Source organism: Sceloporus occidentalis, unplaced genomic scaffold (assembly GCF_023333645.1).
Source record: "Sceloporus occidentalis isolate IW3139 unplaced genomic scaffold, rSceOcc1.0.p SCAF_77, whole genome shotgun sequence".
NCBI classification, from domain to species: Eukaryota; Metazoa; Chordata; class Lepidosauria; order Squamata; family Phrynosomatidae; genus Sceloporus; species Sceloporus occidentalis.
In genome coordinates this window covers 3,885,366-3,957,454 of record NW_028317057.1, presented here as the reverse complement: position 1 = coordinate 3,957,454, position 72,089 = coordinate 3,885,366, and positions in this window count along the sequence as shown.

Genomic DNA, 72,089 nt, shown 5'->3' with positions numbered 1-72,089 from the left:
ATGGACAGAATAACACAAAAAATCCCTAAATTACAGGCATGGATCACAGGTTGCACACCCCAAGGGCCAGCCCTGGCGTCCACATTGCCAACATGGAACCTGACCAGCACCCAAATTATACACATAAGACTTGCCATCTTTGTCCCTAAACAGCCCAGCATGAGTCACCATTGTCCCCAAACAGCCTGCCTTGTGCCATCTTTGTCCCATAAACACCCTGCCTGTGCCATCTTGGTCCCCAAGGCTTAAACACCCTGCTTGTGCCATCTTTCCCTTTCCACAAATCAATTATACATCTATGATACACACAAACACTTTTACAGTCACTTACTTTCACTAATTCACACTTTCATTTACACAATTCATTCACACAATCATTTATTCTCTCACTCTTTCACACATATTATTTACATATATTCATAAATGCATTCTCACAAATTAATTAATTCTCTCACTCATTCACACAATTCATCCAGACATTAATTCATTCATTCTCTCGCTGATTTTCAATCTTTATTTATTTCAATATAGTTTAGTTTAACATATATTAGTACCTTCCTTTCTCACTTTCTACCCCCTCTCCCCCCTCTCACTATCTACCCCCCTCTCTCCCCCTTCTCACTATCTACCCCCTCTCTCCCCTTCTCACTATCTACCCCCTCCTTTGTAGTTCACTTACCTTGCAGAAGTCCTGCAGGTGGGATCGTGAGGTCTCACTGCTCTGCCGCGGTGCAGGTGTCATATTCTGGCGCTCGGCATGAAATGCTGGCACTGCGACAAAGACACTGAAGACAGAGGCCTCGTGGAGGAGACTCAGGGGCGGCAAGTGGTTCCTGAAAACGTTTTCCTGAGCGACCGCTTGGTGCCCCCCTCCTCCGTGTCAATCAGTGCTTCCTGGCGGCAGGGGAAAAAAAGGACGGCCTTTCAATTAGGGGGGCACACGGAGGGGCACAGCATGCTGTAGAGGGGCCATGGCCCCCTCTGCCCCCCCCGCCGATGCCACTGTGGCAAATTACAAACTGCTCCCCCTCTCTTGCCTGCCCTCTCCTGATGACTTCTCATTTTTCTCCTAACAATTTCCTTCTAAAACATGCATATAATATAAAGCCAAGAGTCTGAACAAATCTCATGTTTATTTTATGCACACATTTTCATCCATGAAAGAGTCCAAAATGGATTTGATGATCTTAATTGTTCTTATTGGCTGAAAATGTTTAAATTTCTATGTTTCTATTTGTTATGAATGATGTACCAAGGCTTTCTATAACAGTTTTATTAATGTATTTTTTGTTTCATAAAACTCTCCTGTTGATAACATTTGAATATATACCGTGATATTATTGTGTGCTATAGTTTAAGTCATTAAATAAAATGTTTCATTCATTTTTGTGGCAGTTGACTTTTCTTTCAGCCAGAGCCAAAAATATAATGTTCCATTTGAATCTTATGTGATTTGCATGCAAAATCTGCATTTATGCCACAGAATAAACCATGACATATAAAAAAAAGTCTCATAAACCTAAACAGTGTTTTATTTTTTTTTTCTCTGTATTCTCATCATTGAAAAGTGCTAGTGTGTCATAAATCATGAAGGATGAGATAGAGTAAATCGGGTTTGTTGTTGAATGAGCCGTAATTCTTCAATTCTGGATTCTTAAAAAGTTCTTAAAATGATTGAAGTGCAGTAAGAGCATACTCACATTGTTCAGACATTCAATGCCTCATTTTTCCAATAGTGACACAAAAGCCCTCTTTAAATTGTGAATCAAGATTTATTTTTTAAGAACAAAGCATATTTGTGAAATAAAAGTTGAGAATTAAGCAAATCTTATATTAGCTATGAATATCAATAGTGATTATGCACAGTAACAGTAGAGTTTCAATGATTTTTCTGAGATTAAACTGACATCTAGAAGTTAAAATATTCAGCTTTCATTTTAAAAATGTGTTTTTTTTGCCAAAAAGACTAAGTACATGATTTAATAATAGACAGTATTGTGTTTCATTTTAAAGACTTGCATTAACGGAGATGTCACTAAGATGTACAGAAATCTACAGAAAACTATTTGCAATCACTGACTTGACTCAAAAGAAAATGTAGCATTTTACTTGGTTATAGAATTTTAACTGTACACCCACTTTAATCAGTCCCTTTTTTGACACAGTGAATCCTTGTAATAAGGCAATGACTTAACAAATTTAAATTCTGCAAATTAAATGTGGATACCAAATAATTCTATAAACTGTAATTTATGAAATGGGGGATAGGATCCATCCAATGTACTGTTTGAGTGCCAGGTGGATGGACAGTAAAAATAACTGTCCATGGCCTTGTCACCCAAAGAGTACAGTCCATGCCCTTGAGTATTGATCTTCTATCTAATTAGTATGAAAAATATACATAACCAGTGCAAAATGGAAAAAACCCTCCTGTCCTGTTTTTGGAAACGCCTCACATGCCACCGGGTTTCAAAACAAGATTTTTTTTTACATGTGGCACACTGGGAGTTGGGCCCCAATAGCAGCCAGAAAAAGAAAAAGCGCTTAACAAAAGTATATATTTTTTGAAAGTTGACATCCCAAAGTATTCTACTAGTGAATGTTAACACAATTTTAGCACCAATCTGTTTTAAACATTGCAGTTTTTTACAAACCCATTCTATCCAAACACGGTATTTCAGTAAATATCTTTCCCTAGGTATTTGAAATTACTGAAACAACTGAAACATGGAATTTTAACAGACCAGTTTGCTAGGTCCACTTCTCATTTGAGACATAGTAGAGGTCCCATATTTCAATTTAACCTCATAAAACTAAATATCTTAAAAAACTAGACAACTCAAGGAATCTGGTTGACCTGTCCCATGCAGCTGATTCCACATCAGCACATCCACTTTGTAGTTTCATCATGTTTATTTGATGGATATGTGAAAGAACAAAAAAGCAATACCCTGCATGCATGGATAAGTCATGTTTCTCAGACAACGCAGAATCCAAATTGGAACATGCACATTCCAGTTTTCAAACTTGGAATTTTGACAGATGGCTTTACTGGGCCCATGTCTCATTTGGGACACAAATATCAATGAAACCCCATAAAACTATATATTCCCTAAAAGCATACCCCTTGAAGATTTCAAAGACACCCTACTTACCTTTCTTGGTGGCCAACAGCAACCACAAATCTAATGGGAACACAGGAGTCTGAGGTTTTTGTTCTACCATTGCACATGCCATGCACATTTTGGGATAGATCATTCACATTCAGTTACCTGAAATAAAAAAGGAAAACACAATACAATAATTTCACATTTCTCCTGAGCACATAGGAGCTGTGGTTTGTCAGCATTACATATTCACAAGAGACCACAAGAAAGTGCAGAGAGATTTCAACTTTTTTTTTTCACAGTTGAACAAGGAAGGTGCACCTCATGCTTTTGGGAATAACACTATACTTCAACATTAAAAAAAACCCATAAACTATATATTCTCTGAAGGCACAAGGATTTCAAAGACACCCCAGGCACATTTTGGCACGGTTGTTGCACACTGGGATAGCTATAACAAGAAATAAAACACACAAAAAAATCTCCCTTTTCTCCTGAGCACATAGATACCACTTGGCACTCCCAAATCATGAGAGTTCAAAGAGGTTTCAACTTTTTCTAACAGCTGAACCAGACACACCTCATGCTTTTGGGAGTAAAACTATACCTAAACAACAAAATAACCCCATAAACTATATATTCCCCGAAAGCACAAAGCTCAAGGACTTCAAAGTCCCCCCTTACCTTTCAGTTTAGTGAAAATACCTAGGGGATAGGTTAGGGGTTATATGATAGCATAAGGGATAACACTAGGATCTGGTTGGTGGATAGTTATAGGTGTGGTTAGATGTTTACAGTACTGCATAGTGTTAGGGATGATGGCCAGATTAGGTCATTTGCTATTGAAGTTAGAGCAATCAATAGGTAACTAATTGGTGGTCACATAGCATTTGTTTAGGTTAAATATATATTGTATTTTTTTAAATGTATAGCTATCAGATCACTTGTTAGAAGTTTAGACCACAGACATTGATCAGTAAGATGGATGAATAATCAGTGACCTAAAATGTCACTGACAAGTGATCAGGTAATAATTATGTAGTACATAGCGTTATTGAAGGGGATTATGCTGCATGATAGCTCTTAGTGGAGACACCTGGGCAGGCAGCAGCAGCAACTGTGGTGACGTGGGGGAATTTCTTTGACATGACGTGCCCTGTACGCCACAGAACCAATGAGCCAACCGGACGTGAAGGGCTTAAATTGCTTTAGAGTCTCAGTAGGTTGCTCTGTTTTGTGTAAACATAACATAGACTCATTAGTTAGCTATCCACCCCCCCCCCCAAAAAGCCGCTAAACCAGAGAGTCACATGAACTGGCCTATTGCTATATGATATACTACAATAGTATACATATTGCTATACTATAATAATAGAATAGTATGAAAAGCAAACCACTGAAAAGCAAGCCACTGAACATTTAATGAGATGAAAGAAAAAAATTATGTCAATACACACCGTTGTCAAAACAAAAGCAGATTACGGCCGATTCCCGGACGTTGCATTAGTAGCAGCTTTTCAAAGCAACTAAACACCTGCATAACCAATCTTTAATTCATTCTTGTCCCTTGTCCGATAGAAAATTCAGTGATGTGTTTCTATTTGTGCTGCAGCCAGCTGGTTCTTCCTTTATGGGACTGCCTCACAAACAAGCAGTTCCATGAAAAACAACCAGTAGCCAGAAGAGTAACGTGTTTGTTGTGATGACCAATCACAACGATTACATGGCTTTTATACCATAAGCTCTGCTTCTCTCCTCTATCTTAAGGAGAGAGAGAACATATTTTGTGACTGTGATCTTCTCTTTTAACCCTGCTTAGACCCTTGCTACCATTATCCTTTACCCCCAGATCTTTATAAAACAAAATATTTTGTGTAGCTTTAGTTTAGTGTTAGGGTAGTTTGGTGGGTGGTTAAAGGAAATTGGGGAGCAGTGTAGGTTAGGGAAGTAGCTAAAAAAAAAGCTTTTTATGGCTGCTACAGCATTCAAGAAGTGTATGCTATCCTGGCAGATTCAGATATCTAGTCTGATGAAGCCACTCTAATAGCATCTGCAGCAATAATTGCTCAAGAATAACGTTGTTGGTGTTATGGTAGTTCAGTTGATGGCTACAGGGAATTGGGGGCAGTGTAGCTTAGGGAGATAGAAAAAATAAAATATAAAATAAAAGTATAAAAAAGGTGCTTTTTATTTTTTAAATGTCACAGTTCTAGAAACGCTAATAGCTGACATTTCAAATATAAGATGACACTGAGGCCAACGCTGAACCCCATAAAATAATGTGTATGGAACCAATTATGATCGTTGGGTACTCCCAAATATGGTTAAAAATTAAATACCTCAATTTACTGACAGCCCTGGCATCACATGCCACTGAACAAACCTTTTTGCCCCAATTTATTATTTGAAATTTTGACCAGACAAATATTTATGCTACCCAGTAGCAGCTGACCAAGGCACATTTAAATGTCAAACTTGACACTCAACAATCCTAAGCAAGTAAACACATTTCCTGGAAACAATTCTTATGGCAAATTTTGGAAGTGATCGTGCCAAAAGGCTTTATGACAAGGGCCCAGAAGCTCCTAGCGACATATCATAGGTTATCTGCTTTACAGAAATATATATTTTTATGGAGTTATTTTGTACTAGGGTTTCTTTTGTTCAATATTCCAACTATAAAAAACCCAACAGTTTTGAAACAGTGATGTACATATTTAATATATGCCCTGCAGTTGCTTAAAATGAATGGAAAGTCTATATAACTGAGGTATTTGAAAAATCAGGACACCAAAATTCTTATAATTAACCTTTCTCACATTCTAGAACACTCTCTCACTCTCTGTAAATGTTTCCCTAACTTCTCTGCTGACAACTTTTGCTTCTGCCGACCAATTCCGCCAAAATGGTGGTGCTTGGCACACCAAGGGAAGAGGATGTCACTTAAAGCACCGTCATTCTGCCCTAACATGAACTGAGGGAGCGATATGGTGGCACGGCCAGTGACGTCCTCTCCTCGATCCTCCAATTAGGGAGAGGACTTCTTGAACTGATGGCAATATGGTGGTGCGTCCGCTGACATGTTAGTATGATGTTTCAAGACTGCAAGACCTAAGTGGAATAGGGTTGTGATAAAAAGCTGTTTCACCAGATCAAATTTTTCATTTTGAAAATGCTATTTTCTCAGATTATTGTCTACATTTCCCTTATTATAGCAATTCTGGTGAAACACATTGGTCAACTTTATGGGTCATTTAATGACACGTAGCAATCAATATAATTCACAAAATGAACACCAAAGTGCTACTATTATACTAGTCACTACTTCCTATGTTGGGGAAAGAGAAGTTATTTAAAAAGATTTCAAGCCACCATTTATATGTGCAAATAATTTAACATTTTCTTGATTCACATAAACACACATCTGATATTATGAGGCCTAATTTCTAGTAGAGTTTATTTGATGATTATTGAAAGCATTGTTGAAACTGTAGAAGATGAATTGCTAATATTAATTGGGGTTATAGCAAATTCTACTAAAAGAACAATTAGACATAAATCATGTTGCCACTCTATTACCCTCCTAATTGAAAATAAAATGGAATATTTAAACTGCATTGTATTGCATTATCTTTGTTATAATGTACCCATACTGTCTGCTGTTATGAAATTACAAACACAGCATTATAGAGTGTCCTCCATTAATATTGGCACCCCTGGTAAATATGAGCTGTGAAAAATTGTTTTATTGTTTAACCTTTTGATGTTTTCTTAAAAAAATACACAAAATATTCTGCTCTCATTGATATCAAATAATTGTAAATACAACACAGGTGTCACACCCTATTCAGGCTGCGGAGGTGCTTGTCTCTAGGTTCCCCTGTCTCGCTACAGTTCCCCCTTTGCTGTAATCCCTTCCTGGATTTCCATATGTTCTGTCCTGTGCTTCTGATTCTTTGATTCCAGTTCTCTTAGCTTCAGCTCCTGTTTCCTTTATAAGGTGTACCCCACCTGTTTGTTATGTTTGTCTCAGCCTGCAGTCTAAAGGTATGTCCTTCTCTGTTTTGTGTTTAGTTTTACTGCTTAGTTTCAGCTTATTAGTGTTCAGTAGGCAGGGTTTAGCGCTAGGACCCACCGAATATTGGAGTACTTTGGCGTAGTGGTGGGCTAAGCATACTATGGCCATAAGATGTGACAAAATCTCCAATCGTTATCATATAGGCTAGTCCTGCATTTATGTGTGTTAGTCTTTTATGTTACTTTACCCTCTTTTCCCGGAATCATGTGAGGATTTAGGTTCCTCTTTCCTCTCTCCATGTCCCAGTTTAAGATAACCTATCCTTGCTTAAAGGAGAAGTGTCTGAGGATTCCTGCTCCTCACTCCATCCCTTGTGTGCCTTGTTTCCCTGTCCTCTGTTGTGTCATGTACCATGTATGTCTTGTCTGGCTATGTTTGTTGCCGGTCTCCCTGTTCCTTGCTCTGTCCCACTTGCTCATTCTGTCCCCCTTGCTTGCTATGTTTCTGCTGTTATTCTGCTTATCTTCCCTACTCCCAGACTGCATCATCCTGCACATTCGTCTGGAGAGCTATGTCTCATGCCTGCTCCAGGGTGCCTGCAAGATATCACTTTGTTTTGTTCTGGACAACATCCTCTGCTATGTCAGTGCCCTGGTATGTGGCTGCACAACCCTAGGAGGTGCTCAACACGCTGGAGAGTGCAGTCGCCCTGCACCAGGCCCTGTCCATCTCCGCTACTGCGCAATACCTCCTGAACTCCATCTTTGGGTGACTAAGAACAGGAAACTGTTCAAACATGGCTTCCTGTTTCACAAGGGTATAAATATGTGGTAACACACAGGCCAAATTTACTTAGCCATTGATCACAATGGGTATGATCAAGGAATATACTGTATGTTGTATAATGGATGTTTTGAACATCATATATTAATTGGAAAATGTGATATTTTTCTCTCCCCATGTTACTTGTGGGATGGGCAGTTAAAATAGAAGTATTATTATTTGGTGGTTACCTGGTAGGGGGATGTGGTTCTCCCCCCACTTGACAATAAACATTTGAAAACCTGTGGGAAAAAGTAACCACTTACCTTTTTAGGATCTATCCAGGCATGATCAGCTATTTGTCATTATGTTCTTCCTATTGAAAGACACAATCTAAAAATAAAAGAATAAACAAAACAAAATAAATCATCTTTGCCCAATAGAGAATGAAACAAATGGTTGTTTACATAAACACCTGTGCACCAGCGATCCCCAAAGTTTAGACCATGCATTCGTTCGTCCACAGACTCGAATGGACTCCATAGCTAATCTGAAATAACCTGTTAATGAGAAAATGATGGTGCCGATTCCACATGATGGAGTTACTGAAGGGAAATACAATGACACAAGAGTTGCATGTACTGACAAAAGATTGCATAAACCCATATTTACAAAGAAGGCTGGGCAATATGTTAGACTATGTTAGAGTAATCAGCCGGGACAATCCAATGGTTTCTGTGATGATTGCTTCACATCCAGCAATTTTATCTAGCTTGCTTTTTTTTAGGTATGGTTTACTGTGTGGGCCAAACCTCAACAAACATGTGATTTGGAGTGTATTAGAATAAATGTTTTTGTGATTTGCTAGTATATGATTCTTTTCATTAACATATGTCAAACAATGCATTTTATCATGAACACGTCAACTGAACAGGAACAGGCACTATAAACAATATAGCAACACTTAGCAACACAATATAGCAACAATTTATATAGTACATGCTGTCGCTTGAGTAGCAGTTCAGTGATTTTCTATATTTTAGACTACGCTAAAAAAACCTCCTGTAGTAAAAGGTTGTTTATTTACTAAGAGCCAAGTTTGGTCCACTAATAGCCCAAGAGGAAAGTTTTAATCTTCAAATGTGCACAATTGAGTTGAGGTGACAATGGTTAGCTAATACATTGATGAACCTATTATAAATGCAACAAGCGTTTCTGCAAACTATACAGGTCTTGGAAAACACTGCAAGTCATGTGCCACAAGTTTTCTGTGAGTTGTGTTTCTGAGTATATTGAAGACTGAACTTGCAGCAGCTTGCAGAACCCAAGAGTTACTTGTGAAAAGTGAATATATTGTTCTGCCACCTGTAAGTTTATTTGGTTATTATGACCTACATCCTATTGTCATGAAATTATTGATATATAAAAACCTTACTTTTGACCATACTGTCATTAAACTCTATATAAATGCTTTTGGAAGCTCAAAGAGTGATTTAACTATTGTTGTACTATAATCCTTATTACACGTATTTCCTGTTTCTCTAAGGCTCTTAATAAATATACATTAGAAACCACCACCTATCATTGTCATAAGATATACTTTCACCAGGTCCTTTTCATAGTATTAGTTAGTATATATATGAAATGGCTCAGTACTGTGAATGTATAATCAGTCTACCTAACAAGTATTAGCCTTGCTTAATTAAGAACGCTGCTATGTCTTTTTGAGTATTCAGTATTTATCAGATCATGTGGGAGAGTTAGTAGATAAAAGGTCTGGATCATTTGTAAGCTTTATGACCAATACATATTATTATCTAATTATGCTAATGTGCATATTGTGACATTTTATTGTGACTCCGAGTCTGAGATAAATCAGTTTCCTAACTGTACTGTGTATTAGAAGAGAATAATGTTGAATATGTATGAAATGATGTTCTTACTAGTACAAATAATAGTATAGCTGATAAAGAAAAACTTTCAGTGCTGGTGGTGCACAATTCTGAGAGAGTCAGGTTGTATCATTTACTGTAGTTTGTCACTTCTGAGGAAGTAGGTTGCTGGCTATACAAACACCAAAAATGGCAGTAATAATGGTAATTTCAGATGTTAATATATGCAAGTTCAATAGTTAAAAATAGAACAGCCAAATAAAACAAATGGGAATCTTTATCATGGTAAAAAAAACAAAAAACACTTGTCAGATGTGATTTTTCTACATTATAATTTTCCCCTTCGTCCCAATGTGCCCCCATAATAGATGGGGATGATTTTAGCACATCTTCAGTCAGTGACTGTGAAAGGAGCATAAGGGTCCTAAAGACTAACATTAAGAGTTATGAGAGTTGAAGATATCCACCACAAAGTGAAGTGTTTACCCCCTCCTGTCCTAGCATTTTGCTCTTAACTATCATCTTGTGTTAAAAGATTGCAGTCAGTGCTCCAAGTGCTCCAAAAGTTTGCATAATATCCAAAATCTTTTATAAAATAAAATTTAAAGTCACGTTCCCTTTGAGAGCTATATGACAAATAGTCTCTAATAAAGTATTTTGTTCTGTCTATTTGTAGAATTGTTATATGAGCTCTAAAACATCTAAAGTACTAAAGGGAATTTATCCTTCAGAGAAAAGAGGAACTGCAGCATTATTTTTATTGCTTTGTGAAGTCCCAACAGATTCAATTGAAGTTTTTGAGATTTATAATAATCTTTTTCTCTGAATTTCCCTTCCTTATATTTCTACACTAGTGACACTTACTTCTGTATGATAACACTTAGCAATACTACAGCTTCCCAATTCATCATCATTTCTACAATTCGTAGGGAGTCATGGGAGCCAACTGCTTAATTTTAGAAATTAATTTCTGCCATTTATTAAGATTATTGTAAAAAAAAAAAAGCTCATAAAAATATGTTTAAGTATTAGAGAAAAGTAATAGCTGAAATGTTTTGCACAAATGACTTCTCCTTGATGGTATAGGAATGAAAAAGGAAGCTAAAGGCTGAATGCATCAGAATATAACGACATTATTTTTTATTTTAAAAATGGAAAATGCAAAACAGTGTTCGTGGTATGATATAATCCAAAACAATGCAAAAAAAAAACAGCACATATCAGGCAGAAAGTCCTGAGTTCCTGGGGTCTGGACATATTTTAGTCCTGGGAGAACAAGCCATTTTTTTTGTAGTTTTTTGTAGTTTTGATTGTATTTAGATTACAATGTTAATCAGATTTTACACTTTACTTGGAAAAAACCCCCATATATGTATTCCAAATATTCTCAGATTAAGGCTAAATGTTACCACAGTTCAAAAACACATAAGATGGTGTAAATGCCGTAATTACACTAAAGAAAGAAAATCTAGGGGTAAAACATACAGCACTCTTACACATATACAAAACACGTTGAAGGTGAGGAGCACCTATTACATTGCAATATGTCATCCTTGTATGTTAGCAGCAGGGCCGGCCCGACAATAGAGCCGAGTGGGGCAACCGCTGTAAGTACAAGGGAGGGGGGGGGGCGACAGGGACGGAGGGAGAGGGGTAGATAAGGGGGGGGGGGGCGGCATTTTAAAAATCGCCCCAGGCGGCATTTTGCCTTGGGCTGGCCCTGGTTAGCAGGGATCAGACAATTAAACCATATGCCACATGCAGACACTTTTTCTACTATTTTTGAACTTTTTAATTATATATATTCCTCTGTAAAGTTTTGTTTATAATGCTGATTCTAATAAAAGGTAAACATTTGGAGGAGTATACTCCATAAGTGCCAAGGTTTGGAAATGAGATGCGATTAATATACACTACAAAGTAGGAAAACAATGCTATACTCTATAGTCACAGGGCCAAAATCTTTATAAAATGTTCAAATGTAAATAAACGATATATTACTGTAGCAGAAGTGCAACATGTACAAATTTCATTGTAATCATCCTCTTACTATGACTACCAAAACCTGAATATGGTGAATAAAAATGGTTATATTTCTAAATACATTTTTGTGTATAATATTGCTTAGAATTCCAAAGTTAGAAAGTTAACGAAAGGCAAGAATGCATCTTGTGGTTTTCGCAATTTTTACATCTTTTTATTCTGTTGTATTTTTTAAGGTTTATCTCTATCCTAGGCAGATGAAAAATATAAATAAACATATTGGATTAAATAAATAGGCCATAACTTAATTTTGTCTGCACATTCAATGTCCTCTTCATGAGGTCAGAGAATAAATAAGTATTTGAGGAAATGTTTTTTGTTTTTACCCAAGCAAATAAAAATAAACCAAAGCTTTAAATTACCTCTGACTGTCACAAGTAATCATTTATAAACAATATGCTGCAAGAATATCAATAGTAAATAATATGAGGTTTTCAATAGTCTGTTTATTCAGGACAATTTTCTCTTTTATTGTTGTGAGTGTATATTACTAAATCCATTAAGGGAAAATTAGCTTTTAGATATTGTATTTTTATAGTACATTATGTCTCTAGAGGCAAGGTTATTATTTGCACAATCCTAGACATGTAATTTTCTTGGAAATTGCAGCTCATATTTCTTTTGCTGCAATCATAAAATTAGTTAAAATAAAATTAGTTAATGAAATATTTTGGAAATGATAATCAAATTGTCACAAATGATATATTTTATTAATATCATTGATTCCTGTTTATACTATACACCCTTAAGATTTTGAAATTAAACGTTTGTTCTCTATTAAAAATATATATTTTTTAAAAACTGGCGACAAATTAGATGTTTCCTTAATGTAGATTAAATGCTTAGTTTGTAAAAATGAGGTGGTCACAATTTAGACTTTTTTTTAGAACACCAAAATAATTTTCTTGAATCAGTTATGTTACATTTAGAAAGTTTTTTCAGTACAGTTCTGGAACTATTTCATTTGCAGATTCATTAACTACTTAAACGAAAAGTTATTTTCATTGTATTACATTTAACATAGTCATAAATAGTGGAATTAAGTTTTCCTTTCTATGATGTCAATTAAGGTAGAAACTGTGATATGATGGAGCCAAAAGCATGCTATTTTATCAAGAATCAGGCACTAAAATCTGACCAATTGTTCAGCAAAAAGCACTACTCTTTCAATTATCTAAATATTGACAGCTGTCACTTGTAAGTCTACAGTGCTGGCCGTCTGCAATACCAATGCATTCTCGCAAACTGTGACCCTTCTGTACCATTTGTACACTAGCATGTTGCTGTATCTGGACTGTAGCTCATAATAAAAGGTAAATTACATACATTTAAATTCAACTAATCAATGAAAATCATATGGAATAGGAAAAAGATTTTTTACATATTTATTGTGTTTTTATATATTATATTTTATATTATACAGAATATTGTGGTGATTTGTGACAATACATGAATTGACCCATTTGAATTGACCAATCCAACTGGACATGGATGACATGGAAAAGTGATCTGGAAAGTGCCTATTGTCCTACAGAGGTGACCTGCACCTAGACACCAGGGGCTCATGGGACAAGTCAGGGTCATGGGGTACAGAGGGCATCTTAGAATTGTCACATAGAAACCACAGGGTCATAGGATCAGTGACTGTGTATGGGCATATTACAACAACTGTACGAATACACAGTAAAATATGCATTATAATTATATTAACAACTGAAATGAAACAGGAATAGTATACTCAAAGACATATAACTAAAATGATCATGTATTAACAGTATCATCTCCTGTTACAATAGCCAATTATGAGTTGTACTGCTTTCTATGCTTGTTTTTTTTTACCTCGCCTCCTATTACTTGTTGTCCTTGCTATCCTTACAAATATTTAATACATTTTTTGAATGCTTTTTGTGTTTTTTTTAGAAGCAGATAAGGTATCCTTAAAAAAAGATTATTTCACTACGGAATCGATTCACTTTTATATTATAATGCAGTGTTAAAACATAAAAAAGAGGGAGGAACCTATGATTGAGCAGTGAACATTTATTATACACAACATCTTTATATTATCTTCACAATAGGGTGCACAAACACATAGGAGAAATAAATATAGGCAATAGTGTGATAAAGCAACTGTATTAGCTTGGGTAATTATTGTACTCACATATGCATACAGGCTCATCATGAAAGTCTCTTTAATTCTTTGCTTCTAAAAAGATATAAAAACAGCAAACAATGGCACAGTATCACAGTGAATTCCTACCGTGACTTCCAGTGACTCTACAAGGTTGATACAGAGCTGCTATTTGTTATACACGGGCAAGTTGCAAGAACAATTACAAATATCTCCTGAGGAAGCTGATTATCCGGGGAAATGCGTTGAGAGAATATATCCTTGGAGAAGAACTCTGCTGCTGGATGGTGGATCTTTTTTTCCTTCACCCGGACTCCGTTTTGTTTTCCATTTTTGCACATGATTTGATGTGCCAAACTCTCTTGTAATACTTTACTACCTCCACTTAATCTTGTGATACTGTGCCATTGTTTGCTGTTTTTATATCTTTTTAGAAGCAAAGAATTAAAGAGACTTTCATGATGAGTCTGTGCAATAATTACCCGCACTAATGCAGTTGCTTTATTGTTTTACAATATCACACTATTGCCTGTACTTCTTTCTCCTACGTATGTGTTTCTGCGCCCCACTGCGAAGACTGACTACTGTTTTGAGTGCCAGAGAAGCACTTTTTTGATTGCTGCCACTCTAGGAGAATATATATTTTTTCACTCATGGTGTGTTTGGTTATTCTGTGATAAATCTTTATTTATTTGGTTTATGTTTTGATCTGATTTTTTAAATCTAATTTTTCATCCAATGTAATTCATTTATGTATTTATGTAATTTTTTTTTAATTATCCATTTCTCACATGTTTACTTATGGATTGATTCAGATTTATATTGGTTTGATTGATATTTAATCATGTATGAGCTTGTTCATCTACTACTTGGGTGACCATCCCTAATTAATTGAGACATCTATGACAGATGTAGCTTTGACCCACGGGCCAAGCTCAGCTCAGTTACACAATTAAATAAAACACCAACACACAATATGTTTTTTTTTTTATTGTCCAATAAAACCTAAAATAATAAACATTGATGCGTTAACAGACAATGACTTCACCAAAACCAAACAAGCTTGCCAAGTTATCCAGGTCCCATACCACACACCAATTTTGGGAGGGGACATACCCAGATGCCCCAACCCAGACCAGAGGTTCCATGCATCACTCCCTGCAAGAAACCTCCCACCAGTTATGACCACCAATGATCATACCACCACATTAACCCCTTGGATACCTGGAAAGCTACCGCCCACAACTGTTAGTAATGCAGCAAGACCACTTCACAAAATCACCCACATAACGGGGTGTGGGTGGGACAAACAACACTAGGTAAGGTAAAACAAAATGGATCCTTACCCCTGTGATCCCCAAACTTAAATATCCAAATATTTATTTATTTTAATTTTTTTGTAAACTTAAATATCCTCCTACCAAAACTCCTCCCATAAATTCCACAATTCCTGCCTTAGCCTAGCCCTGCTAAGTTCTCTGTCAGGGCCCACTCTAGTCCATTCTGGCCCTGTGGGTTTCATATTTATTGTTTTTTATTGTGGCAATCAGGATATCAGATTTCCCATCACTTTGTATATATTTTATACTTTATTGTATACTTTATAAAGTGGGCTGATGATGATCAGATCACTCCTGGGTCATCTAGGATAATTATGAAAAAAACACAAATTATTAATAAAAAAATACATAATTATTAACTGATCACTTGTCAGTGACATTTGAAGCCACTGATTATTGATCTGTCTCCCTGATCAATGTCAGCGGCCTAAACTTGTCACTTACAAGTAATCTGATAAAAAATATTTTAAATTTTTTAAAAAATTAAAATTTTCACGTTCCAGTTTTGACTCCACAATGTCTGAGAAACATGACTTATCTATGCATGTAGGGTATTGTTGTACTCGGGGGGTGTTACTGAACGCAAATCAAGACCTATTTTAAACCATTTTAAACATGGTGAAACCGTAAAGTGGATGTGAAAAATGTTTTCTTTTTTTGTTAGACTAAATTTGGAAGGTGCCTGTGTGGAGTCAGCTGCATGGGACAGGCCAATATGCCCGTAACTAGATTCCCTGGGTTGTCTAGTTTTCGGAAATATATAGTTTTAGGGGGTTAAAATGAAATATGGGACGTCTACCGTGTCTCAAGATAAATGAAAATACCAGGCATATGAGGTGTTTCCAAAAACAGGACAAATACCTAAATACACTTTTGGAGTTTTTTCCCATTTGCATTGGTTATATATAGTTTTTATAGGTGAAATTGTGAAAATATTTCCTTTTTTTCCTAATTTCCCCCACATTTTTAGATATTTTCATACTTAATGATGGTTGATATATATATAATTATTATTTCAAAAGAAAGCCCTACTTTTGCTGACAAAAAAGCAATATATGACTTGTGTGGGTGCACTAATTGAGAAGAGAGCATTTACAGTTGAAGAAAGACACAAAAACTGCTCTGGTCTTTTAGCAGAAACGTGGTAAAAAAAACCCCAGTCCTTAAGGGGTTAAACATTACTATTTTTTTGTTATGAGACCATGAGAAAGATATAGACATTGCAGTATACATTCTGCAAAATAGAGAACAATCCTGATTTTGATGGTTATTTTATATCTTTATGCACTGAAAAAATAAAAAGCTATTGTTTTACTAAATTAACCAGAAAGGTTATTCAGGGGTTTTGCATACATTTAGTTTGTTTACTTTTCAAAGTCATATCATTTTATGAGTCTGAACAAGGCAGCAATTTACAAGCGTTAATCTCCATGCCAAACCCTTATGAGAGTATGAATGAGCCCTTACAGTGTAATTTTCCCAAATGCTTACTGTACATCAAATATTTTGTTGTAATGAAATTGAAATTATAACCCCATACGGAAAATAATGTTTCAATGTACATCGATAATTTGTTTTATTACATTTTTATTTAGAAATCCAATCCTTTTGTTTTATTTTTAGAATGGTAAATTTATATGAATGACAAGATCACCCAACCTAATCCTCGTAAACAGAAGCCAAAGTAGGGTAGACTAGATTTGGCCAAGAGGTGGTTTTCTGTTGCTCACCTAGTAACATAGTAACATAGTAACATAGTTCATAAGGTTGAAAAAAGACCAAAGTCCATCAAGTTCAACCTATATACATATTGTGTCCCTACTGTGTTGATCCAGAGGAAGGCAAAAAACCCTTATGAAGCAGATGCCAATTGCCCCATACCAGGGGGAAAATTCCTTCCCGACTCCAAATATGGCAATCAGAATAAATCCCTGGATCAACGTTCTGTCCCTATTAATCTAATATCCATAACTTGTAATATTATTGCTTTCAAGAAACACGTCCAGGCTCCTTTTGAACTCTTTTATTGAGTTTACCATCACCACTTCCTCTGGCAGAGAGTTCCATAATCTCACCGCTCTTACTGTAAAGAACCCCCGTCTGTGCTGGTGTAGAAACCTTCTTTCCTCCAGCCGTAGAGGATGTCCCCTTGTTATAGATACAGTCCTGGGTATAAATAGGTCCTGGGAGTGATCTCTGTACTGTCCCCTTATATATTTATACATAGTTATTAAGTCCCCCCTAAGCCGTCTTTTTTCCAAACTAAATAACCCCAATTCTGATAATCTTTCTGGGTACTGTAGTCCTCCCATTCCCCTTATTACTCTGGTTGCCCGTCTTTGAACCCTCTCCAGCTCCACTATATCTTTCTTGTACACTGGTGCCCAGTACTGTACACAGTATTCCATGTGTGGTCTGACTAGTGACTTGTACAGGGGTAGAATTATTTCCTTGTCGTGGGCATCTATGCCCCTTTTGATGCACCCCATGATTTTATTTGCCTTAGCAGCAGCTGCCTGACACTGGTCGCTACAGGTAAATTTACTGTTAACTAAAACTCCTAAGTCCTTTTCCATGTCAGTCGTCCCCAGTGTTTTCCCATTTAATACATATTCCCAGCCTGGATTTTTCTTCCCCATGTGCATAACCTTACATTTATCTGTGTTGAACCTCATCTGCCACATCCCAGCCCAAGCCTCCAACCTATGCAGATCCATTTGTAATCGTGCGCTGTCCTCTATTGTGTTAACTACGTTACAGAGCTTAGTATCGTCTGCAAAGATTGATACTTTACTATGCAATCCCTCTACAAGGTCATTAATAAATATATTAAAAAGAATAGGACCCAAAACTGACCCCTGTGGTACCCCACTAGCAACAGTCACCCACTCAGAGTATGTACCATTAATAACCACCCTCTGTTTCCTATCACTGAGCCAGTTACTTACCCACATACACACATTCTCCCCCAGCCCAAGCATTCTCATTTTATGTACGAGCCTTTTATGTGGCACCGTATCAAATGCTTTGGAAAAATCAAGATATACGACATCCAGCGATTCACCCCGATCCAGTCTTGAGCTCACCTCCTCATAAAAGCTGATCAGGTTAGTTTGACAGGACCGATCCCTTGTAAACCCATGCTGATATGGAGTCATACACTTATTTTCATTGAGATACTCCAAAATAGCATCTCTTAGGAAACCCTCAAACAGTTTACACACAACAGAAGTTAAACTAACAGGCCTATAATTCCCCGGGTCACTTTTTGTCCCCTTTTTGAATATTGGCACAACATTTGCTATGCGCCAGTCCTGGGGAACAGACCCTGTCACTATAGAGTCCTTGAATATTAGAAATAGGGGTCTGTCTATTACATTACTTAACTCCCTTAGAACGCGGGGGTGAATGCCATCTGGACCTGGTGATTTGTCTATTTTGATTTTTTTTAGGCGGCACTGCACTTCTTCCTGCGTTAGACAGGCGACATGTACTGGGGCATTTATCTCATCCTGCTGTATATTACCTGGCATTTCATTTTCCTCTGTGAATACAGCAGAGAAGAATATATTTAATAGATTAGCTTTTTCCTGATCCCCGTCTATAACTTCTCCCTCATTACTTTTTAAGGGGCCAACGCTTTCATTGTTAACCTTTTTACTATTTATATAGTTAAAGAACATTTTGGCAATGAGTCTTTCTGTCTCCAATTTTGCTGCTTTTATCTGATTTTTACATATTTTATTTTTTTCCCGATAGCTTTTTAGTGCTTCCTCACTGCCTTCCTGTTTTAGTAGCTTAAATGCCTTTTTTTTGCCATTTATTGCCCCCTTTACATTTTTATTTATCCACATTGGTTTTCTCTTGTTCCTGACTCTTTTATTCCCATACGGTATGTACCTTTCACAGTGAGAATTTAAGATATTCTTAAAAATCTCCCATTGAGCGTCTGTACTCTTGTTTTTGAGGACATTTTCCCAATTTACAGTGTTAAGGGCTTCTCTTAGTTGATCAAACTTTGCCCTCCTAAAGTGCATAGTTCTTGTGGCTCCTCTAAGAGTTCCCTTATTGAAGGACAAGTTATAATGCATCATATTGTGATCACTATTTCCTAGATGTCCCCTGACCTGCACATTAGTTACTCTGTCAGGTCTGTTGGTTAATATTAAGTCCAGTAGGGCGCCCCCTCTGGTCGGGTCCTGTACCATTTGGGACAGATAATTATCCTTACTTATAGTCAGAAACCGGTTTCCTTTATGAGATTCACAGGTCTCGGTTTCCCAGTTTATGTCGGGATAGTTAAAGTCCCCCATAATAACCACCTCATTGTGATTAGCTGCCTTGTTTATTTGCTTTAATAATTGATCTTCTGCTGCTTCCATTATATTTGGTGGCTTATAGCAAACCCCGATCAGTATTTTATTATTTTTCTTTCCATATATTTCTACCCATAATGACTCCACATCATTTCCCTCACATATATTCTCCCGCAGTGTGCCCTTTAGGCTGGACTTTACATAAAGGCAAACTCCTCCCCCTTTTCGTTTTTTCCGATCCTTCCTGAATAGACTATACCCCTGTATGTTAACCGCCCAGTCATAGCTATCATCCAACCATGTCTCTGTTATACCCACTATGTCATAATTTTCTTCAGACATTATTAACTCCAGTTCGTCAGTTTTATTGGTCAGACTTCTGGCATTAGTAAGCATACAATTTAGAGGTGTATGGTTTTTTTCCCTATGAAGCCTATCCCTATTAACTATTATAACCCCTCCCTCTGCTCCACCCCCAGGTACATTTATAAGCCCCAGCTCTCTATCTACACTATCTTCCCCTTCTATATTGTAGTTTCCCTCCCCCCCTTTTCCTAGTTTAAACACTCCTCCACCCTTCTGACCATCTTCTCCCCAAGCACAGCTGCACCCTCCCCATTGAGGTGCAGCCCGTCCCTACCGTAGAGCCTGTATCCGACAGAGAAGTCGGCCCAGTTCTCCATGAACCCAAACCCCTCCTTCCTACACCAGCTTCTGAGCCACTTGTTTAGCTCCCTAATCTCCCGCTGCCTCTCTGGTGTGGCACGTGGTACAGGTAATATTTCAGAAAATACTACCTTGGAGGTCCTTGCCTTAAGCTTGCTACCTAAGTCCCTGAAATCATTTTTAAGGACACTCCGCCTCCCTCTCACTTTGTCATTGGTGCCAATGTGCACCATGACTGCTGGGTCTTCTCCAGCCCCTCCCAGTAATCTGTCAACCCGATCCGCGATGTGCCGAACTCGAGCGCCAGGCAGACAACACACTGTTCGGCGATCCCGGTCTTTGTGACAGATCGCCCTGTCTGTCCCCCTAATAATTGAGTCCCCCACTACCAGCACCTGTCTGGCCTGCCCTGCGCTCCTCCTTCCCTCCTTACTGGAGCAGACACCCCTCTGGTGGTCAGAGGCAGTGACTTGCTGCAGTACTGCTAACTCTGAACTAACATCCCCCTCATCTGCCAACCGGGCAAACTTGTTGGGGTGTGCTAGATCAGGACTAGCCTCCCTGGCGCTTTTCCCCCTACCCCGCCTTCTAACTGTAACCCAGCTAGCTGCCTGACTGTCCTGTACCTCCATCCCACTATCCTCCCCCACCTCTACCTGCGAGAGAGCTTGCTCAGTGAGCAGCAGACTCCTCTCCAAGTTGTCAATAGATCTCAGTGTTGCCAGTTGCTCCTCTAGACTCAGGATTTGTGCTTCCAAATGAGCAACCTGCACACATCTCGCACAGCAATATGCACCCTCGAAGCGCTGCTCAAGGATTGCATACATTGAGCAAGATGTACACCTGACCGCATTGTCAAACATGGAGGACATCTTGGCAATGGGGATAGCTCCAATAACTGGCAAAAACAGACAGTAAGGCGCAAAATATATATAAATATATTATATGCAATCACAAGGATTTATACTTTACCCTCCTTCTTGCTTTTTAACTCCTTCTTTGCTTGTAACTCCTCACTTAGAGATGTCACTTAGGAGATTCGCCCCAGCTCAGGATTCGCTTGTGTGTCCAAGCTAAATGCAACTGCAAAAGCCAAGCAGAACTCACAGCCATGAAACTCTGAGAGACATATTCACACTCTTTTTGTGTGGATGTGTATCACAGACATTCCAGGATATTTAACAGTAAACAAATGAGACAGGTGCATTATCTTTTAGTACAGCAAACACTGTACAAAAGGGGATTTAAGTGACTTTGAACATGGCATGGTTGTTGGTGCCAGATGGGCTGGTCTGAGTATTTCAGAGCCATCTCTAGGGTTTACAGAAAATGGTCCCAAAAAGAGAAAATAGCCAGTGAGTGGCAGTTGTGTGGACAAAAATGGACAATTGAAGACTGGAAGAATGTTGCCTGATCTAATGAGTCTCGATTCCAGCTGCGACATTTAGATGGCCTGGTCAGACTTCAGCATAAACATGATGGATCCATCCTCCCCTGTATCAACGGTTCAGAAAGCTCACATCATATCCAACTGGTTTCTTGAACATGACAATTAGTTCACTGTACTCCAATGGCCTCCACAGTCACCAGATCTCAATACAGTAGAGCACCTCTGGGATGTGGTGAAATGGCAGCAACTGTGTTACCAGTACCTTGTAGAAAGTATGCCACGAAGAATTAAGGCAATTCTAAAGGCATAAGGGGATCCAACCCGTACTAGCAAGGTGTACCTAATAAAGTGACCAGTGAGCGTATATTCAGTAGACTTGGGCACCAGGGGGGCGCTTCGTGTTCGTCTTCGTACTCTTCTTCGGAGAAAAAAAAACCTTTGTATTCCGCGAATATTCGCCCGTTCCTGTCTTCTTTTCGGGCGAATATTCGTGGCCATTCTTCGTGCTCGTTTCATCTTCGTTTTCTCCCGGCTGCGTAGCAGGGGTTAATACGGGGTTAAGAACACATCGGAGCAGCAGCAGCAGCAGATGCTTTCGCGCCGTGAAGGTACGTGTGTGCGACTCTATTGGTCGCCGGAAGGGGGCTGGTCTGGCATCAACAAATGAATTGCAGAACTGCAGAATGCACCTCATTCATTGATGGCAGGCGAGCCCCCTGCCGAAACGACCAATAGAGTTGCACACACGTACCGAGGTGTACTGTACACAAAATGACCTAGACAAATGCTCCAAGGAACTTGGCCTCCTTTTTATCATACACAGTCACACATCCATAGATGTTTCATAAAAGAATAGGGATTATTTTACATTTTTAAATTGATTTTGGACCACTTGTAATACATGCCTAACATTTGCTACCTATTTATAATGGCATACTTTGCAACAACCCAACTTTTACTGGACAGGACTGGAAAAAAGCAGGACTGTCCACAAAAATGTTGGGTGTGTTGGCAGGTATGCGAATGGAAAAATGTTGGACAAGAACTAAAAAATATCTTAGGGTTAATGTACGGTTATTTTTAAGATTATTAGCAGTGCACTGTTTTGGTTAAAGATGTATTATGTCTAAATAATAATTTAATTTTAATTTTAATGGGTTTATTGAATTTTATTTTAAAGTTATATTTATTATTATTTACTTTATTATATTTATTTAATGTTGTAGTGCTAGCCTACCCAGCTATACCTATGTGCACTAGCATACCTAGTTTAGCTTGATGGGACAGGAAAAAAGCACTGTCCCTGAAAAAGTTGGGTCTATTGGCAGCTGTGTGGATGGAAAAATGTTATAGGGTGAAGTGTGAGTTATAGCGTTAATGCTAGTGAGTGTAGAAGTGAAGGCCAGCGCAAATAACAGGAGGAAAGGTCCTTGTGATTTGTGAATTGTACATGTGTGTGTTATGTGTCTGTGTTATATGTGTTATGTGTGTTATGTCACTGTGTTATATGTGTTATTGTGTGTGTTATATTTGGTAGGTTGTATATCAGACGTAAAAAAATGAAATGGAAATGGAAAAGGAAATGGAAAAGGCGAATGAGTGGGCAGCGGACTTCCATAGCTCAGACACTAGGCCCTAACGTAAGCTGGCTACTCCGGCAGAGGTAGCAGGCGTTGCCACACCGCAAACAGACACAGCCAGGGGGGAGAAACTGCCTTTACCATTAGGGACATTTTGGGCGTGACTCTAGCCAGGAAGCGAACTGGCATTGAAGAGACGCTGGCACCACCACCAGCAGCAGCAGCATTGGGAAAGGCGAATGAGTGGGCAATTGGCGACCCGCTCACCTGTTTCACCCTAGGGCAAAGCATCCAAACACTATCAGTCCTTGGCATTTGGGAGCGGACTTACAGAACTCAGACACAAGGCACTAGCGTAAGCTGGCTACACCGGCGGAGGTAGCAGGCGTTGCCACACCGCAAACAGACGCAGCCAGGGGGGAGAAACTGCCCTTGCCATTAGGGACATTTGAGGCATGACACAAGCCAGGAAGGGAACTGGCATTGAAGAGACGCTGGCACCACCCCTACCAGCAGCAGCATTGGGAAAGGCGAATGAGTGGGCAATTGGCGACCTGCTCACCTGTTTCACCCCAGGGCAAAGCATCCAAACACTGTCAGTCCTTGGCGTTTGGGAGCGGACTTACAGAACTCAGACACAAGGCCCTAGCGTAAGCTGGCTACACCGGCGGAGGTAGCAGGCGTTGCCACACCGCAAACAGACGCAGCCAGGGGGGAGAAACTGCCTTTACCATTAGGGACATTTGAGGCATGACACTAGCTAGGAAGGGAACTGGCATTGAAGAGACGCTGGCACCACCACCAGCAGCAGCAGCAGCAGCATTGGGAAAGGCGAATGAGTGGACAATTGGCGACCCGCTCACCTGTTTCACCCCAGGGCAAAGCATCCAAACACTGTCAGTCTTTGGCGTTTGGGAGCCGACTTACAGAACTCAGACACAAGGCCCTAGCCTAAGCTGGCTACATAGGGCGGAGGTAGCAGGCGTTGCCACACCGCAAACAGACGCAGCCAGGGGGGAGAAACTGCCCTTACCATTAGGGACATTTGAGGCATGACACTAGCCAGGAAGGGAACTGGCAGAGAAGAGACGCTGGCACCACCACCAGCAGCAGCAGCATTGGGAAAGGCAAATGAGTGGGCAATTGGTGACCCGCTCACCTGTTTCACCCCAGAGCAAAGCATCTAAACACTGTCAGTCCTAGACGTTTGGCAGCGGACTTCCAGAGCTCAGACACAAGGCCCTAGCGTAAATTGGCTACACCGGCAGAGGTAGCAGGCGTTGCCACACCGCAAACACGTGCAACCAGGGGGAGAAACTACCTTGAACATTTTGGACATTTGAGGCATGACACTAGCCAGGAAGCGAACTGGCAGAGAAGAGACGCTGGCACCACCACCACCAGCAGCAGCAGCATTGGGAAAGTTGAATGAGTGGGCAATTGATGACCCGCTCACCTGTTTCACCCCAGGGCAAAGCATCAAAGTCTGTCAGTCCATGGCGTTTGGGAGCGGACTTCCAGAACTCAGACACTAAGCCCTAGCGTAAATTGGCTACACCGGCGGAGGTAGCAGACGTTGCCACACCGCAAACAGACGCAGCCAGGGGGAGAAAGTACCTTGAACATTTTGGACATTTGAGAGATGACACTAGCCAGGAAGCGAACTGGCAGAGTAGAGACCCTGGCACCACAACCAGCAGCAGCATTGGGAAAGGCGAATGAGTGGGCAATTGACGACCCGCTCACCTGTTTCACCCCAGGGGAAAGCATCAAAGTCTGTCAGTCCATGGCGTTTGGGAGCGGACTTCCAGAACTCAGACACTAGGCCCTAACGTAAATTGGCTACACCGGCAGAGGTAGCAGATGTTGCCACACCACAAACACGTGCAACCAGGGGGAGAAACTACCTTAAACATTAGAGAAAAAAAAATTTTACTTTCCAAGCTAAGAGCTGGGTAACCCAACTTGGGCAGATTGAATTTAAGAAAGGCAATCTGCTCCATCAGATGAGGTGCCATGCGTGAGTGCTGTGGACTCCAGTCATAGAAAACACGGGCTCACTTTGAACAGTGGTTGGCGGACATGATAGAAGCTGCTGCGCAACCCATGAGAGTGCAGGCCACACACTCTTCTTTTCATTCCAGTAGCTAAGAGGATCAACATTAGGTGCAGAAGGAACTTCACAGAGGTAAAGTTTGACCATTTCAGCAGCACTACTCTTGTTTCTGCTGCTAGCTCTGTCAGATGGTCCAACTATACTCCCAAGTGCCTCTTCCCAAAACGCAGCTGCTCCACTCAGCTGTGTTGTTGTGATGCTTGTGGCACTGCTGCTCATGCTGCTGCTAGGAGTAGCAGACCACATAATATCTTGCTCCTCCTGCACCTCTCCCTCCTCGGACAGCATTCCCATTTTACGCTGCCAGTCACGCACCTTGTTGACCAATTGCTCCCGGTAGCTACTGAGAACATTGAATTTCAAAGCTAGCTTTCCCTTAATTTTTGGATCGCAAAGGCACGCTAGCATCATTTCGGGACTCTCTTCCATGCGTTTGCGAAGGTGTACTTTTAGCAGATCCTTCAGCTTCCTGACTATGGCTGCTACGTCAGGATGTAGAGTGCCACCTTGAACAGCCTCACGGTTTTCAAGGAACACATCCATTTTGCTGCCTAGATGGGAGAACACTGGGATTACCTGGGCCAGACTGGCAGTGTTTGAGCTTAAATTTTCAGTGGCATCCCTGAATGGTTTAAGGACTGCCACTAGCTGGGTGATCACTGTCCAATCCTCCCTATTCAATGGAGATGTAATCCCAATATTGTGCTCTGAGGCAAGATTATGGATTGCCCTCTGCTGCTCCAAAATCCTCTCCAGCATGTCTAACGTGGAGTTCCACCGTGTACTGACATCCTGACGTAGGCAGTGTACGGGAAGACCTGACCTCTCTTGCTCTTACCTCAAAAGTTGGCTAGCCTTAACACTATGGTGAAAGTGCCCAGCGATCTTTCTGCAGCAGGACAGAACTACTGCTGCTACATCTCGCAGCACTTTCACCATATTGGCACCTCCGTCAGTTACCACAAAACCAATTTCAACATTGGTGCCTGCCTCTGCTCCCACCCAAAGGCTAAACATTTTCCTCATCGCATGCAGAATATTTTGGGAAGTGTGCTTTTCATCCATCACTTCTGCATGGAGAAGGAATGATCGGTAGCCTGCTGCAGCAGCTTCCTTGGGCACACCGGGCTGCCACCAGTGTGCTGTCAAAGAAAGAAAGGCATGCTGCCCACTAGGTGCACTCCACAAATCTGCTGTGAAATGAACAGACTGACCAGCAGCCTTGGAAAGTTCCTCTTTCACTGCTGCAACACAGGACCGATACAATGAGGGGACAATGTTCCTGCTGAAAGTGGAACGTGACGGAACTGTATATTGTGGAGCCACAGCCGCCACCAATTGTTTGAAAGGCTCCCTTTCGATCATAGAGAAGGATGGCCCTCCAACAGCAATGAACTGACCAATAAGTTGTGTTACTTTATTGGCCTGCTGTTTGGGCATTGACCTTTTGGATTGGAATGCCACAAATTCTTCCAGGGTGGGCTGGATATGCAGTGCTCCAACCTGCCTTGGTCTCTGGCTGCCAGCACTAGCTGCTGCTGCTGCTGCTATTGGCTCAGAAGCAGCTGTTGGGGTTTTTCCACGGCCACCAGCTATGCTGCCTGCACTAAGTTTTACTTCTGCATCTTTCCCCAATAGCACAGCGTTGTGTTGAGTGCTGAGGTGATGCTTCATTCTAGCACTGGTAAAATGGCCAGACACTTTCCCTCTGCTTATTAGCTTCCCACAATGTTTGCACTTTCCATAGCGCCCTTCTTCAACATTTTCAAAGTGCTCCCAAATTGGGGCGCGCATAGCCTTGGAGTGTGCCTTGGGTGCTGCTCTTACTGCTCGGGGTGGATGAACAGAGGTAGTGGTAGAGGTAGAACTAGTGGTGGTGGGACTGGTGGTAACAGTACTGGCCATAGTGGGAGTGCTAATTGCTTTAACTTTAGATTTGCTAGGTTTTGCTGCTGCTGATGGTGGTGATGATCGTAGCGGAGAAGGTGGAGGCTCAGGGGAAAATTGTGCACTAGTCATTTGGACACTGCTCCCTGAGGAATCTGATTCCTGACCACTCATCTCCTGTACTTCCTCTGGCTCATAGTCTAGTTCTTCATTAGCCAGATCGAATGGAATTCCTGCTAGGCTGGAGCTAAGACTGATATCGTCGTGAGACTCGTGACTAGTAGTAGTGCGAGCAGGAAGAACAGACTCTGCACTTGGCCTCTCAGGCCCCTTTGCTACCTCGCTAGGTGGAGTTCCACTATGTGTAGCCCTCTCTCTAACTGTCTTCACAAAAATATTGTAAGGACTTGGTGGCTTGCTAGAGGTACCAGGAGGACATGGCGTGTCGGTACCGGTGGGAACAGTAGGCGCAGCACTAGTGGTGGTAGAGGCGGTAGAGGTGGGGGTGGTGGTGGTGGTGGTTTTCCCTACAAAGGAATGAGATCGCTTTGGTTTGGGACCCCTCTGAGTCTTGCTGCTAATTTGGCTCTGCTTGGTACCTTGCATGCTGCTCGTTAGATGGAGCTTGTCCCTCCTTGGTCCCAAAAGGAGGATCCATTTCAAATTTTGTGTTGTGTGTGTAGTGTAGTGTTTAAAAAAACTTAAAAAAACGTAAAAAATAAAAAATAAAAAAAGGGGGGGATAAAAAAAATTAAAGACTTTGAATTTACACGGGCCTAAGAGCCTATCCTACTACTATGCTAAACCTAAAGCTATATTAGTATTCTAGTCTAACTCTAGGCAGACGCTCTCAAGCCCACTAAGATAAAGTGAGGTTAAGTATATAATATTATATTATTAATAGATTAGAATTACTTATATTTTGGATTATAGATAGAATATAGATTATGAATTAGAAATAATTATTTATATATTATAGATTATGAATTAGAATTTATATTATATTATATAATATATTATAGATTAAGAAGATTAAAGATTAGAATTATTTTAGTACTACAGCTAGTAGCTTGAAGCTTTGCTTAGCACAGTTGTTGTCATCACACAGTCAATTTTTCTTGAAAAGAAATTAGAAATAAAATAAAATGTCACAGCAAAACAGTTAGCTTCACTGCTTGCTGAAACACACAGCAGTTATGCGGGTGCACTCACTAACCCAACAAGTTCACTTCACTGATGGACTGAGGTGAGCAAAACAAATGAAATAAATAGAAATATTATTAATTAAGAAAAATTGACTTGGTCTCTTGCTGTTGCTAAAACAAAGCACAAACTATAGAGCTGCAGCACCAGTACTAATAGATTAGCTGAACTATAAACTAGTATTAATTATTAATTATATTTTTTATAGCTAATTTAATTAACTATTAAGATAATAATTATGGAATTATTGATTTTAGATTAGACACTAGTAGATGTCTTGAATGTCTACAGTACACTCTACACTAGTATACTATTACTAACTATAGTATATATAACTGACAAATATATATATAATTTTATAATGTATTCAATTATTAATTATTAATATTACTGATTTTAGATTAGACATTAGTAGATGTTTTGAATGTCTGCAGTACACTCTACACTAGTATACTATTACTAATACTATACTAACTATAGTATATATAACTGACAAATATATATATAATTTTATATATATATAAAAGCACCATGAGATTTCTGAGGGAAAAACAAGCCTTCTGGCTTGTCTGGTGTCTGTAGATGAGTGTTTAATAATACTTCTACTACCCCTTAAATTTAAGTGGAAGGGTTTCCATCACCTTTTACCCACCATAACTTATGTAATGGTATTTCTTAGCTACCCCAAGCCTCAACTATTAAGCCAGTATCACAACCTCATGCTGACGAGTCCCATGAAGGACGAAACAGCTGTCCATGAGTGGTGATCTGGCTATTGTGCCTCTTCCCGAGTTTTGTCTAAAGGCTCTCTTGTACAGCGGATTAAATTACTTTCAAGGGATCCATGTATAAAGTGGATATAGAGGCAAAGGTGATAATTGTTAACCTTATTTGCATGTGCCTACCCAGAATCCCTTGTGGTTGTGAAAGCACCATGAGATTTCTGAGGGAAAAACAAGCCTTCTGGCTTGTCTGGTGTCTGTAGATGAGTGTTTAATAATACTTCTACTACCCCTATAATTTTATATGTATTCAATTATTAATAATATATTCTATTAAATTATTTATAAATTCTATTATTTAATTTATTAAAGCAGGACAGGCAGTAGGCACTAGTGCCAGCCCAGGGCAAGGGCACCCCAGTGCCAGTGAGGCACTGAGTGCACTGTCAACTCAACAGCACTACACAGTTGATGACAAATTAAATAAAAAAAATATTAAATTAATCAAATTATTATTATTAAATATTAATTCAGTAGAACTGAAGTGAGGATGAAGTACACTGTGAGAAATGGCAGGCTGAGGCTTACCAGTCTCACACAGAACAGAACAATCTCTCTGTAACGCTCGGATGCAGCACAGCAGTGTTGCCAAAGCAGTCACAGCAAAAAATGAATGGACGAGACCCTTAGTGTGACGTTACAAGAGTGAGCTGATTGGAGAGACGAGGATCAGCTCACTTCTGTTTGAAATTTTGGCGGCTGCGCGGCAAAAACGAAGACGATCTTCGATTCTTCGTGGTTGTGAGTCTTCGTCTTCTCCTACGTTTTGCCGGCACTGTATTCTCTACGGCGCGTCTTCGGCATGAACAAAAAAACGGCCTCTTCGTGCTCGTTTACATGTTCACCCGAAGACGAATGCGCAAGTCTAATATTCAGTGGAAAAATACTTATCAAATAAGGCCTTCTTTGTGAGCATTGTCTCAGCAATATATACATGCGAAACAAATAATTATAAATAAATAATCACAGCACTCCTGCTGGAATTGCACTCACATGTCATAAAGGACCAGCTCTAGTGTGTGTAAGCATTATGGGACCTCGATTCTCATCATCCAACAAATATCCAAAACCTCTCAGATAGGAAGTAGCTATTAAAACACTTGCGCTTGATTTGCCCCAAATAGTTGAGATTACTAGTTCCGCTCTTGGACCTCTACGCTTTATTTTATATCTCTGCCCTTGTACAACTGAAATCTTCATTTGGCTTTCAATGCCACCTGTATGCGGATGACACCTAAACAGTATTTCCTCTCCTGACCTATCACCTGCTGTTCTAACTCGCCTCACCGACTGTCTCTCTCTGGAATTGCATCATGCTTGGAGTTGCAGCAACCGAAGCTTAACACCTCAAGGACTGAGCTAATGGTTATCCCATCAACTCTGTCCACAATGCCAGACATTACTATTACTGCTGACAGCTCAACCATCCAAACAACTGACCAAGTTCACTGCTTGACCCTGCTCTCTCCTTCATCCCTAACATCCAGTCTCTCACCAAATTCTTCTGCCTTCACCTAAAAAAAAACTCCCAAATTTGTCCGTTCCTCACACAAGAAACAACCAAATTATTAATCCACTCCCTTGTAATATCCCATCTGGATTATTGCAACTCCTTACTAACTGTCCTCAAAACTCCTGCTAGACTGATCTTTCTCTGTCACCGCTCCTCATCTGCTGCTCCACTGCGCTAATTGCTCTACATACCCTCAAGAATATGCATACTGAATTACAAGTTCACATTGTTTACTGGCTAATTGCCAAAGTTTACTAACTTTCCAGTTCGAATATAGGCCTGGAGGCCAGGAGTGGACCTTGTACACATTAAGCCATTTAAGATTCACATACTCTCTGTGACCACAAACAAAAAACTACTTTGAAAAAAAAGCATACATCCTTTAACAAATGTTCAAAATTTCCAATGAGCTGTTGCAGTAAGTTCATTTCTATTATGTGAGAGTTTTATTCCCTAGATTTTAAAATAATAATTGGTTAAATTATTATTTAATTACTACGGACAGGAGGACAGTAGAAAATCATAAAACCATTGCATGGAATTTAATTAGAGATAAAGTTTTTTTTATGAGAGGTCTTAATGCGTTTTACCTCAACTAACCGAACGATAAAGGTGGTACAAGTTACAATGACATCTGGCACGAAAGCACATGTACAAATTATGCAGAGGTAATAAACAGCAGTTAATTAGCAATGGAAATGATGCTACAACATTTTTGAGATGCTTGCAAATTTACATACAGATACATAATTACATCATTTGCAGCTGTTGTGTTTTTGTTGTAAGACCTTGCATCTTTCTTTCAAAATATCTTGGTTTTGTTCCTGTTCAAGCCCATGTTTTGTGACGTTTAGAAAGGAGGCATACAGTAGAAATTCATCTGCAATAAAGATTCCAAGAGAGTTTCAAAGACATTGTTAATCATCAATGAACAATGTTTAACAACACTATTTTATTGTAGACTTCATTCTTGTATTCAGGATTTTCACATTTATCATTTTTAAGCAAGAAATTCTGCAAACACTTATTATATCCTCCCTGAGACTTCGATACAAAACGCACAGATAAGCTTTTATGTATCTTTTAATATTTCCTAGTGACATACTGAAAGAAAAGATCATGGCTTCATTGACTTACTGACTATGTTTTCCATTGTTTTTTTTTCTTAATTTTTTTTCCATCTTTACCTCACTCGCATCTCTATGGAGCTGCTGGTGACCTTCTTTTCCTCAATTCAATGGTAGGTCATGTTTGCAGAGATGCAGATGGAAAAAGAAGACAGAAGACAGAAGGACAAGAAGATGAAGAGGATGCTAGAAAATAAGCTGAGCTGTGAGACACTGAAGCGGAAACAGTCAACTGAAAAGGTAGGGAAACATTAGAGAGCTTGAGGGATAGAGTGACTGATCGTGTGAGAGAGGGAGTGTGTGAGTGAGTGAGAGTGAATGTAAGCATCAGACAATGAATTTTGTTACGAATTTAAAATGCACACTATTTCATATGCAATTGGGGAAATGGATGCAGGACTATATATTAAACCAACTGGATACATATAGATATACAGATGTAGGGGTTAAGACTGCATCCAGATAACAAAAAAAAAAGAAAAAAAAATGTAGCCCACAAAGAGATAACATTTGTGTATTCAGTTCCATAAAACAGAAGTGACAATAAATCAATAGTAGCACAAATTCACTAAAACTATAATATTAACCTTTTGTTCTGTTTTTATCCTACATTCCTACAGTAATTATTTTTGTGTTACAATGCACCAATATCATGTACTCTCAACTTAGTACAATTGTGCCAAGGTTAGTGTGTAATGATACTGATCACTTCTGGGAAATCAATACATGATTTACATGATTGTTACAGAAAAATAATGTTTTGGTCACTCTACCAGTATAGTTGTAATGAAAACATTTTTAACTACAGAGTGCTCCAATTTTATTTATTGCACTTAGGAAGTAGACATTATCACATTTCTTGCAAGTATTTTTGCGTTACACAACTGATTACAGAAGAAGCAAAAGTAGCAAGAATGAGGCTGGAAAAAGAGAGGGCTTTGTTAGGGGTGGGCATGTTGGCTAAAGTGTTAGGTTACTATCTTAACCAGTGTGTTTTAACCCAAGAATGCACGCGCCTGCGTGGACAGGCAGAGGTTAACAGGCTTGAGAATACAGAGATTACATTTTCAGTCAATGAATGAAATCATAAACGAACCAAAAATGTATGGGGCGCAGGTACATATAGAGAGAAGAAAAAACAATACAATATAGTGTAGATTGTATGTTCAATATTAATAGGAAGTGATGTGTTGCACTCACAAGTAAAGAAGGTTATTCAGACCCATCAGCATGGAATATGATAAATTCTTTAATGTTCTTCGTATAAAATCTAAAAAACAAACTAAAATGGTGCAATATCTTAAGGTAAAATACAAGTTTGCCGGTAAAAATGCACTCACAGTTTGTTCATGCACGAAAGTGCATATGCAGGCGTTTATGTATAAAGTCCACCAAAAGGCAGGGTGTGATAAAGTCCAATTTGATCCTTCGACGCGTTTCGCCCCTTGGGCTTCCTCAGGAGATCAATCGGTAAGTCAGTCAGTAATCGGTAAGTAATTTCGTTCCTTCTATCTGCTCTTTTATAGCCGTTTCCATGTATGTCATCGCGTATTGACCTTTTCCCCTGATGTCATCACGTATCGTTTGTTTTCTTTAGTTGTTCCCTCATGTGTAGATAAAGTTGTAAAAAAAGAAAGGAAGGCTATCTAGCCTATGTTCGGGGCGGTCTCCAAGCGACCCTCCCGATGGGTGGAGAAAGAAAACAAGCAATTCAGAGCGGTTTACGGAAATCAACATCAAGAGGGTAATCCGTGCAGATCTATATAATCGAGGAAAGAAGAAGAGCAAGGGAAAGAGCAAGAAAACCCACCAAAGGCTCTAATGGTTCTTATGTATGTGTGTATCTGTAAATTTACATCAATGTATATTATATATTGAACCCAAAGATTCACAATGCAGATGCTTATAGTGATTTATAAATGTGTTGTATGTGACTATATGACTGTAATTAAGATGATTATTAAGAATCAAGAAGTTTAAAAGTTATTTATATATATGTTTTGTTTAAAATCTCATAAAAATGACTATGTAAACTTGTTATTTATATCAGATCAAGTGTTTGGAATCATGATGTGTAAAAGACAAAATTGATTAAAATATATGAATAGGTGTCTGGATATATTTGTTCCATATGGCTAACATGCCTTAATGGGTTAAGTATATTGTATACCAAAATAGTAATCAATGTAATTAATAAATATGAATATATTAAAATGAAATGAAGATATTAAATTTATTAAAATGAAATAAAGATATTAAATTGATTGTGATGATTATTTGGATGTAAATTAGGCATATAATGCCAAAATGATAATAAATGTGACTATATATGAATATATATGAAAATAAAAGTGATTTGAATTTTGCATGTGTGTGGTGTATTTTGTATGTATATATAGATAGTAAAGATATTAAAATTATATAGTATTGTGGATAAGTGAGAAGAAATGAATATCCTAAAGTGCTATGTGTCCATTGTGGCTGACCTCCAAAATAGTTTTGTAATAAAGTGAATCTGTGTAATTGAATGAAATAAATATACTAAAATTAAATGTGTAATTAATTGACTTATAAATAAATAGATTAATTAATTAATTAAAAGGTGTGGATTGGCATACTGAATCTGTAAGAGAAATTTATGAAATAAATTATATATCCATGATGCCTAAAATAGTAAAAATCTGGGAGTAGTATCATAAAAGTATCATAAAAATATATTTAAGAGTTCAATTGAAGTTGGTAATATATAATTAGTATGCCATATTGTTTAGATCCCTAAGGTCAGTATATTCATTGGATATATATATGAAACATTCTATGTAAATGTATCCATGATATCATGATAAAATAATTATATGTATCATAAAAATATCATAAAAAATATATATTGTTACAAATTCCGTTAAAAATGGCTATCTAATCCATAAAAGCTAAAATATCTAGTTCCATGTTTAATCCCCCTTTTTTATGCGTCTGAAACTTATAGATCCATTCAGTCTCTCGCTTAGCTAATTGTTCCTTGATGTTTCCTCCACACCAATGTGGGGTGACTGTATCAATTCCCATAAATTTAAAATTATCAAAAGAGAATGATTTACAACTATTGGCGTGTCTAGGTATGCTATGCTTGGGATTTTTGTTCCTGATTCCACCAATATGTTCTAAGGCCCTCGTTTTCAGTTTCTTGGAAGTCCGCCCTATATATTGTGCACCACACTTACATTCTAACAAGTATATTACGTTAGTCGTATCACAATTAATGAAGTGCTTAATCTTAAATTCCCTCCCCGTATTTGTACATCTAAAATTCGTACTCTTCTTCTCTTGTAAATTGCATATCTTACATAATTTACATCTTCCGCATTTGTGGTATCCTGGGGTTTTAATTGTGAGAAAATTTAAGTAGTTTTTCTTTCCTATCTCAGGTAGTGCACTAGGTGCTAGTAAGGACTTCAGATTATCTGTTTTTTTGTATATAACATTGGGGTTTTCAGGTATAACTTCCCTCAAAATGTCGTCCTGTCTTAAAATGGGCCAGCATTTTTTAATGGCTTTTTAAATTTCAAATGCCTTATCGTTATATTTAGTGAAAAAGGAAAACTCAAAGTTCTTGTTAGGTTGGCCCTTTTTGAAAAATTCATCTCTCTTTTTTTGTTTAATGGACATAAAACTTTTCTGTAGTAGATCCTGTGGATAGTTTTTTTCTTCAAATGTTGTTATTAATTTCTGGCTCTGGGCTACAAATTCCTTTTCTTCCGTGCAGTTTCTACGAATACGGGCAATTTGCCCTTTTGGGATATTCTGTAGCCAATTCGGATGATGACAGCTAGTGAAATTAATATAACCATTTCTATCCGTTGGTTTAAAATAAGTCTTTGTGTAAATATCTTCCCCACATGTATATAAGGTAAGATCTAAAAAATTAATTTCTTTCTCATGTATGCAGGAGGTAAATTGAAGGTTATAGTCATTGTGATTAACGTATGCTATAAATGAATTTAAATGATCCATAGAACCTTTCCAAATTATTAAAACATCATCTATATAACGTCGCCAGAGGACCAGATTTGCGTCAAAAGGATTATTAGACCAGATGTTTTCTTGCTCCCAGTCTGCCACATAAAGATTGGCGTAACTGGGCGCAAATCTGGTCCCCATGGCAGTACCGCACAATTGCAGAAAATAATTTGATTGAAACCAAAAATAATTGTGTGTAAGAATGAACTCAATGCATTTTAAAATAAATTGTTGTTGTAAAGGGTCCATCTTTTCGTCCTTTTTTAATACTCTTTCAATGGTTTGTATTCCCTTATCATGAGGGGTTGCCGTGTGTAATTATGAGACATCTATTGTGGCCCATATGTAGTTCGGTAGCCACTTTATCTCATTTAGAGTTTCCAATATGTCTTTGGTGTCTCGGATGTAGGAAGGTGAAAGTGTAACATACTTCTGCAGGAAGAAATCCACATATTGAGATTTATTACTAGTTAGGGAATGTATCCCGCTAATTATGGGTCTTCCTGGAGGACTAGTCATATTTTTGTGAATTTTGGGCAGAAAATAAAAGATGGCCACTTTAGGGAATTCTATATTTAAAAAACAAAATTCCTGATTGCTTAAGACTCCATTATGTTTTCCTTCTAGTAATAAGTTATTAAACTCCATTTGAAAGGAATTTGTGGGGTCAATTTGTAGTTTCTTATATGTGGTTTCATCATTTAAAATACGGTATGCCTCTTTTAAGTAATATGATCTGTCCATAATGACAGTGGACCCGCCTTTATCCGCAGCCTTTACCACTATTTGTTTGTTATCCTTTAGTGCTTTTAACCCCTTCGCGACCTTTGCCGGTTCAGGACCGTCATGACAAGAAGGTCACTAAATGACCTTTGACGGTCCTGAACCGTCAAAAAATTAAATAAGCTTAGAAATTGATCAACGATCACTTTCTTCGCTTAAACGGCGTTACTGTAATGCCTCGATGTCGAGGCATTCAGTAACGCCGAGATCGGCATCGGGGGCCATGTCTGGCCCCTCCCTGGGGCGTCAACAGCCGCCATACATTGTATGGCGGTGGACGGCCGTTTTAAAAGCGTTTAGGAGGCGATCAACGATCGCCTCCTAAACTTAAATGGTGTCGCTGGAATGCCTCGATCAGGAGGCAATCAGCGACACCAAACACTTACCTTTGGATGGGCTGTGACCGCTCCAGAGAGCGGTCACAGCCGCAGCTGCCGGTGATCTTCGCCATCAGCAAGATGGCGGCGGCCCGGGAAAAAACCAATAAAGAAGAAAGAGTTCGCTAGACGGTCTCCAGACCCTCTAGAGAACTCTGGCTCCACTTGCAGGTTGAATACAGGTACTGCATTCAACCAAGCAAGTCAATGGAACCCAGCTTTCTAATCACTATGTGATTAGTAAAATATTCAAAAAAAAAATAAAAATATGTGCTAACATTTAAAAATAATTATGCAGTGATGTCACTTGATGAACCATCCAGTACCAGCAAAATGTGTAAAAAAAATATAAAAAAAGTATTAAAAAAATAAAATAAAATAAAAAAATAAAGTTTATTATTTTGAGCAAGTGCTAAAATTTCTCAAAAATCTCAACAAAGAGTTATTATTATTATTATCCTTTATTTATATAGCGCCAACAGTTTACGCAGCGCTTAATACAATACATAAATTCAAGGGATATGACAAGACAAGAATTGACAGACTAAGACAAACCGATACATTTGGTGGAGAGAGCCCTGCTCGCAAGCTTACAATCTAGAGGGAAATGGGGTGACAAACATAAGGCATAGAGAAAGGGTGAGAGGTATTGTGGGGGTTGTATCGATGACAAGGAAGTTCTAGCAGCTAAGATGGTATGCTTCTCTGAAGAAGTGGGTTTTTAGATGTTTCTTGAAAGTTGGGAGGGAGGGAGAATGCTGAAGGTTCCTTGGGAGTAGATTCCAGAGATATGGGGCAGCTCGAGTGAAATCTTGTAGACGGGAAAAGGAAGAGGTGATGAGTGAGGAGGAGAGCCTTAGCCCATGGGAGGAACGTAGGGATCGAGTAGGAGAGTATTTGCTAATGAGGTCAGAAATGTACGGAGGAGCAGTATTATGGATGGCCTTATATGTCAGTACCAGGATCTTAAATTTAATTCTAAAGGTAATTGGGAGCCAGTGGAGGGTTTCACAGAGGGGGGAAGCAGAAGAGGAGCGACGTGCAAGGAAGATGAGCCTAGCAGCGGCATTTAGGATAGACTGTAAAGGAGAGAGTCGAGACAGTGGAGTGCCAACCAGAAGAGTGTTGCAGTAGTCAAGACGGGAAATGATAAGGGAATGAACGAGGGTTTTTGTGGATTCTTGGGTGAGGAATGGGCGGATACGAGAGATGTTTTTTAGGTGCAAGCGGCAGGATTTGGCGAGGGACTGAATGTGAGGGATGAAGGAGAGGTTTGAGTCAAGGATGACCCCAAGGCATCGGGCCTGGTTAGTAGGAGAGATAGTCGTGTTGTTAATGGTGATAGAGAATTCAGGTAGTGGAGTGGAGATGGAGGGAGGGAAGATAATGAGTTCAGTTTTAGAAAGATTAAGTTTCAGGTAGTGTTGTGACATCCATGAAGAAATAGCAGACAAGCAATTGGTAATACGGGACAGGAGAGATGGAGAGAGATCAGGAGAAGACAGGTAGATTTGGGTATCATCTGCATATAGGTGATACTGGAGGCCAAATGAGTTGATTAGTTTGCCAAGAGAGGAAGTATAAAGAGAGAACAGCAGAGGGCCAAGGACTGAACCTTGGGGGACACCAACCGAAAGTGGAAGGGGTGATGATGTCTTGCCAGAGAAGTTGACAGAGAAGGAACGGTTAGACAGATATGAGGAGATCCAGGAGAGAGCTGTATCTCGAATGCCTATAGAAGCAAGTGAGTGTAGAAGAAGGTAGTGATCAACAGTATCGAAAGCAGCAGAGAGATCCAGTAGAATTAGAATAGAGAAGTGACCTTTTGCTTTGGCGGAGAGCAAGTCATTGGAGACTTTTGTTACAGCTGTTTCAGTAGAGTGAAGGGGTTTGAAACCAGACTGTAGAGGGTCAAGGAGGGAATTAGAGGAGAGGAAGATAATGAGGCGGTTGTACACAATCCGTTCAAGCAGCTTAGAGATAAAAGGAAGCAGAGAGATAGGGCGGTAGTTAGTCAAACAGACGGGATCTGAGGAAGGATTCTTTAGAATTGGTGTGATTAGCGCATGCTTGAAGGCAGATGGTACAGTTCCAGATGATAGAGAAAGATTAAATAGGTGGGTAAGTGATGGACCAAGGGATGGATATAGAGACTTTGTGAGGTGTGAAGGGATGGGGTCGAGGGGACAGGTTGTTGGGTGAGAGGAAGAAAGAAGAGTGGCTATCTCTTCTTCGGTTGTAGGGGAAAAGGCAGTTAGTATTGTAGGAGTGGAGAGAGTGGTGTTGAGTGGTGTAGGAGGGAGTTGTAAGGAAGAGAGGTCTTTTCTAATAGTCTCGATCTTATCTTTGAAGTGGGTAGCAAGATCTTGGGCAGTGAGAGAGGTTTGTGGTGTGGGTGTGGAGGGACAGAGAAGGGAGTTGAAAGTAGAAAAAAGGCGTCGTGGGTTGGAAGAAAGAGAGGATATGAGAGTGGAGAAGTAGAGCTGTTTGGTGAGAGAGAGGGCAGAGTTGTAGGTGTGGAGCATGAATTTATAGTGATTAAAGTCTTCGCTGGATTTGGATTTCCTGAAGTAACGCTCAGCCGTGCGGCAGCACTTCTGAAGAAACCGTGTGGTTTTGGTATGCCATGGTTGGCGTTTAACTTGTCGGGGGTAACTTGTAGTAATTGGAGCTATGGTGTCGAGGGATGAAGCAAGTGTGTTGTTATAAAAAGAGGCTGCTGTGTCTGGGCAGGAAAGGGTTAACATGGAAGGTAAGAGAGGTTCAAGTGAGGCTGACAGTTGGGTAATGGTATTGTCTGGTAATGGCCTACAAGTATGAGGTGAGCGCTGTAAGTATGTCCTGTTAGGGGTTAGCACTGGAGAAAAGGATAGAAGGTGGTGGTCAGACAGAGGGAACGGGTAGATGGAGAAGTCTGAAAGGGAGCATGATCTGGAGAAAACCAGGTCAAGTGAGTGTCCCTCGGTGTGCGTAGGGGAATTAGTCCATTGAGAGAGACCAGAGGAGGATGTCAGGGAGAGGAGTTTGGAGCTAGCAGAGTTGTTAGATATATCTAAAGGAATGTTAAAGTCACCCAGAATAAGACAGGGGATATTAGGAGAGAGGAAGAAAGGGAGCCAGGCAGAAAGGTGGTCAAAGAACTGCGAGGTAGGACCTGGAGGGCGATATATGACAGCAATTTGAAGAGAGAGTGGAGAGAAAAGACGGATTGTGTGAGCTTCAAAGGAACAGAATGAGAGGGAGGGCTTGGTATATTCTGGAAGGTGCAGTGAGGTGAGAGAAGGATGCCTACACCACCACCCTTTCTGCCATCAGGCCTAGGAGTGTGGCTGAAGTGTAGTCCTCCGAAGGAGAGTGCAGCAGAAGCAGTAGTGTCATGGGAGGGGATCCAGGTTTCAGTAAGAGCTAGGAGGTTAAAAGCATGGGATAGAAAAAGGTCATGTATACAAGCAAGTTTGTTGCATACCGAGCGGGCATTCCATAGGGCACAGTTAAAGACGGGAGGTAGCTTAAGGTTGGAGATGATAGGAATAAGATTGGTTAGGTTGCGCATGTTGATTGAGTTTGCTGGTTAAGAGTGATGGGAATAGGGAAGACTATGTGGGGGACAGGAGTAGTAGAGCAAGTATAGGTAGGTTTCACATATAAAGGTTTAGTGTAGAGGTACTGGGATAGCTTTGACGGCAGAGAGATGGGGAGGGATAGGATCTGGAATGCTTTAATGGGGAGTAGTGGGTAGTAAAGGGATCTACAGTTTGGTGCCCTCTACTGGCGTGTTCCAATAGAGCTGGTACTTAACTGTCTATATATTAGAACACCACTGGGGCGGGTGGGAGAGGGGCAGGGAGGGCGGGCGAAAAACCCCAGTTGATTGTGGGGAACATGAAGGTGGGTATTGCAGGTTGTGAGGGCTGTAATAGAGAGTGTTAAATAGTGTTAAAGTGGACGGGGGCAGTAAGAGGGCAGATATAGGAGATAAGGGGTTAGTGGAGCAGAAAGATAGAAAGTAAGATATAACACACTTAAGTAGTGACAGGCATGACATAAATTTTACCAAATAAAAAGAAATAAAACAATCAGTGGAAAAATGCTGCAACTCCCAGTAAGGGCATTCCTAGGCCATAAAGCATAGATAGACAGAAAAAAGGGTAATAGACAATTCAGGCACGGAAACAGGAAAATGATAATAACAATACAGAAAACAATAACAGATAATAAAGGAGATCTTAAATAACAATAACAGATAATAAAGGAGAGTTAAAATAAAAGCACTTCAAATACCCAAGGGGTGTCTAATATATAAAAAAATGGCTGATGGGGTAAATTGGAGTGGCCGAGCTCAAAGATAGGGCATAGGTACAGACTGACCAAAATGGAGAAAAAAAGCGCACTTCCCAAATGTGGCATTTTAAATCTCAAACAACCCGACAAACCCATGCATGTCGGGTATCACTGCACTCAGGAGATGTTCCTGAACACTGTTGTTTGACAGAGACATATACCAGAACCTGTATATCTATAACTAAAGTACAATTTGTGTGAAAAAAAAATAAAAAAAATTACTATTACAAAGTTTGACAAAGTGTAGTTCTATAATTGGTGCATGGAAAAGGTTAAAATAACAGCATTTGGAATACCCTGGGGTGTCTAGTTTTCAAAAATATATGGTTTGAATGTGTTAAATTGAGTTAACCCGCTTCAAAGGTATTCCAAAGAGGAGATGGAGGCAGACTGACCAAATGACCACCTGGATTACGCATGCCCCAAAAGTAGCCTTTTACCAGCCAAACAATCTGACAAACCCATGCATGTGGGGTATCGCTGTACTCAGGAGATGTTCCTGAACACATATTGGGGGGTTGTTTGACAGTGACATATACCAGGACCTGTATATCTATAACTAAAGTACAATTTGTGTGAAAAAAAAAATTAAAAAAATTACTATTACAAAGTTTGACAAAGTGTAGTTCTATAATTGGTGCATGGAAAGGGTTAAAATAACAGCATTTGGAATACCCTGGGGTGTCTAGTTTTCAAAAATATATGGTTTGAATGGGTTAAATTGAGTTAACCGGCTTCAAATATATTCCAAAGAGGAGATGGAGGCAGACTGACCAGATTTGTTAAAAAAGATTTGGAAATCATAAAACGCTGCTTGTACTTATTGCCCTATAACGTACAAAAAACAGCAAAAAAACATAAAAACATTGGGTATTTCTAAACTCAGGACAAGTAGTAGAATCTATTTAGCTAGTTTTTTTTCTTTGCTTTTTTAGGTGAGTAAAACATTTTTCAAATAAAAGTCATAAAATTTGTTTTTTTTCAATTTTTCACCATGTTTTTTTTATTTTTTTTTATAGTAAATAAGATGATACGATCAAAATAATGGTATCTGAAGAAAGCCCATCTTGTCCTGAAAAAAACAATATATAACTTATGTGGGTACACCAAATGGGTGAGGAGAAAATTACAGCTGAACACAAGCACCACAAAAGTGTCAAAACAGCCTCGGTCCCACAGGGTACAAAACGAAAAATGAGCCCGGTCCTTAAGGGGTTAAGCTTTCTTGTTTTGTGAGATTGTGTTTACATTTTTTGTTTTGTTCAATCTTTTCAAATTCGTGAAGTAACATGTCTGTAAAGACTTGTATGTGTTCACTTTTTTCCTGGTGTGGAAAAAAGTGAGATTTGGGTCTAAAGGCTGTGTGTAAAAAGGTGTCTGTTTTTCTAAGTTCATTATTCATATTTGGTTCTTTTTTCATAAAAAATCTTTTAATGGTTAATTTCTGCAAAAATTTGTGTGCATCCATAAAAAGGTCAAATCCACTTGGACCTTTATTTGGAGCGAATTTGAGACCTTTAGAGAGTAATTTAAGTTCTATGGGGTTGAGAGTTACCTTTGAAATATTTATAATATCTTCATTTGAATCTATTTTAGATTTAGTTCCCTGTCCTGTGTGTCCTCTGGATCTTTGAAAATGTTCTTTCTTTTTACAGGGGACTGGGAGAATAACTGGAACCTGTTCTGTGTCTCCCTTACTGGAAGATTCCATCTCCGTTCTCTTCCAGAATCCTCTTTTTGGGATCGCTCCTTGTCTAAAAAAGACTGTTTAGAGTCTTCTGTATTGTGTTTTGTGAATTTGTCTTGATTCCTTTCTAATAATGGTGCTTTGTTTACTTGATCTCTTTCTTTATTTGGTTTATTATAAGGTCTAGAGTCTCTCCTACAATATTCTTTCTCTTCTTCTTTCCTCGATGAAAATGTTTCGCCCCTCCTCTTATGGGGGACACCTCTCTTGAGCCGAGCGGCAAGCGCAGATATCTGGGAGAAGTAAATAATTCAGACACACACAGGGTGTTCGTTCTTAGTCACTTCTCAATTTATTCATTGTTGCGAGCGGGTTTAAATACTATTTCAGGGGGACTGCTACAAAACCATTCACAAAGAAAAATGTAACACTCAGCATATAGTGGGTACAACTAATGCACATCAAACATAGACTAAGGTAAAAAGTTCTTATTTACACAAGAGTAAATATCTTCCTAGCATCCAGACGGGTAAACATATGTTATCTCGTTACTTAAGGATGAGAAAGAAATCATTAACAAGACTTGTCTACATTGGCAAAAGTGTCTACAACAACATGTATATTTAATACAAAATGGTGTTAATTTAAATTTCGTATTTACACTCGATTATATAGATCTGCACGGATTACCCTCTTGATGTTGATTTCCGTGAACTGCTCTTGCTTGTTTTCTTTCTCCGCCCATTGGAGGTTCGCTTGGAGACCGCCCCGAACATAGGCTAGATAGCCTTCGTTTCTTTTTTACAACTTTATCAACACACGAGGGAACAACTTAAGAAAACAAATGATACTTGATGACATCAGGGGAAAAGGTCAATACGCGATGACATACACGGAAACCTCTATAAAAGAGCAGATAGAAGGAACGAAATTACTTACCGATTACTGACTGACTTACCGATTGATCTCCTGAGGAAGCCCAAGGGGCGAAACGCGTCGAAGGATCAAATTGGACTTTATCACACCCTACCTTTTGGTGGACTTTATACATTAACGCCTGCATATGCACTTTCGTGCATGAACAAACTGTGAGTGCATTTTTACCGGCAAACTTGTATTTTACCTTAAGATATTGCACCATTTTAGTTTGTTTTTTTAGATTTTATACGAAGAACATTAAAGAATTTATCATATTCCATGCTGATGGGTCTGAATCACCTTCTTTACTTGTGAGTGCAACACATCACTTCTTATTAATATTGAACATACAATCTACACTATATTGTATTGTTTTTTCTTCCCTCTATATGAACCTGCGCCCCATACATTTTTGGTTCGTTTATATTTCTACACTTTGAGGAAGAGTGTCGTTTGGGCAGCTGCGGTCTTTTTGGGAAGTATTATTTTGTATATCTATTTATTTACTTATTTCACTTTATTCTACTTCACCACAGTAGCACATATCTTTAGGTTTATTCACGGTATAATGGATGAAATCATGCATATAGTTTATTAGCCAAATAAAATCACATGCATAATAATCAGCAAAGAAAGAGGAATGAAATAGATTATACTTCCTTTCCTTCCTGCACTGGGAGACCCTCAATGCTTCACATTGCGAGATGGGCTGCAGGGCTTACGCTATGCACCATGCGTATTATTGCTAGAATGCGGCCCACTTTTATACCTTTTAGTAATACATGAAATTATATGACATTATCTGTCTACATGATCATGTTAATTAACTACTGTTTATAAAGTCTGTGGTTTATTAAAAAAATGGGATTCTCATGCTGTACATCCTACTATGTTAAGCCAAATATGTAAGCTTTATATAGAAAATAGCCGAAAAACAACGTATTAACCCAACCACCAACATGCCTTCATTACACTATTAACAATTTGGCGTCACAATTCTCTTCTGGGCACTACACAGCACCACAACCATAAGTAAGATCATACTAAAAGTAGGGTCATGGTATGACTGCTTGTTATTGTACGCCCAATCCAGATCCATAGATGCTGACCTAACAGTTTGATATGAAATCTAATACAATAAAAAATGTGATCTTAATCCTAATATTACTTCCAGGTACCCATATAAAAGAAAACCAACCAAAAAATTGTAATCCAGGAAGAGAAGTTATAAAAAACTGCCATTATAAATTACATTGAGTGTTTAAAACTGATGTAATTGTAAATATTTGTTCATGCCAAAATGGAATTAGAACACAAAAATTAATAGATCCAAATATGCTATATTAATCATTTAAAGCTGGCACACCATTGAAATAGGAACTGCATTCATCAAAGCATTCTAGCATAACTAAATTCTCTAATGAAAATGGTCCTGTATCCTGTGTATTAGTGTATTTATTTTGGAGATTGGTCCAAATAACCTTAAATTAGATAGGTGTTTCAAAAAGCATAGTTTCTAAACTCCTTCTGTTTAAGTTTACTCATGGCATAAGAGAAAGTATTTGCCCCTTCTCAATTTCTTCTATTTTTGCATATTTGACACATTTAAATGTTTGAGATCATCAAACTAATTTTTATATTTATTTCATTTAAAAAGAAAAAAGCTATCTAACCCTACCTGTCCCTATGTTAAAATGTAGTTTCCTTCTTAGTTCTCATTTAACCAATTAACAAACTGTAATTGACAATTGGGTTCAATTTCAAGAGACATAACCAGGGAAGATTACCAGGAGCCCTGTTGAATCTAAACATCAATGCAATAGAAGCTGAAGTGGGCTGGAAAGGGTTACAAAGGTGTTTCTAATTCTCTGGGACTCCACTGAACCTAAGTGAGACCCATTATGGAGAAAACTCGGAACAGTTGTGAACCTTCCCAGGACTGGCTGGCATACTAAACTAGGTAAAGTTATACAGGGCGAGCAGGATATTACTGTGCTGCAGAGGGATCTAGATAGACTGGGGGACTGGGCACACAAATGGCAGATGAAATTCAATGTAGACAAATGTAAAGTTATGCACTTCGGGGTAGCAAATGCACAAGCAACCTACACCCTAAACGGTATTGAATTAGGGGTAATGACAAATGAGAAGGATTTGGGAATTGTTATAGACAACAAACTAGGCAACAATGTGCAATGTCAGTCTGCGGTTGCTAAGGCCAGTAAGGTATTGTCGTGTATAAAAAGGGGCATCAAGTCGCGGGATAAAGATATAATTTTGCCTCTGTATAAATCAATGGTAAGGCCCCACCTTGAATATGCTGTGCAATTTTGGGCACCTATTCTAAAGAAGGATATCATAGCACTAGAAAGGGTGCAGAGGCGGGCTACAAAATTAATAAAAGGAATGGAGCACTATAGTTATGAAGAAAGGCTAACTAATTTAAATCTGTTTAGTTTAGAAAAACGTCGCCTCAGAGGGGATATGATAACATTATATAAATATATTCGGGGCCAATACAAACAATTGTGTGGAAATCTGTTAATAAACAGGACTATGCATAGGACACGTGGTCATGCGTTCAGATTGGAAGAAAGGAGATTTAGACTAAAGCAGAGGAAAGGGTTTTTTACAGTAAGGACAATAAGGATGTGGAATTCTCTGCCTGCAGAGGTAGTTTTATCTAGTCTGTAGTCTGTACCAGTGGCGGAACTACCGGGGTCGCAGGGGTCGCGACTGCGACCGGGCCCCGGCGGCAGGGGGGCCCAAGCCAAGGGGCCGCCCGAAATCTTTTTTCCGTTTTTTTTTTTTTTTTAAATAAGGCAGGGGCGTCCAACATGCGGCCCGCGAGACCTCGAGGTGCGGCCCGCGTAAGATCGGCAGCCAGGGCAACCGATCTTACGCGAGCCGCACCTCAAGCCCTGCTACTTACTTGTGGGAGGGTCTTCTGGACTGCACAGAGGAAGCGGAGTTCACGTGACATCCTACTTCCTGCTGAAGTCTGTGAGCGGCATCGAGGAGCTGCAGTGCAGGTAAGGGGGGTGGGGAGGGTGTTTGAATGAGTGTGTGTGATTTAGGGAATGAATGATTGAATGAATGATTATATGAATAAATGAGTGTGTGTGTGTGTGATAGCATGGATGTGTAAGTGCTGGAACCTAGGCATGATGGGACTGTGATTGCTGTTAGCAATCACACTCCTATCATGCCAAGTCAGCCAGTACATGCTGAAACCTGGCCAGCTGCCCCCCTTGTGTAGTGATGCTGCCAGCAGTATGGGGTCTGCACTTACAGCCACCCTGTACCAGCATGTACTGGCTGGCTTGGCATGATAGGAGTGTGATTGCTAACAGCAATCACAGTCCCATAATGCCTAGGTTCCAGCATTTACTGGATGGATGTGTAAGTGCTGGAACCTAGGCATGATGGGACTGTGATTGCTGTTAGCAATCACACTCCTATCATGCCAAGTCAGCCAGTACATGCTGAAACCTGGCACTGGTGGCGGTCAGTGGCGGAACTACCGGGGTTGCAGGGGTCGCGACTGCGACTGGGCCCTGGAGTTCTGCCAGTCAGGGGGGCCCAAGGGGTGCCGAGCGGTCGTTTTCAGCCCTTCTGTCTCCTCTGCTCCCTGCCGCAACTTGTTGTCTCGGGTGCGGAGCTTTACGCTGAGCGCCGGCATATGACGTCATGTGACTGCACGGTAAGTGACCTACAAAGGGGAATAGGTGGAGGGTAGATAGGGAGAAGGGGGTAGGGAGAGGGTAGATAGTGAGGAGGGGGGGTTAGGGTTGGGGGTGGGGGGCCCTTAACATATTCTTGAACCGGGGCCCTGAGGCTTCTAGTTCCGCCCCTGGTGGCGGTTATGGTGTCACTGTTATTGATTTATTCCATGCTTTACCATATCATAGCTTACATGCAATCTTTACCTTTGATTCCACCAAGCCATCAGCACAACTAAGGTAGTAACTCAAATCATACCTTACCTTACCTTTTGGTAGGTTGGATAGCCAAGTTGTTTGCTGGTGCTGCAAATAGCTCACATTATTTTTTACTCCGAGCAAGAATGCTTACGTGGGACTTACGTGGTTCTACCAGGGGTCACTTGACATCTTTTTCATACACACCTGATGCTAGTTCTGCCCAACCCATGAAAACTGAAATCACTCTATCTCACAGATACTTTATTGGCAAAACTGTCTTTTGTGCTGTGTAAAAATGTTAGGTTTTGCTGGGAACACAAACGTGCAACTGTGTTAAATTCTACTCAGGAACAGTATTTTAAGAACTAAAGTACACTGTGTGCAGCCACAGTTCAATGCCTAATTTTGTCACCAATATTTATCAATTAATTTATTGTTTTGTGTTGTCCATAAACTAGACATTTTGCTGGTAGCAAAAACGTGCAACTGTCTTATATCAAATAGATAATTGTTCTGTGTAGTCCACAAATTAGTGGTTTTGCATGTAACTATATTAAACCTTATTGAGGAACAGTGTTTCAAGAAGTAAAATGCATGTACAGCGCAATGCCTCTTTTTGTGTGTTGTCCACTAACTAGCACTAGTAGTTTTGTTGTTAGCATAAATGTGCAACTCAGGAACAGTATTTCAAGAAGTAAAATACACCTTGTAGATGCTCAGTCCAGTGCCTTTTTCTGAAAAAAAAATAAATATCCAGACCCATTGCCTTTACTGTAAAGAACCCCTTCCTTTGTTGTGTATAAATTTTTTTGATCTGGTAACAAATAGAGAAAAAGGTTTCTGAGCAGACTCTGCACACTCTGATTCACGAAGAGAAAAAAAAACATTGTTACGCCAATGGTCCATTAAAAATACATTTATGGAAATGGGACAAGGAATCAACATCTCACGCAGTTTCGCCTATTTGGGCTTAATCATATGATGAGAGAGTGAACGAGAATAAGAAAACAATTTGCATGATTTTCATTTTTTTCCCGAATGTATACATTAATGTGTGTAATTTTGTAATGTGTGCTTAAAGGTATTCCACTTGTCTTATGTGTTCTGTCCAGCCTGTCAAAGTTGTCTCTTTTAAGATTTAATGTTTTGAAAAAGTAGTTATCAATTTGCTTTTTTGAAATAACCTCTTAAGGACAGAGCTTTTTTTACCCTTCGTGACACTGGCTGTTTTAACATTTCTGTGGCGCTACTGTTCAGCTGTAATTATCTTTACATATTACATTATAGATACGTGATACATTATAGATCATGGTGAAAAAATGTAAAAAATTACTTTTTCTGACTTTTATGTGAAAAATCTTTTACTCATCTGCAAAAGTTAATATTTCTAATATTTGTCCTAAGCATAGAAATACCTAATGTTTTTTTTATTTTTAAAGTTATGGGGGATCAAGTAACATATTTCTATTTCAAAACCATTTTTTAACAATGGTCATTCTGCCCCATGTCCTATTTGGGACATCTTTGAAGCTGGATAGTTCAATTTACCCACATCAAACCATATATGTTTGAAAACTATACACTCTGGGATATTTCAAATGCTAGTATTTAACTTATTCAATGCACACACCTTTCTTAATACTGAACTTTAATTTAAGGTTGACATATAAACAAAACCCTCCCTCTTTTCTATTTACTTTATCCTGTCTAAAAAGTAAGTAACCTTGTAAGTTTACTGACCAGTCATGTGTATCATCCTACCAATTTTTTGTGATAACCTCCAAATCATACTGTTCCTCACTTATCAATATCTCATTTTTTTCTTGCATTCGCTAAAAGATGTTTAAGACTACTGCTTATTTTTGGTTCATCTGTTGATAACCGCTTCATGACCACAGGTTTATTTTTGTCTATGCAAACCCCACTACTGCTCTTTTGCCAACATTAGACCCCCCTTCCATTCTCTTTTAACTACTTCTCCATTTCTATCTTTGCCTTCCCCTCAGAACTTAATTTAAAAACTTCTCTATCCCTCTAGCCTCTTTCCCCCAAATACCGCAGCCCCCTCATCAGCCCTGCAAGCCCGATGTCCAGCAAGCCCCACCTCCAGCATGCATCACAGAGCTTTTGTTTGTTTTGGCTTGTTTCATTGGAGGCTCTTGTTGATTCGTATAAATGCACACAATTTGCAAATTTCATTACAACTAACAATTGTATGAATCCAAATGCATAAGTCTAGAAATAACAATTAAAAAAATGGTGTTCATTACTATTTTTTTGACATTTAATTTATTAACCTACTGGTTTCTTTCCACAAGAAAGGTGAGTAAAGTCTACCAGTATAACATCAGTTATGTATGAAGTGAAAGTTACTCCACAGGGACTAGTGCCAGAAAAAATGTAAAAGCAAATAAAAAGTAAACACAATAGGAGGTTCTACAGCCAATAGCTACTTTGTCCTTTATAAAAGTAACCCCTATTATATTACAAGTGTGTTGCATAGGTCTGTATTCTTTTTACAAAGAGAACATTGTAAAATACATGACTTTGCTCGAAATTACATTTTATTTTCTATTTACATTATTTCTCCTATTTCTGGGCTTTGATTTATTTTTGGTTATTTTCAAATCCTGCCTAGTTGTTTTATTATCTTTTTTTTTCTGTCTCCATTCTATAATGTTAAGGGTAAATGTCACATACTATGAACGGTGATATAATTATTTTCTTTGAAACCATGGAAGTCCCTTTCCAACAATGATATAATTTCATTCCTCACTTTTTCTGAAAAAGCTGTGAATGATACAGTTTTCTACTTATTGAAGTATTTAATGTATGCAAAATGAGATTTTATTGTTTTAAATGAGCATATTGATTAAAGAACTGTACTTTATTTTCTAAATGGAAAATTATTCTATTGGTTGAAATATTTTACGAGTTAATGGAAAAGTGAAAAAAAATTATATACGTTTTAATTATAAATTGTAATAATGTAATAAACTTTGCTAAAATATAAAATTACTCAAAAGTTTTTATACAAAAATAAATGTTAATTATTATATACCTAGCATTTTTAGATGCATGTATACACAGAAAATTGTACCAAGCATAAAAGATAGATACAATTTTGAAACCTATAATACAGAAAAGGAAGGGAATTACCTAGAATCTATTATATACAGGATCCAGTCATATTTTAGACAAATTAGAAAAGAAAGGATTAACCCAGAAGATAAATGTCTGTTAAGTTTTGAGAATGGATGATTTTCATTTTACTCTGCTTTGTTTATTTAACATTTTGAAACATTTCAAAGAACCCAGTAATACCACCATCTTGTGATTTACTCTTTTTAATGATAATATAACTATTATTGTAGTCTAGTTAATTCATAATTAAGACCTAAGAAAATGTTTTAACAATCAGTTAAGACATAACCGTGTATAAACCTGTGGTTAGTGGCACAATACACTAACTCCCTCATACCAGTGTGCATTGAGCTCTTTCCTGACAATCTAAGACCACATGGTGACACACACTATTACCATAGGCTAAAAACCACACACATGCTGATACTAAATAAAATACTAACACATGCACTTATGCTGACATCATACACTAATACACACACAAATACTATATAATACAATGCACACACATACTAACAGCATACACTTACATGTGCTAACACCATACGCTCACACACCTACATACTGCGGCATCTGTGTTGGCAGTGGTGTCTTTAAAAAAAAAATTATTTGATGGGGTAAAACAGATGTCAAAATTCAAATCAACCTAACAAACCTATCCATGGATGGTATCACTGTAGTCAGGAGATGTTGCTGAACACATATTCGGGTGCTATTTGACAATGACATATACTAGGGGCGGTAAATTCATACCTGAAATACAATGTGTGTGGAAAAAACACACAACATGATTCAGACAATGTTTTCAGTTTGTTTTCTTTCATACAACTAATTCCTGTAATGGAATGTACGACGGATCCCATGGAGCAGAGTAGGTCTGTGTCAGGCTGCCCCTTTAAGAGGCCTAGCTGGACTTAAACTCAAAATGGACTTAAAATGAACCCTGTGTGCCCTGTTTTACATAATTATGTAAGGACTTACAAGGAGTTGAAGCCCAGTTGCAGGAGATGGCACACACCCTTGCAAAATAACACTGCTCAAAGTGACAGGATGGAAGAATCGCTTGAGCAGTGAGAGTGTGCACGGGAGCAAAACAGGCATGCGATACAGACAGGGAATATCCAGTCGCAGAGTCAAACGAAATGCAGACGTCAGGGCCAGCAGACAGGGTTCATACACATGTATCAATGCAGAGGTCAAAGTCCAGGAAATCAGGCATATAATTCTAGCAGCAAAAACACAGCTTTTACTTTTGTAATACGCTTGGTTGGTGTAAGATGTGTTTTGTACTGCTGCTCAAGTTTGAACACGTTAACCTCTTGTGACCTGGACTTTTTGTGGAATTGACAGTAGACACAGAAAAAATCTTCAAGTAGTGGCCCCATTTTTAAAATGGTCCCCTGTTTCCCTTACTTGTCATCTACTGACCAACATTATAATAAAGAAATGATCTAGAAATGTTATTTAAAATGTATGCAGGTCTTCTGCTGGAATTGTCTGTTTTTCCTTTATATTTTGCTATATAAAAACTAAATTTTATACTTTTCAGATGATAGGAAGGTCCAGTTCCAATGCAAACATATTGCTCACCCTTGTTTATACAATTTGTTAAAAATGAAAATATTTCTGGTAAAAGGAGTATTCTATTAATAATTAATAATACTAATTAACTGACTTCAAGTTAAGTAAGGAAAATAGTAAGACTTTCAGCAGGAGCAATACATGTTACTGTTTCTCCTACTCTTAGATAAGAACAGTGGCGTCGCTACAGGGGGGCAAGGGGGGGCAATTGCCCCCCCAGGATATTATTTGCCCCCCCTGTTGCCCCCCCCACCGAATTTGGAGCCACCCAGGACAGTCCCGCAATGGGACTTTAAACCCTTGACTGCTAACGACGGCATGGTGTCGTCGCTAGCAGTCCCAGTCAGGTGCTAACGACGGCACCATGCCGTCACTAGCACTACCCTACCTTGATGGAGGTCTGTGGACCTCCATCACCACCTACCCCGGCGATCTGCCCCTCAAACTGAAGGGCATCACCGGGGCCACCCGATCCGGCCGGTGACGTCTCGTGCAATGACGCGATGACGTCACCGCGCAACTTTATTAACAACTGACAATTGTCAGTTAAAGAGGTATGGGGGCATGCTGCTTAGATGCCTGTATCTAAGCAGCTACAGACCCCCAACATATACCGTTGGAAAGGTAATTAGCTCACCTTTCCAACGGTATATAGCTTGTAAAACAATAATAAATAAGAATAAAAAATACTAAGTTAAAAAAATAAAAATGTAAAAAAAAGTAAAAAAAAAATGATTTGGGGGTCTCTAAAGGCAGATAAAAAAAGATCGAAATTGCCTAGAGACCCCCAAATTAAATTTAAACATATAGTAGTTTAACTTTAAAAAAAAAAAAAAAGTTTAAGTATTCTAGCTAAATGATCACTGTGGTAGCCAATGTTACCACAGCGATCATATAGCTATAAAAAGTCACATTCCCTTTTTAAAAATGGCCGATACTAATTTTTAATCCCACGAAATCCTGATGAACTGCAAATATTATTAAAATCAGCCATTTAGCCTGTGTGGTACGTGAGTAACCATATCATCCCTGGAGCGCCTTGCATTTTTACTGCAAAACTTATTTTTGCTGTAAAAGTGATTTTACCATCATTTCTTTGGGATTGTAAGGGGAAAGAATGGTGTGTGCTTCTGTGAGTGAATGTATGGAAAGTATGGTGTGTGCTTCTGCGAGTGAATGGAGATATGAAAGGCGTGTGAATGATCAGTAATTAGGGTTGAAGCCTTGATGTGGCATTACTGCTCACGTAGGAAGTTAAATTATGGCACAAAAAGTACACATTTGCAAGAACTACACCCCTTGGCGCATCAAATGAGGGGCTGCATGTGTTTCTAGTACAAACCTGGAGTGCGCAAGACACAAATGAACATGTCGCTATGGTTAGAAAAAACATATTTTCTAGCCAAAGCGACATATTCCATCATTATTTGTGCACTCAACTTTTGTCCTAGAAATACGTGTAGCCCCTCATTTGAAGCTCCAAGGGTCGTAGTTTCTTAAAATGGATGAATTGTCTGAATGAGGGAGAGCATGCGTTAATATGTGGATGAATTGTCTGAATGAGGGAGAGCATGAGTTAATATGTGGATGAGTTGTCTGAATGAGGGAGAGCATGAGTTAATATGTGGATGAACTGTCTGAATGAGGGAGAGCATTAGTTAATATGTGGATGAATTGTCTGAATGAGGGAGAGCATGAGTTAATGTGTTTGTGTGTATCATAGATGTATAATTGTGGAAGGGCAAAGATGGCACTAGCAGGATGTTTGAGCCTTGGGGACCAAGATGGCACAGGCAGCAGTGGCGTCGCCAGGGGGGGGGGCAGAGGGGGCCATGGCCCCCCTACATTATGCTGTGCCCCCCCAGTGTGCCCCCCCAATTGAAACGCTATACCATTGACCCGGTGTGCCGGAACACTAAGCTCCAATTGCAGCCGATGCGGCTGACAGTTTCAAAGCGGCTGTAAAACCGCCTCCGCTGGCTGTTTAATGGATTACCGGCATGCCAATCACTGACTGAGGCTCTTCGCCCCGCCCCTTTGAAGGGGGCGGGCTCTTACGGAACAGTTGCTTGTCACTGCCTGACAGGGAGAAGAGCATAAGGGAGAAGAGCAGTCTGCTGTGTTACAGTGGAAGAATGAAGGCCAGCAAAAAAAGTATTTTATTTTAAATAAATAGTGGAGGTGACAGAAGGAGGGACATTAACAAACAAAAAGATGGAGGCTGGGGACATAATTACACATCAGGGTGGTTAGAAGGATGTCACATATATCAATACACAAACGGGGGGGGGTTAATACACATGGGTATGGGGGCCACTATATTAACCAGTACAAGGGGTTGGTGCATCAATACACAAGGGAGGGGGGCTGGCTGGGGGCATCAAATAAATCAATACACAAGGGAGGGGGGGCTGGCTGGGGGCATCAAATAAATCAATACACAAGGGTGTATTGCAACAATGCACAAAGGGGGGTGGCTGGGGGGGCACAAATACACAAGGGTCAATACACACAAACAGCAAAGCAATGTGGAAGGCATTTTATATGGTTATCCCATCCTGATGTGGGGGTCCATGTGGCAGCAGAGCCTGTCCTGGTGTATGTGTTTGGGTGTCAGTGTGGCAGAGCCTGTCCTGATATGAGTTTGGTCATCTGTTTCCTGGCACTTTTAGGGTTAAATAGAACTTTGTAATTTTTATTTATCCAGATTTTGTGGTCACTTCAGAGGACAAAACTTTCTAGGCCTAGAAATCAGAGGAAAAGTAAAGGTTTTGTGTTATTTCAATCTGAATATATTATTAAAAGTTAGATGTTGGTTCAGAGTTTGTGAAACTCAATTCTTGATTACAGTATACAGGACGCTATTCCCCTTTGGTTTCACAGGCCTTCACAGACCAAGTGGTACTCAGCTTAGTTATATGCAGCTGTATGCATTGTGTTATCTGTGATGAGGTGTTCATTTGGTGATGCAGCGCTAAGATGGTTGTGATGCATTAATGGCTAAAAGTTTTGTTGAAGTTTCCATTATGTCTAATCTCCTTAATTTATTTGGGCCTGTTAACTTTTTTGATTTCTGGGATTTTAATAATGTGATAAAAAAGAATGATTTATAGTTGTTTGGATGTCAAATAGTGTGTCAAATTCTGTTGATCTGTATCTGCTATGTTTCCATACATTATTTATGTATACCTGCAAATACAGGTTTTTTTTTTTTGTTTGTTTTTTATCTCATTCAGTTGTGTGTGCTGTTTCCATGTGTTGTTTATTTGATGTATACCTGAACTACAGGGTGTAAGTAAAAGAGCGGTATAGTTTAGTGAATGAGGGGACAAAGGGACTCTGGGGATGATTACAGGGGAGAGGACCTCTCAATGTCACGGTGCAGTCAGAAGGAGGGAACACTGCACTGACTCTCACTGTCTTCCCCTGATCTGCAGTCAGTGTGGCAAATATATTGGCAGCAGGGTCTAATATTAATATATATCAGAAGCTGGGACTAATATTTATATATATCGGCAGCAGGGGCTAATATTAATATGTATTGGCTGCAGGGCCTATTATCAATAAATATTGGCTGCAGGGGCTAATATTTATATATATTGGCTGCAGGGACTAATACTATATATCGGCAGTAGGGGCTAATATTAATATATGTTGGCAGCAGGGTATAATTTCTATGTATATCGGCAGCAGGGTATAATATAAGTATGTATCCGCAGCAGGGGCTAATATTAATATATATCCGCAGCAGGGGTTAATATTAATATATATATCGGAAGCAGGGTGTAATATTTCTATATATATGCAGCAGGGTCTAATATTTATATATATTGTCAGCAGGGGCTAATATTAAAGAATGAAAAATAACTGTCACTTTAGCTGTTATTTTGAAATCATATTTTAATCACAGTCTTTACTTCAAAGAGATAAGTGCATATTATGTAGTTAAAAATGCACGTCTAACGTGTGTGTGTATATATATATATATATATATATATATATATAGTGTATATGTACCGTTTTATAATTGCCCCCACTACTTTGGTCCCTGGCCCCCCATGTGCCCCCCCTAAATATGAAACCTGGAGACACCACTGACAGGCAGGGTGTATATGGGACAAAGATGGTAAGTCCTATGTGTGTAATTTGGGTGCTGGCCAGGTTCTATGTGGGCAGTGTGGACGCCAGGGCTTGCTTTGGGGTGTGCAACCTGTGATCTATGCCTGTAATTTAGGGGGTTTTAAATATACTTTTAATGCTGTGTTTTTATGTGAATTCCATTTGATCTACACCTGCAAAGCTGGGTTTGTGTGTTATTCTGTAGATCCATATCTGGTATGCTATGTTTCCATACATTATTTATGTATACCTGCAAATACAGGGTTTGTATGTCTTGTTCAGTTGATTTGATATATACCTTCAGTGCTGAGATCACAAGTGAATTTCAATTGATCTATACATGCAAAGCTGGGTTTGTGTGTTAATGTGTTGATCTATACCTGCTATCGGCAGCAGGGTCTAATATTTATGTATATATTTATATATATAGTCAGCAGGGACTAATATTAATATATATATCGGCAACTGGGGCTAATATTAATATATATGGGCAGCAGGGGCTAATATATATATATATGTTTTTTTTCAGTAGTATGATTAAATGGTGGAAATTATTAATGCCCCCCCAGTTTGACTGTGGTATCTTGTGTGCCCCCCCTTTATATTGTTTCTAGAGTCGCCACTGGATAAGAATAAGACTAATTAAACATCATTTGGGGGCATACGTTACACATGTATTATTTGTACAAGCTTAACCTTTCATTCAATTGTTGTTATGGATTGGGAGTTAGTAATGTAATCCAATTCACACTGGCCTGAAGACATAATTATTCCTATTACACCTATTTAGGTGAGAGTGAAAACATATTACAGTCAGCTATTGGTGCATATGAAATACTTTCCATTTTTAAGTTTGTTTCTACTTGTTTAGATCTAAGTAATCTCGGGACCTATTTATGTTTAGATTAGATTTATTTTCACTCTAAACCATTTCTATTACACATATGGCTAATAAATTCGAGTGGATCCCATACCTCATGTTGCTATTTTTATTTTATTGGATAAAGCTACTTATTTATTGAAAGTTATGTAGACTTGTGTGTATGGTTTAGGGTATGCTGCATTGTGTTTGCAGTAAATATGTGTTTCCTGTTGGTATATGTGGGCATGCTAGAATCCTAAGGCTCAATTCAATGACATGACAATACTTTAATTGACTTCAATGGTATAAAAAAAACAACAGCCTGACCACAGAGAAAATTCTATTTTGATACCATAGAGAATCCTTTCCTAAAAGTGAGTGTCTGAACAACTAAAATGGCTATATTTGTGCGTGTACATTTAAGATCGTTCATCTAAGCTGCGCTAGACCTGATGAAACTAAATGTAGACACCATACAAGAAACAATTTGAAAAACATTGCACTCAAGCAAAAAGAAACTTTACCAAGTACTTGTAACTCTTTCATGGCTTATACATGTTGTGTACCATATCAACCACACCACTCCTCCTGCACTACTTACACATTACTAAACATGCTGAAACCTTACTTAAAAGTTCCATCATGACCATGCATTATGTCAAAACCTGTACAGGACAGGTTTTGAAATAATTTAACAGTTTAGGTGCTTAGATAGCAAGAAATATTTAAAAACATCTTGCACGCCATGGTATCATAAAAAATCAATGGCCAGTCTATTTTATCTCTGAATGCAAAATGATGATGATGATAAATATTATATTTAAGAATTCAAATCCGATGCAAAAAAAGATGCACTTTAAGCATCAATAAAAAAACATGTATTTCAGACTCTTAACCAAATGCATATCTCGTTAGACAAAGCAATCTGCATTGTTTAAAAATGCCAGGTTTGACAGTCTAGATTTTAGACATAAAAACACTCCAGCACGTCAATACACTAAATTTCTGCATCTAAGATTTGTATGCTAGTCTGTACAATTTGCCTGCAGTATCAGGTGATAAGAAAAGAATGAATCTTGTTTGAGTTAAGTTTTATTCACTTGTGAAATAGTCTCTGGGGTAAAAAAAAAAAGTGTCTGGAAATTGTTTCTGAAAACTCAAACTGAAGTGTGTTATAAAATTACCTCCGAATAAGGGAATGAGTCAGTAACAAATGATTTGATTGATATGAAACATTTGTTTTTAATGTGGCTGCTAGAGGGCATCAAGTCTGACCTCAAATTGTATTTTTTAAGAGTGATTTCCTGCTGTTTTAGATTCTTTTTTTCACTATACAGTAACAAGTTATGCACTAGCAATTTGTTCTGAAGCTAAAGAACAATAATATGTTGCATTTATATAGACGGAAATAAAGAGAACAATGATATAAGGCAATTGTGCTAATAATTGAAATTTAATTAGAATGTCCCTTAACACAATATAAATGGTGGCGATAAGAACTAAACAACTGCTGTGAATAGTAATGATTTAGCTCTAAAGGCAGATATAAAGTACATTTTTATTTTTTACTTTTTCTAATGTATTACCAAATGATGAGATCATTGATACTATGTGTATCTGCATAGCCCCCTTTGCCTTTTACTTTGTGACATTTTGGATCTACAAGTTGTATGCAAACTGCTGGCAAAACAACATAGAAATCCACTGAACTTAGTTTTTAATTATATATATTGTTTTAAGGTATTTATTACCCCTTTGGGTCAGGAAGAAAAACATTTCAAAGCTTAGTGAGGATGAGAGGGGCAGAGGACAGAGACAAAGGCAGTGCTCACAAGAAAGAGGATCAGCTGTAGACCAACCGCTTGGCTCTTGGAGCGGTCAACAACAGCAGTGCCCCTGTACTCGCATTGATTGCAATAAAGTCGGAGCGATTTTACCAGGCATGTACCGGGTATGTCACAAGACCTCTGGGAGCATGCTTTTATGATGTACCTGATACATCAGTAGTCACGAATGGGTTAAGTATCCATAGGGCTAATAGGCTAAAAATTACTGCAACCACTGAAGAACATATGTGCAGGCAAACAAAAGAGAAATGAGAAATGTTACAGGGCCAAATTAGTTCTTGCTGCCACCCAGCAGATCACAAATGATATTTGAGTGTGGGGGAAAGAAACTTAAAAACTGTGTGCTGTTTTCTTGCAATAATGGCTTAATAGTGCACCTCCACTCGTTCCACTATTTTATTATGAGAATTTTGTCCAATGTGCTGTTTCCATTTAAATGCAATATTCAGCAGGAACCAGGAGCACTGGTGTAAGGTGTTAAATGACTTAGGTATCTGATGTCTACCTATGGAAGAAAGGCTGCCAGGGACCAGCTCCATAGACAGAGCTTAATATGTAACCAACTTACAGTATCTCAGAAAAGTGAGTACACCCCTCACATTTTTATAAATATTTTATTATATCTTTTCATGTGACAACACTGAAGAAATGACACTCTGCTACAATGTAAAATAGTGAGTGTACAGCCTGTAATAAATCAACACACAGCCATTAATGTCTAAACCTTGGCAACAAAAGTGAGTACACCCCTAAGTGGAAATGTTCAAATTGGGCCTAATTAGCCATTTCCCCTCCCCGGTGTCATCGCCTTGCCTCCTACATAGGAATTTAGTTAATTTTGTTGAGTTAAATACTTTTTTTTAACTCAAATGACTGCTCAGACTGTGAACTTGACTGAAGTTGAGTTTATATGAATAGATGTGTTTCTATGCCTGAGTAACTCATTTCAGCTCTCAGCTCAGTACAGTCTCCAGTCATGCTACTTTACACTCATGCTACTTCAAAACTATTTTATACCCGTATTTGGATACAATTAATGAGGCACTTGTATGGTGCGTCAGTGCCAGCCAGTAGTATATTATGTGACCAAAAGTATGTGGACACTCCTAATTATTGCTAATAGGCGTATAAACTCAAGCACATAGGCATGCCCTCTCCATAGACAAACATTGACAGTAGAATGGGTCGTACTAATGATCTCAGTGACTTTAAACATGGCAGAGTCATAGGATTGTCCTGTTAAGTATCCCTCTCTACAGACTTCCAAACTGCCACTGGAATCAACATCAGCATAAGCACTGTGCATTAGGAGTTTAATGAAATGGGTTTCTATGGCAAAATGTATCATCTTTCTTCTCTCATCTACAGGCATTCAACTTTGCCTTACCCTGTCTGTAATCAGCATCATTGCTGGCTGCCCTGTGTAATTAATTAATTGTTCAGATATTCAACTTTTTTGCCTTACCCTGTCTGTTATCATTCATGCATTTGTATTATTATTATTATTTATTGTTTTATATAGCGCCATCAAATTCTGTAGCGCTTTACAATGGGTGGACAGGACACAACAAGTAGTATGTAACATAACAATTTGACTTACAGAGACAACAGATGAGGAGGGCCCTGCTCAAACGAGCTCACAATCTAGAGAGATTTAGGGTATATTACACAATAGGTAAAAGTGCCATTGTTAAGGATAGACCAAGCACACTAGTAAACGTATTGCAGGAGAGGGACTAGGAAAAGTGAGTTAAAGGAATATGGGAGGGCATTAATGTGCTATGTTGTAAGCCTCCTTGTGAAATAGCCTCTGGAGGGACGCAGGGCAGGAAGTCCTCTGGTGGGGCGCACGGCAGGAAGCCTTCTGGAGGGGCGCACGGCAGGAAGCCCTCTGGATGGGTTCAGGGCAGGATACCAGAATCATGTACAGGGCCGGAGCAAAGCGGACCTTAAACATTACCGGAACAGGTTACACACAAGATCTGACATAAATAGGACAGGACAACATAGTACCAGACTGCCAAGATTACACAGGACCAAACAGGACTAAATTACAGCAGGACAAATTACAGCTAAACATAAGCACCGCTGAGACTTTAAAACAGGGCTCGACAAATCCCAGGCGCCAGGTCGCCATGGCGACAGAGAATTTTGTCCTGGCGCCTAGGTTTTGTCAGCCTCTTACATCAATAAAAAAATGTGGATGTAAGAGGCTGAGTAACCACAGCGCTGCTGCTGCTGTCTGCCCAGGAGTCTGGGCAGACAGCACAGCCACTCAGAGCCCGCCCCCGAGCCTGAGATCCCTCCCACGGAGTGATCCTGTAGGCTGAAACCGCGGTTGCTGCAAAACCAGCAATCGTGTTATCAGCTGCCACAGGCAGCTTCAGGGAAGGGGGTTGTGTGTTGATTGGTTCCCCACACAAGTGTGGGGACCTGACCCAACACCCCCCTGCTGCCTGATCGCTCCATGAGAGCGACAGTGCAGCGTTAACCCCTTCAATGCCGCGATCGCGGCATTTAGGGGTTAATTCCCTTTTGTACGGGGCTCTGCTGCTGGTGGTCTGCCTGGAAGCCCAGGCAGACCAGCAACAGCAAAAACGAGCCCCCACAAGCCCTTTGATGATTCCTGTAGGCATGGAAGCCTACAGCAGTCATCAAAGACTCCCCCCTGCAATGGCTGCTCTATAGACCAGCAATTGAGTCCCAGCTGCCGGAGGCAGCTTCAGGGACAGGGGAGAAGGTTCTTTGGTCTCCACATGAGTGTGGACACCAGCCCCAACACCCCCCTGCTGCCTGATCGCTCCATGAGAGCGACAGTGCAGCGTTAACCCCTTCAATGCCACACTTGTGTATGACACATTCGTGGCATTGCAGGGGTTAACATTTTTCCCCACAAGCTTGTGGGGACTAAATATCAGTCAATGCTGTGCTCCAATGGAACATCAGCATCGAAAGAGTTAAAAAAATAATAATTAATAATTAAAAAAAACAGCACTGACCTGAAAGTCCAGGGTGCTTCCAGGTCAAACGCTGTGAGTTTAGTAAGTGGGCTGATGATGATCCGATCCCTCCTGACCAACTGTTAGTTTAAAAAAAATCCTGGCTCCTAACTTTTTTACCTGGCGCCTAGATTCACAACAAATTTGTCAAGCCCTGCTTTAAAACAGTTGTTGTCATGAAGGGTACGAAAAATAAAAGGAGCCATTGTCACAAAGGGGTGAAGGCACTATGTTTCTTGGGTTGTTGTGTTTGAGAAACAGCGCATTGATAAAAGGTTTGGATAGCACACAATATTTGTAGCAGTTCAGCTCTGTTATAAAATAAATGTTGGTGTCTCATGTGCACCTTTGAACAGTAGTATGACATGCATGCTGGTTTGCCCTGTGTAATTAATTAATTGTTCAGATATTCAACTTTTTTGCCTTACCCTGTCTGTTATCATTCATGCATTTGTATTATTATTATTTATTGTTTTATATTGCGCCATCAAATTCCGTAGCGCTGTACAATTGGTGGACAGGACACAACAAGTAGTATGTAACATAACAATTTTACTTACAGAGACAACAGATGAGGAGGGCCCTGCTCAAACGAGCTCACAATCTAGAGAGATTTAGGGTATATTACACAATAGGTAAAAGTGCCATTGTTAAGGATAGACCAAGCACACTAGTAAAAGTATTGCAGGAGAGGGACTAGGAAAAGTGAGTTAAAGGAATATGGGAGGGCATTAATGTGCTATGTTGTAAGCCTCCTTGTGAAATAGCCTCTGGAGGGACGCAGGACAGGAAGTCCTCTGGTGGGGCGCACGGCAGGAAGCCTTCTGGAGGGGCGCACGGCAGGAAGCCCTCTGGATGGGCTCACGGCAGGATACCAGAATCATGTACAGGGCCAGAGCAAAGCGGTCCTTAAACATTACCGGAACAGGTTACACACAAGATCTGACATAAATAGGACAGGACAACATAGTACCAGACTGACAAGATTACACAGGACCAAACAGGACTAGCCTAGGACTATAAGATAACAATTGGAGATTCCGTCATATCATATGGCCATAGTATGCCAAAGTACTCTAATATACGGTGGGTCCTAATGCTAAATCATGCCTACAGAAGTACTAAACAAACTAAACATTGAATCTAAACACATGTCAGAGAGACATACCTATAGACTCTATAGACTAAATAAATAAAAATATTTTTTCAAAAATGGTAACATGTAAAAATAATTCCCCACTGATGTCACCATCCGGGGAACCATCCAGTTCCAACAAAATGTAAAAAAAAAGAAAGAGAGTAAAATGCCCATGGGGTGTCTAGTTTTAAAAAACATATGCCTTGGTAAATAAAATAAGGTCGCGTTCAAAGATGTCCCAAAATTAGGATATGGGTACAAACTGACCAGATGTTGAAATTCCCAAAAATGCAAACCTTTCAAATGTGGTGTATTACCCTCTAAACAACCAGACAAATCGGTTACAACATACAGGCAGAATTTTCAAATTCCAAGTTGAAAAATGTGCACCTCCCAAATGTGGCTTTTTAGTCCCCAAACAACCCAACAAACCCACGCATGAGTGGAGATGTTGCTGAACACATATTGGTGTTGTTTGACAGTGACATATACCAGGAGCAGTAAAGTCATATCCATGCCTGGGTGATATCACTGTACTCAGGAGATGTTGCTGAACACATATTGGGTATGATGGGGTAAATCGTGGTGGCAGTGTGACCATATTTGCAAAAAAATAGTAGCAATATGCTCCTTGTACTAATTGCCCTACGTAAAAAAAACAAAACATAAAAACTTTGTGTATTTTTAAACTCATGACAAGTAATAGTATCTATTCAGCAGGTTTTTTTATTAGCTTTTGTAGACAATCAATTTTTTCAAGTAAAATTTTTCACCATATTTTACACTTTTTTATAGCAAATTATGAGATACGATTGAAAAAATACCTTCTTGTCCTGGGAAAAAAACATATATAGCTTGTATGGGTACAGTTAATTAGAAAGAAGAAAATTACAGCTAAACATAAGCACCGCTGAGACTTTAAAACAGTTGTTGTCATGAAGGGTACGAAAAATAAAAGGAGCCATTGTCACAAAGGGGTGAAGGCACTATGTTTCTTGGGTTGTTGTGTTTGAGAAACAGCGCATTGATAAAAGGTTTGGATAGCACACAATATTTGTAGCAGTTCAGCTGTTATAAAATAAATGTTGGTGTCTCATGTGCACCTTTGAACAGTAGTATGACATGCATGCTGGTTTGCTTTTCTTTGTAAATCTAGTTTGTATGGAATTGTTGAAGGTGCACAAGATAAATATTTTGTAAATGTTGTTGATGTGCAATTTTTCTGAGTTCTGATTCTGTTTTATGTCATTACAAATTCTCTAGGGTTTACTGAAATCAAATAATGTTACCATTCTAAGGAGAAAATAAAACCAAACAGTACTTTCAGAATTAAGTTTATTATTTCTCTTAAAAATTATTTTACTTTTGTCATCATTTTTATTATAATACTTCTAGATACATTAAAGCAACACATCATGCTGTAAACACAATTTCCTAAGTAATAAACATACTTGCATTAAAATAAACAGATAGATAATTTGTTTTTCATGTTGGCCTTGCTATGACTGTGTTACATAATGAGGCTTTTACTTAATGTTGTGCTTTATGTAGGAGCTACCTCTTACATATTTAGTGCATGGTTTTTGCACCATGGTTTGTTTTTGTTTTTAATTAGAAAAAAATAAAAGAAAAACTGCATAAGTGATAGAAGTATGTGAAAACAATGAAGGATTGTGTTAGGATTTCATTGGATTTCACTGGATGACAGTAGTATTCCAACGCAATCTTCAAAGATTGCATAAAAATTCAAAAGTCCTAGCTATGCCTTTAATTCATGTCATGTTATCTCTTATGAAGGTTCCCTTTAAAAAGACGGTAAGGTGAAATAACTACAAATGGCAAAAAGGAGTAGGAGAATGTCACGGACTGGGTCCAAACAGATGACTAAAAGACCCAGAGCGCCCAAAGATTGTGTGCAGGAGTTACGGTGCAGTAGTGGAGTTGAACAGGGCCTGGTTGCAGGGCGACCACACTCACCCAGGTGTTGAGTATCTAGAGATGTGCAGCCAAACACCAGTGCCCTGATATAGCAGCGGATGTAGTCCAGAACAAAGTAAAGTGATATCCTGCAGGCACCCTGGAGCAGGCATGAAGCATATCACTAGAATCACGTGCAGGATGCTGCAGGCTGGGAGTATGGAAGCTAAGCAAAGGGTATAACAGAAACATAACAAGCAAGAGAGAGGGAGACCAGGCACGAAACATAACCAGACAAGACATACATGTTACAGGGCACGACAGTGAACCAGACAAGGAATAAACATTACTAGACAAGATATACATGATACAGGGCACAACAGGGAACAAGACAGGACACCCCGCTGCCGGGGATACAGGACAGGACACCCCGCTGCCGGGGATACAGGACAGACTGACACACATAAATACAGAAACTAGCCTAGGACTGTATGATAACTATTGGAGATTCCGTCACATCTTATGGCCATAGTATGCTTAGCCCACCACTACGCCAAAGTACTCCAATGACGGTGGGTCCTAACGCTAATCCCTGCTGACAGAGGTACGAAACAAACTAAACATGTAAACCAAACACATAGCACTGAGACATACCTTTAGACTGCAGACTGAGACAAACAGAACACATGGGTGGGCACACCTTATAAAGGAAACAGAGTTGAAGCAAAGAGCTGAAGCAGAAGCAAGGAATGGAAGATCAGACCAGAGCAAAAGAAAATCCAGGAATGGATCGAAGCAAAACAGGGAAACTGAAGCAAGACATATATGCAGCTCCGCAGCCTGGGCAGAAAGTGACAGAGAAGGAAACTCACTGATTTAAATATCTGAAGATAAGCAGAAGCACTGGAAACTCAAACATAGGTGGGAAAAGGTGTGGCGGTCGCGCCTAAGGGTATAATGGTTGTAAGGGTCTTCCAATATAGCCAGGAGATGGAGATGTAAAATGAAGAAAAAATGATAGTGCAGTATGCCTTATGGAGCCACAGTGAATAATAACAGGAAACACTTACACTATATAGAGCTAAATATAGCTCTATTGTAACAGCATGGGCAGTATAATCCCCGCATGTGGATGTGGGATGCACCCCACCCAGTTCATTGTTCAAGCGAAGGGCAGCTTCTGTGTTTGAAGGCTCTTCCTCCTTGAGTAAATGTTTGCGTAACGAAGGCGATTCCCACTCCTCACCATCCATGGTCAACAGGTGGTATTTCCAATTTCGGCTCCCCCGGCGGAGAGCAGGAACAGAGAGGAAATCAGGAAAAAGGATGAAAGGAGAGGGAAGAGGACAGGCAGGTTGCAAAGGCAGGGTGTGAAACCCTCTAGGTATAGCCCACTGCAGCGAGTGCCCATGTGTGGGCTTCTGATCATCTGCAAGACCCACTATAGGGGAGAAGAAGCAAGAAAAGAGAATACAGGAAAAATACAGGATAAAAATTTTTTGCATCTTGTATATCACCTCTTGTCTTCTCTTCAAAAGGCGCCAAATGTCCTTGGGGTTGCATGTAGGTGCGCAATTTCTGGAGCACTTACGGTTCAGCAACATATTAATTTCAATTTTACTGAAAATGTATCTGTAACTTTAGACAGTATGGTTCTATTTACAAATATTGAGCATCCAACTCATCTTCTACATGTTTTTTGTCAGTGTCTACTGTACTATTGTTATATAATATGATTCCACAAAAGCTTATTTATTTCAAGCATGGATCCCTTAGTTTGTATATTAGATTATTTCTTAAACCCTGACAATACAATTGCAAATGCTTCTGTAAAATAAAAAATTGACGTTTTAACTGTTTTATGTTTATAAATGACAATTAAATAGTTTTTTTATATTCCCAACTCTTTCATTATTAAAGTGTAATTTACATATTATATACAAATAGTTACATAGTGAATACTATATTTTCTCTAAAATGAACCCAGAAAGATACATTCATAAAAAAGTATGTGAGGTCTTCTTTTAATGTGAAATGCAAGTACAGACATTGTAGAGGATACATCTAATTGATTTAATTGTGTTTTTAATAGAGGACAATAAAAAGCAGAGACTAATTTCCCCCCTTATGGCCACACAGAAGCAATAGGAATTCTAATAATTGTATTGGAAATAGGATTAGCTGTCCCAGTAATTGGATACTTTTATCCTTGGCATATTTTTTGTCAACATTTATAAAAGTTGTGATAGGATTGATGGTGCTATCTACTTGTTGGTTTGTTGCCAAAAATGACACATAATGTTTCTAATCTTAATGTATGTCTGCAGAGATGCATATGATCATACCTGGGAACTCTCTGGGTTTTGCCTGGAGAACTCTGGGAGAAGTGCACTTCTCCAGTTCGATACCCAAATCCTGACACGCCCCATGTTGAAATAGAACATGAAGGACCTAGCTCCAGACTGTGTGATCCTGAGAATCTGTTGATTACGGTTTCTTATTATCCCAATAGAAATAACAATATAATATACTGAATACCCAGCTGTAATAAACTTACTGTATATCAGATTAGTTATGGACACTCAGTGGTGTAAAAAATGTAAAACATTATAAACATGTACAAGAAATACATATTGTTTTGTAATGTTCTAGGACACCAGCAGTGAGCCATTGAGGTCCATAAAATCATCATGAAGCCTCATTTATTTCTGCAATCTTTATGATTTAACAGTATTAAATGATACATTTTATGAACAACCAACAGTATCAGTTAGACATTTGGAGAATAAATAGCCAAACAAGTTTTGAACTCATAATGTGCTATAAATATGAATTGTATTAAAATGTGTTGTTTAGAAATCATATTTAAGCAGTCAAATATCTTTATAAAATAAAACATTAATCATATTAGAATAGTTTAATATTTCCATGCTTAAGCACAAACATATGCCAAATGTAGTGCTATAAATGTTTTGATTTTTTTGAAATAAATAATTAAAGATTTCACAAATAATTTACTGGAAAATCGTTCTAAAGGCAAACTATAGTTTGGCTTTGAGTCACAAATGTTGAGAGAGTGCATGAGAGAGACATGAGAGAGTGCCACATATGGATGTTTGGGTACTTGTCATGTTATGAGATGAGATAATGATACATGACGTTAATTATGTAGATGTGGCAGAGCCATGACCCTTCATGAAAACAGCTGTATCCTATTTTCCATAAGTACATACATTAAGCATTTAATAAATCTTTGTGGCCACTGACAATTACTATTTTTTTCTTAATTGTACTGCAGGCATATGTTGATGTTTGATTAAATATACTTACAATTGAACAACGGAGGCTTACCACATTTTAGCCCTGGTGACATTTCCACTTACATGCACAAGTTGCTGTTTGTCCATGTAGACAGTTTACAAAGTGGACATTTGTCGTAGACAACATTAAATATAATGTTTATGAAAAACCTATAAATAATTAAGTAGGCAAAGTATAGTTATAATTCTTACATTTGTATTGTACTACGAAAGTGACACCTATTTTTACCAAATGTACACATATTGTGGTAAATTGCATTCATTCAAATTTTTTACTGTGTAGTTTTTCTAATTTGCATGAAACGTCTTAATTTACAATTACATATTTTATTGTTTTATAAAACATGTGTAGATGCATAGATGGGTTTCATGACATGTAAAATATGAAAACCAATATATTTTGTAAAGTAAAAATAAAGTACACAAAGATAAAAGTTAAGTGCATGCAATAGGCTTACTTCCAATTGCATGGTGCTTTGATATTCATGTTTGCAAAAAAAAAAAATCACTTTAGGGCACAAATGATGATGTGTTGGAAGATGTTTCACATAATAATTGAATGAAAATGAGAAACTGTTGGCATTGTTTAGAATTAAATTTGTAGCACCTGTATTGTTTCAAGCATTTTCAACTATATGGCTATATTTGAGGCCATAAATAAGTAAAAAAAATTATTAATAAATTAAATATTTTTTAAAAAAAGTTTGTGTTTATCTCTTTTCAATTCTGAGCTTAAACATTATTGTCTTCTGTTTTTCTGTTATTTTAGTTATAATTTCAGTTAAACTAGTAATTGTGAATGTTAATGGACTGGGAACACAAAAAAATGTCCTTCATGTGACCCATCACCAGTTGTGTGTTCCCTGGGTCATTAGATTAATAACAACAATAATTTGCATTTAAATTAGTTTTCTATGGAAATATCGCAAGTACAGTTTTTACGGACTGTTTCAGAAATGGATATGTGTTGTACATTGGCCATATAAACAAGATAAGGAAGATCATAAATTCAGCAGGACTATTGCCATTGCTATTATCTGTATCTAGCATGTTCTCAAAGACAAATGTTGTTCTTTCTAAGTCTATGATTTAGCATAAGCAGCATTGTAAATAGTATTTTTTTAGTAAACATCTTGACTTAACCCCTTAATGCCAAGACTGTTTCTTACTCGTAGTATATTGTGGGACAATGGCTCTTTTAACATTTTTCAGTGTTGCTGTTTAGCTGTGATTTTCTTCTTTCTCATTTTGTGCTCTCACACATATTATATATTGGGTTTTTTTCAGGACAAACCGGGCTTTCTTTAGATACCATTATTTTTATTATATCATCTAATTTACTATAAAAAAATACTTTTTCTCACTTAAAAAAAACAACAACTTTTACTCATCTGCAAAAACTAATAAAAAAAAAAACTGCTAAATCAATTCAACTATTTGTCCTGAGTTTAGAAATACCCAGTTTTTATGGGTTTTTTTTGCTTTTTTCTGCACGTTATGGGGCAATAAGTACCAGTAGCGTTTTGCTATTTCAGAAAAATTTTTTCCCCAAATCTGGTCCTTCTGCCCCATGTGCTATTTCAGGTATCTTTGAAGCCTGCCAATGAAATTTACCAAAACATATATTTTTAAAAACTAGACACCCCAAGGTATTTCAAATGCTGGTATTTTAACCATTTCCATGCACTAATTTTACAACCAGCCTTTGTCAAACTTAATGGTAGTAATGTTTTTTTTTTTTCACACACGTTGTACTTCAGGTATAAATTTACGGCTGGTATATGTCCGTGTCAATCAACACCCCAATATGTGTTCAGTGACATCTTGCATGGTTTGTTGGGTTATTTGGGAGGGAAAAGGCCACCTTTGTGAGGTGTGTATTTTTTGCCATTTAGACATCTGGTCAGTCTGTGACCACGTCCCATATTTGGGACATCTTTGAAGCCGGCCAATTCAATTTGCCCCATCAAATCATACATTTTTTTTAAACTAGGCACCCTTTGGGCTTTTATAATGCCTATACACTGCAAAAGATCCGCCTTTATAGTCAAGATAAGTTCCCTCTGTGAAATATTGCAGAGTTCCCCACCAATCCCCCAGTATGCATCACCAGAACATGAGGTGCTTCAAACTCAATGACACACTGATCCAACCTGCCCAGACAACTTGCAAAGCAGTGAAAAAGTAACTGGATGGCACACATTCAGCACCCTATGTCCCTATGCAGGATAACCATGCATAGTCAACCAAAATTTACCCTAGGAACTAAAAGGGCACCATCAGCATACCCATTTCTTCTTTGACAGAGGGTCAATTAGGGCCTGCATATGTATCACAGAAGTTGCCTTTAAGTTGATGCCTAAACACGATTAAATATCCCTTCCTACCCTCTATCTATAATTTCCCTATGATCCCTAGAGTGGGGTGAAGGTAATCACATAATTATTAGGGGTATTTGTCCCTTTATATGCTCTCCTTCATCTCCTACTAATAGGGGTATAGATTAAATAATCTAAGTTGGTTTAGGGATACACAGATCCCTGCAGTGCCTTCCTATCATGCCCAGTGGTGTGGCTGGGGGGGGCAGAGGGTGTCATGTCCCCCTACATAATATTGTTTTCCCCATATGCCCCCCCAACTGAAATGCCATCAGTGACTGCAGGCCGATGTGAGGTGCTGAGGTGATCTCCCTCTAACAGGCCCAAAACAAAGAGAACACGATGTCTGTTCATACAGACCTCTGTTTCCCTGCTCACTCGTGAAGCATACTGGTTATTTATTCAATCACTGGGATTTGACATGAAATCTCTGTGCTCAGCTGGGTTGTTGCTAAGTCTCTAAAAGATCCTGAGCTAGAGTATACATCAGGACACAATAACAATCATTTGTTCATTAGCAGGTCTAAAAATAATACAACCTCAGATGCATAACAACTCATGACATATTACACTGTGTCATGATTTATTCAACAAAAATAAAGCTAAAATGGAGAAGCCATGTGGGAAAAACTCAGTACACCCTTACTGCTTCCATAGGAATTAAGTAGGATGCTAAGTAGAAGACGTGGTACTAATCAAATGCCCTTGCTTTAAAGCAGTGGTTTTAGAAGTTTGCTGGTTTGGAGCATTCCGTTGTGTGTTAAAACTATGCCAAAGAGAAAAAGACATCTGCAATTATATTAGAGAAGCAATTGTTGCTGCCCATCAATCTGTGAAGGGATATAAGGTCATTTACAAACAATTT